The 72,089-nt window shown below is 45.3% G+C and overlaps 2 protein-coding genes across 2 annotated transcripts; both read left to right on the top strand.

Moving 5' to 3' along the window:
- Positions 1-11,772: 11,772 nt before the first annotated feature.
- LOC119386888 (lysophosphatidylserine lipase ABHD12-like) lies at positions 11,773-13,405 on the top strand. The gene is given in 3 exon segments (XM_049413292.1): positions 11,773-12,132; positions 12,187-12,980; positions 12,982-13,405. Coding segments are annotated over 3 exon segments (1,122 nt in total). The 5' UTR covers positions 11,773-12,092; the 3' UTR covers positions 13,270-13,405.
- A 7,387-nt stretch (positions 13,406-20,792) lies between these two features.
- LOC119386886 (uncharacterized) lies at positions 20,793-57,563 on the top strand. Its single transcript, XM_037654161.2, has 4 exons — positions 20,793-22,310; positions 33,716-34,123; positions 54,035-54,223; positions 57,063-57,563. Exons 1-4 carry the CDS (start codon positions 21,121-21,123, stop codon positions 57,484-57,486), a joined length of 2,211 nt encoding a protein of 736 aa, XP_037510089.1. The 5' UTR covers positions 20,793-21,120; the 3' UTR covers positions 57,487-57,563.
- The last annotated feature ends 14,526 nt before the right edge of the window (positions 57,564-72,089 follow it).

The raw sequence follows: 72,089 nt of genomic DNA, 5'->3' as shown, positions 1-72,089 counted from the left end.
TGTAGCGAGCGCGGGCTAAGAGACCACCGCTACCACAGCCAACTTATCGGCCTACCGCTGCGACGGATGCGGCGAGTCGCGGCCGCAGCTGATTTCGTTCGCATCAAACCACGGTTGAGAGCAGCACAATCGCGGCGCGCGAATACGCTAGTCACGTGTTTTTTATTATTATTTTATTTCGCGGGCTTTCTTTGCAGCTTGGAAAAACTGGTACACGTGAGACTTTCTTTATCCCAAATAATGCAATGGGGATTTCTGAAGACGCTCTCGAACTTGGAGATCCTATTTCTTGCCTAAAGTCAATATTTCGCAATTTCGTTAAATAATCCTAATTAACAAATAATTACATGACAAAACGAAAAAATTATCTGTAGTGCGCAAGGTGGCTGTTAGCGATATGCAACTGATTTCACTCGCCTACCCCTCATAGTGCACCTTTTTAACCCTTGGCACAAGTTAGCTGGGACACGCGGTATATATACACACGCACACACATACACGGCCGATGGAGTAGGAAACATTGCCCCCCCCCTTCCCCCCAACTCGCGAAGAAGTTTGTACGCCACTGCATAAGGGGCATATTGGTACTCGACTCACCCCGCTGGCGGCTTGAGGCGCAGAATCGGCTTTTGTCGCTTGCTTGGTTTTCTTGCTTGGCTCTTCGGTGGACTTCCTCGAACCCGTTGAACTCGCCGACGAGCCTTTGGGCGAGCCTCCGTTTTTCACCTCCCGATGAGACATCGCGGTGCAAGGAGTAGGCCTAGCTTGCAGCTGTAGTCGATCGAGGTGAAGGTTACTGGGCTGTACCGGGCTCTGCTCGTGTCCTTTTTGGTCAATGCTTGGCACCTCGTGCTCGATGGTGGAGTTCGTTTCACTGTAAGTCCCGACGAGGTTTCGCTGCGGCGGAAAGCAGGCACTGTACGCAAAGGCTGGCCGGCTCTCTTTCGTGCGCAAGAGCAGAACGAGCGGAGAACGTGCCAATCTCGAGCTGATCTTTTTCTTCTTCTGCAATCAGCGCACGCTCTTGTTGTGTGATGATGGCCATTGTTGCTGCGACTGCTGTTGCCTTGTTCCTGGATCATGTAAACTAATGAGATCGATCACTGACCGAAGAGCAGAGGACAAGCAAGAACCGAGACGAGAAATTCTAATTCCTGTTTTCATAAGTATTCAGAATCAGAATCATTTTATTTGAAGTCAAACAAAGGCATAAATCATAAACAAGGCATAAACAAAGGCTATAGGTGTATACAGAAGGATGCCCTGTGGTTACAAACTGAAATGGGACCTCCTATGCATGACAAGCAAAATGGCAATACGTAGACTTAATAACGAGAAGCCTATTGGATGCAAGCAAGAAACTAACCTACAAACAGCGTTATCAAAAAGCATTGAACAGGTAGAGGAATGTGACCTAGTCCATGAGAGTAAGTTGAGGGGGATTCTTATAGCAGTAATAAATAAATGATTAAAAAGAGGTTGCGTTACACGCTAGCATCTCTCCTTACATTCTTCTGCTCACGTTAACTATTAAGCTGTTTGGTATCCTGTACAACTGCACATTTGTTGTCATTTTTGTCAACTTTTTTATTCATTGAGCTACCGGTTGTGCTACAGCAGATGATGAAGCCACGGACGCACTACAAGCGGCCACGGACACCGTACATTTCGTGCGAGAAAGTGGTCTTGCGTGCTCCCCGACAAAATCCTATATTCTTGCCATTCGACATAAAGCTACCAAACCTGAAACAATGAAGGATGCCTCCTAGCCTATGCGAGTCACTATGGAAGACGGGCCAGTTCTGCCCCTACTGGCAGTACGAGTCCCAGGTGCGCCAATTCAGCAGAACACCCACCATTCCGAGGCTAGTGCCCGGTTGCGAACGACAGCCCGCCAAACCTGTGGACTGCGCCGCCGAGTAGCGACACGACACCGTGGTATGGAAGAGGTCTATCTCGGCCGCCAGACGCAGCCTTTCCTTGTCAGTCGCTTCGTATGCTTCTTTCTGTTCTACCGCAAGGTCTATAAAACAGCCCTTGGTCTCCCTTTGAATGTGAACCAGGGGCGTGGCCCGGGGGGGGGGGTTCAAACGCTAAAACCCCCCACCCCCAAATTTTTCAATTTTGCTTGTGTATATATACACGCACACATACAAATGCACGCACGAACATACATAAAGTATGGTTGAATTCCGCCCTCCGAAAAAAATTTCTGGCTACGTTCTGCACGGAGCAGTCAATCGATGGTTTATATAAAGATGCTCACTGATTCTAGGCGTTTCGAAAGAATAAGGCAGTTGTGCTCTTCCACATTTCATCTTAAATTTCGCCTGCGCAATTGGTCAGGTTTAAACACCCTGCTAAAGTTACTCGAGGCTGCTTTTTAGAAATCTCAAAGTGGCAATGGACTCTTCGCACAAAGGGCTCCCATTCTTCTATTTGACCCGACCGTATGTATCCACTAATTAAAAAGTTAATTAATGCAATTTATTTAATTCCGTAGTTGATGTCTCTAGTCATGTTAAGATGTCTGTCATTAAAACATTTCCTTTATTTTTAATAGCAGAGCTGTTTAAGCTTGAGTTCTGTCCATGCCGGGCGTCGCTCAAAACTCGGCGCAACTGTGCAACGCGAAGTGGAAGCATAGCATAGCGATGTATAGCATAGGCGTGCGCACAGGGGGGGGGGGCGCCCCCCTAATTACCTAAGAGGGGGGGCGCAAAATCTGTCCCGTACATTGACCCTTCTATAGTCACCTAAAAGGGGGGGGGGGCGCAAAATCTGCGCCATACATTGACTTAGTAGGGTGGGGGGGGGCGCTGCGGTGAACCTTCGCCCCTCCCCCCCCCCTGATGGGGAACCCTGCGCACGCCTATGATGTATAGTATACTTTGCCAAAATGGATGCTTGGGCGAGTTGGTCCATACTCAAGAAAGATTAAACAGCGCAAAAAAGACGGAACACACAGACACAGCGCTGAACTAATCTTTCTTGTGTATACTATAGTATAACAAGGGGTGGGCAACGGAAGTGAGGAGGAGTGATGTGAGGGCTACGCATGAAGATAGAAAGGAGAGGAGAGGGTAAACCATAGCATAGCCATGTATATAGTATAGTATAGCAAGGGGGTGGGAAAGTGAAGTGACGGTGAGAAAAAGTGATGTGTGGGTGAGGAGGATATAAAGGAGTGGAGAGTGCAGAACATAACATAGGCATATATAGTAGAGTATAGCAAAGTGAAGTCAAGGGGTGAATGGAAATCCGTCTTGTCGGGATGAAACACGAGGCAATGAAACCGAAGGACACTGACAATTTTTTTTATTTTGGTCGGTGTCTTTTGTTTTATTGCCTCAGTATAGCTAAAAGGTGGGGAGTGGAATTGAGGGTGAGGAGGGTGGGAAGGAGCAGGGGAGAGTGTAAATCACATATAGCCATGTGTAATATAGCAACGGGTGGGAAAGGGAAATGAGGAGGAGGGGAGAGGGTAAGGCATAGCATAACCATGTATGTATAGCAAGGGGCGGAACAGGGAAGTGAGGGTGAGGAGGAGAGAAATGAAGGGAGAGGGTAAATTATAGCATATAAACTATGTATATCATAGCATAGCAAGGGGTAGGAAAGCGAATTGAGGGCGGGAATGAGTGATGTGAGGGAGAAGAAAAGAGAAGAGAGGGAAAGGAGGACGGAGGGTATAGCATACTGTAGTTATCTATAGTACAGCAAGGAGTGGGAAAGGAAAGTGATGCTGAGGAGGAACATTATGTAAGGGTGATGTGGAGGAAAATGGTGATGGAGGGTATAGCATAGTTTAGCGGAGGCGAGTGGGAGGAATGCAGATGGTCAAGCGGAGAGGAAATGGGGGTGAGCGGAGATGAGCATCGGCGCAAATAGGTGTTAGGGCGGAGTCGGGCGTGGGAGAAGGCAATGCGCAGCCGCGCCCAGCGCAGGAGGTGCAACGCTAGCGATGGCGTCCTAGCTTTGCATTACCCCGCACTACATCGCTGCATGAGGCTTCCGCTAGGCTCCGCTGCATGTGCCTTGGTACTTACGACGTTAAGTCAGTTAAGGGCACGCATAACTTTTAAGACTTAGATTTCGGACAGGTTCCTTGAAACACCATCTTTTCCTGTCCCACTCTCTTGCTCTAACCAATACAAGGAGTGATATATGCTTGAATTTGCAAATAAATTTGACTTCTCATTAATATTGTGTCTAACAAAGAAAAACGAGCCCTTAAAAGCCATCTTCTTTCCTACAAATAAAAAGCGTTATTCAAGCTTCCGAATAGAAGCTGTATACAAGTATTGTAGTTTAACTTAACTTAATTGTATTGATCTATTCAAGTAGCTGTGCATTCACACCTGTAAAAGCGCATGAAGATAGCAATTGAGTTCGAACGATGGGGTTTCGAAGCGCAAGTGCTTTTGCATGCACACTTTTTTATCCGCATTTAGTGTGCATGAATTATGCTCTAATTATTCTGCGATAACGTTATCCGCTGCCTGCCTGGTTGACCAACAATTCCTGCACGCTTAGATGCGCATAAAGCAATGAAATGGCAAGATGCACGTTCATACCATAGGATGTCATTTCTGAATTAGCGTTGTGAAGCAAGGGACAAAGATTCAGGCATCACGGCAATTAACCTCTTCAGATTCAAAACAATTTTCCCTTGTCGAGATAGGAAACTGGGCTGGAGCTATATACATATTGTCACAGTCATAGAGGCTCCACTGTGGTCATAATGCATATATATATATATATATATATATATATATATATATATATATATATATATATATATATATATATATATATATATATATATATATATATATATATATATATATATATATATATATATATATATATATATACATATCCACACATGTGACAAGGCCGATCGTACATATACGCGTTCGAAAGCAATTGAAACATTTATTTGGTTTCACTGCAGGGCAAAAATGTCACGCGGTGAACCATACAAAATGCGTTGCAATGAAGGATATTTGCTTTGCGGTAAAGCATGTTTGCTGTGGAATTAACTTGTAAAAGGTCCTTAGGCAAGCTTACGCGTATTCTCTACATTCACATTATGATCACTGGGATGTCTATTAAGTGTACGACATTCGTCAGGCATTGAGAACAGTAGTAGGGTACGCATTTGGGCTGGTTGGTTCATGATTACGAATGAAAAACGGCGCTAAAAAGCAGGGACAAGAAAGGACGCGAAGTACGCACAACACGAAAGTACACAAACACGAAAGTACGCAAGCGATGTGGTCCTGTGGCAGGCCCGAAGCCTTTAATTTTTTTCGAGGGGGGGGGGGGCACTTGCTGAAAACCTGGACTATTTGAGAAAAACGCCTATTTTCATGATTTATTTTCGATAAAACACCATGTGTCATCAGATTTTTTTGCCCCCCCCCCCCCCTTTTACGGGCCTGTCCTGTGGTCTCGTATCCTGTCTTTTTAGCGCGGTTTTTCACTCGTATTCAGAAATGCTTCTCATGTGGCGATCTAAGCCCTCAGGATACAATAGGCAGTTTTCGAATAGCGTACGATAAGTTAGCTAGCGCTTGCGGCCCGCTATTTCCGTCACTTAATCCACAAGCGGTTAGCGTATGACGCATGCGCAGTTGCGCGAAAAGCCAACGCAAAGATTTGCGTACGCTATTCGAAAACTGCCTATTGTCCCGTGGTTATGACCGTATTAAGAAGGTGGCAATCACACTAGCTGTTAAAAAAGAAACTCGAGTACTCTCAATTGGGCGAACTTGTGCCCAGAAAGCCAAGTTCACTCACTGCGCACTCGCAATACAATGATAACGGCCATAACGGCAGCGAATAATCTAATCGCCGGTGGAACGCGTCGTCTTTGTAACACGAATGATAGAAAATTCCAGCGTTATTGCGGGGGCTCGCGTTAGCTCCAGTATGAATTCCACTACTCGTGCCGTACGCCCAAATTTACCGATATAGCCTCAAACAATCGAGAAGTTTGCCTACAACCCGGAATGCTCTGCGCCGATCGGTGGTAACAGCTGTTCGTACATTGGTCTAGTCCGATCACATAAAAATAAAAAAAATAAGCGTGCGTGGAATATTAACGCCCCTGCCTCTTGCAAAATCTCACTCACTCATACCTTCTCTACGCACCCAGGTGAGAACAACAATAAAATCATATAATGAACTAGGCAGTTATAAATTATAATTTGAATTGTCAAGTGGGCTTTACAGCAACATAATAAGTTATTATGCCGCAAAGCATTGCGGGTATGCCTTGTAAACGGAGTTAAATACATTGCACAACTTGTTTCATTAACAGCGCGCGATTTACGTCTTGCATAACATCTGTCTAGATGCAAAGAAAGCAAGGCGCGTCGTGATGCAGTTTCTGTAGCTGCATTTAACATTTACAAAAAATTTTGTCGGCTTCACTGCAGTACTTCTATTGTGCAGTGAAGATGAAATGACTGTACTGCAAACTAAAAATCATCCGCAGTACTAATTAAACCGTACTAACCGTGCAGTTCCCTACAAATCCGTTTCTCTCAGAAAGGTATGCTTGAAGTTTTTCACCAAATATTTAGCATTTTGAAACGCTGTAGATGAAATAGAGAGAAGGCAAAAGGCGCATGTGTTGCGTCCGTCATTTTCTCCCCACCATGCTGTTCAATTTCTTCCTCATAATGAAATGCACGGCTTAATCCAGTCCATGCAAATGCAGCCTACTAATTAAGACACCTGTTAACTGTGACCCAGCAAGCACAGCCCTAATTTGACGCAGGATATTTTGGCACTATTGTGTATCTGAAGATTGCTTAGCATGCACACATGTTAAAAAATGACTGGAGAATTCAGTCATAACAGAAGGAAATAATTATATTCCGGAGGGCTTAGATGCAATATTTCTTCTCACCTTGGTCTCTGGTTTTAGATATCCGTTTCTCTGTCGACCATAGGTCAGCAAAAAATGTGGAGCTCACCCAGACTCACTCATGAAATATATTTTGCCTTTAGGACTCACTCGGACTCAGATTCACTGAAATTGTACTCAACCGGACTCACTCGAACTCAAGCTCACCAAAATATTGCTCCCTCGAACTCTGACTCAGACTCACAGCTCGATCTGAGTCTGAGTGAGTAGACTCATGAGTCCATTAGCACATAACTTTTTCGACAATGGTGTCAATGCTTTTTAACATCAATATTTCATAATAACTGGTGTTCTACTTGGTGCGTTTTGATCTCATACCTTGAAATACGAGTTATCAATGAATACCATAGGCGGAGAGTACGGGGGGGGGGGGGGCTGGGGGGCTTAGGCCACCCCCCCCGGACTGCCTCATGGGGGGGCAGTCCGGGGGGGGGGGGCTTATGTCCCCGGGTCATCCTGTCTGGCAGCTATTTCACAGGAGGCTGTTTATGCCCGCTTCTTTTTCATTTCAGCCATTTAAAGTTCGGCACATGGGCCAGTCACAAGTCAAACATTCAATGGAAAAATGCCCCTCAAACGGATTTTTACGTGCAGAATATGTTGTGCTGATGAACAACTGAAGCGACGGCTTAAGCTATGACAAATTCAAAAATTCACCGGCGATTACGATACTGTCTCATTCGCTGAGCGCAGCCTCGTGTTCGGGCAACGCCAGCTGTGTTTGAAGTTTTGACTATCCGCGGTTGTAGCAATGTAACATTCGTTACATACAGAAACTGCCAGCGCTCGAGTGCTACGCATAGTGCATTGAAGCTGTCGCGAACCAAGTGAAACGCCCACAGCCCCCGTTACGACAAGCGAAGCCAGCCGCAGTGCACGTGCCAGCCCTGCATGCGCACGAGCGACAGAGGAAGAAAGCGAGGTTAGAGGCCAGTATCCCTCGACAGACTCCGCGTTCGCTCTCTTCCGTCCTCGTTCGCGCTATCGGTTACGCCGCCGACGCCAACGGCGATGCTGCTCAACGCAGGAACGGACGCCTAAGAGCTGCGCTCTAATTGTCTTGAACCCTGTAGTGAATGGTTTTGAGAACACAAAAATGATACTGAGAATACAAAGCAATCCCGACACAGTCAGTCAGTGAACGCTTTCGCGCAAACTTACTCGCCAATAAAAAAATCGGGTAATTTCTTGGTTGCCTACATATTAGTACCCTTCGACATGCCCGCTTATAAAAGTGCCGAGAAAAGATTGTAAGTTTTGATTTATCAGTAAAGGGTTTTACTAAAGGTTCGGCCCCAAATGAGCAACTCCATTACTCGTCCAGATTCATAACCGCAGCTTCACACAAGGTGTAGTGGTAGCAAATGGTATTTGCTACCATCTCGGAACTACTTTCGGCCATCTTGAATTGAACTCACTGGCATATAATTAAAGCTTCCCGTGATAGCGTTAGCCTACTCTCTCCTGTGTGGCGCATGTTTTAACAAAGTGAAGCCTAACCCCACGCATATTGCGTGAATCGATTTTACGCGACGCAGTCAACGAGTCAACGAGTCAACGAAAAAGGTCGCCTACGCTACCTTTTCCGCTTCGAGCCAAGAGTTACGAGGTGGATCACTGAAAAATAAATCTAGGGTCTTCCACTTACATATATCTTCATTATGATATCGCGGGCACCTAAGATACTAAAGTTACATTAAATTCTTTAATTTGGAAGTTGGACTCCTCTCTCTCTCTCTCTCTCTCTCTCTCTCTCTCTCTATATATATATATATATATATATATATATATATGCATATATACATATATATAGGGAGAGTGAGAGAGAAATGTGGAAAAGCAAGTCGGGCCCCCGCCCCCTCCGGTAAAATGAAAACTCTCCGCCTATGATGAATACAATGCAGTAAGGACATTTTTATCGAAAGAAATGACTCACACGGGATATTTTATCAGGAACTTCCCATGAGAGATTTTGCCAGAGAGAGGTCCAACCCCTGTCCCCTCAGGGGCGTAGGCAGAAATTTTTTTCGGGGGGGAGGAGGTACCCCCTCGTTCTGAAGTAGGAGCCGGGTAAGCAGACGTGGTCGAGTGTCATTTTGTGCTATGCCATGGCGAAAAAAATTTTCGGGGGGAGGGGGGGGGGGACACGTCCCCGGTGTGCCCCCCACTGGTTATGTCCCCTCGCACCCCCCCCCCCTTAACTCATGCCTCTGATCAATAAATTTGAGATGGCGAATGCACGCTTGTGCTTTGAAGTATGTGTGAGTAAACGCGAGTATAAACGTGAATCATCAAAAGGCTGATAGTAATGCTGAAGTTGAGTAGATAGGACCATAGGTCGGCAAAAGATTTTGGAGCTCACTCACATATGAAATATATTTTGCCCTTAGGGCTCACTCAGACTCAGACTCACTGAAATTTTTCTCAACCGGACTTAGAAAATATTACTCAGCCTGACTCACTCAGACTCAGGCCCACGGCTCGATCTGAGTCTGAGTGAGTCGACTCATGAGTGAGTTTGCCGACCTATGCTGTCGACGCAACCAGTACATAAGTCTGTTCAACATAGAAAAGAACCCTGTGAGCAATTTCTGACCTAATCCCTGCCCCCCCCCCCCCCGCTTGTTTGAATGAACCTTTACCATAGAGAAGTGTTTTTCTTTGCTGTGTTTCACACAACATGGCTAGAGCACTACAAGGACTAAGCATGCGCCCCTGGCATCAGCAAAGCCACAGAGGAAACAATGGTATGAATATCGGTTTATTTTAAGGCACACGAGACTGTCACATCCTATTTTGAAGCTGACAGGTATGAGATGGAGGAAACCAATTTTTTTCATACATGCTGTGAACGAAATACAAAATTTATTGTTTATACAAGCCCGTCCAGCAAGAAGGTAAGAGTGAATGTGCGTCAGTAATTTGGCAGCATGGTAAACAAATAATGGAATAAGACATATTGAAGGTAAGCCTGTTAGAAGCCACTTTGTGGATGGTCTCCAGGCACACATGCTTAATTCCAGACAAGGCACCCAGCGTCTAATGCTTTAAAAAAGTTTCAGTTAACGAAAAGTGTGATGTGGCAATGCAGTGTGGTAATGGGTGGAGCACAAATCGTGGACTTGATCTTGGTTTTTTTTTTAGCTGTAGAGGACGGGCAGGTTAGGAAATGGCTGGACCTGATTGCACAGTTAATAGTAGCTATACTTTGAGAAATATTTTCAAGAGGTGGTTCATTGAGCCCAGTGCATTTAAGGTGCATTGGTGAGAAGGTACAGCATGTGCCACGCATTAAATGACAATGCACTTCTGCTGCTACCTCCAGTGATGTGAAGCACAATAAAATTCAAGCACATCTTTGACTTGCAGGTCAGTGCATGAGGCAATCCAGCTTTTGGAAGCGAATCGTTATTAGACATTCATTTCATACATTACCCACTCGTTACGTAATTCGTATCGGTGTTAGTTACTCTTCTACCACGCTATATTACTTCTGCTAACGTCATTCCTTGCCCGACTTGACGCCTGCATTATGGGGTCTTTTTGCGAAGTAGTTTCAATTGCACCGGCGTGGTTCTGTGGTAGAATACTAGAGCTGCCAGGCAGAGGGCCTTGGTTGTGCTCTCGGTCATCCAGGGCAAATAGTGAGAAGTAGAAATGGACCGAGCATGCAGCACTAAGATTCTCCAGGTACTCATCAGAAGACAGATGTGTGCTGTACAGTTGGTGGGAACTGTTCTCTAGTATGCTAGCAGCAACAGTTAAAGGGGTACTGACACCTTTTTTCGAAGGCGAGTTTACTCTGCCATACAATTCTCCTGTATAATGCAGAGACGGCTCTGAGCAAATGTGAAGCTCAGCAAATGCTGATAAGATATTTTAATTTGATATTAAAGTCAATTTTTCTACGGCGCACCCACTGACATCGACGTCAGGCTACAGTACAAATTCTGGTGACTTCACATAGCAGTCTGCGGCAAGCTGGTGCTGAAAAAACAGTCATCTGCCTGTTGTATGCCTGGTATCTAAAATGTGGAGGGGAGGATGGGATTGTGAGCAACAGTGGATGCGGACAAGTGTAAGATTGCCACTGTTCATGATGCAGAGAAAGTAAAAAAAGCTATCATTACTGTGCATTAAAGAGTAATCTTGAAACCTATTTTGAACTTTTCAGTACATTTGCTCAAGTGAATAGTTTCACTGAAAAGCAAAACAGTGACAAGTTAATCACAGTGCTTGGAATACAGTGCCGCCTGATGCTATGCAATTAGATGTTTTGTTGATACCCCTAAAAAGTAAAAAAATAGACAGAAAAACCGATTCCCACGCCTTGTGGGAATCGGTTTCGCATTTTCTGGCTTTGTGCCAAGCATTACGAGGTGGATCGACGTGTTTTTGTAAATTTATTAGTTGTGTGCACATCGCGGGTTTACCTGGAACATTGACTACAGTGGAGTTTTTTAATGATCTGATGTAACATCAGCACTGGCGTTGGAGCACAGGCGTCAGTATTATCGAAACGAACGAAGTATTATCGAAACGATAAGCATAATCACAGTGTCCCGCGCCCACCACAAGAACACCTTAATCAGCACTCCTTCAGCACAAATTGCTTAAAATATGTGTACAGCTGATCACACGCAAAAAAAAAAAAAAAAAAAACATGCCTTCCTAACAAAAAGAGCGCATCTCTGAGGTTGCCTGACACGCCGTTCTGGAAAAGCCACAGCCTTCTACGGATCCAAGACAAGTTGGGTGAAAATAGCGCCGGTCAAAATGAGCCCGGCTTATTTTCACGTCGGAATAATCGCTGCCATGGAGGGTCACTGCCCTGTGTTAGCTAGCCACCCTACCTGTGTTTCTGTGTCACTGAAATGCTAGACTTCACCACCAACCGACGGTGTGTTCGTTTGTTCCATAGAGTTATATATACTCTCTGGTTATACGGACAGTACGGGTAGCCGTCCATCCACCCATCCATGATCAACAACAGCCTTATCCCAGAGAACATCTATATAACCATCGCTTATCCGTTACCTCCAGAGCTCTTCATGTTTTGAGTTCGTCAACTGCAACATGCTCTTGACGATACAAAGCTATATCAATGCGCACGAGCGGCGATAATAGGCTGCCATGAGCTGCGTGGAGGCCGATGTTACAAACGCTTCAACTGTCTGCTGCCAAAATGAATGGTAGGTGTGACGTTCTTGCCGTCTTAGTAGCTTACTGAAACCACTTTTTTTTAGCAGGTCGTGAAGAAGGCATGTTGAGGCGGCGAATTCTGCAGCCGGCGGTATCTGCTGCGCTGAGGGCCAACGCCCGCAGAAGTCTGCCCAGGCGTCGCAAGACATGGATGCGCGTGCTGAGTTGTATCGTTCTGCTTGTGTACGGCGCCTTTCCCGCTGCCATTTACTTCTCTGGATGGTTCAGAAGGTTCCTTATCTTTGGTCATTACCTAAATTGGCCACCCATGATGAACTTGACGGACACGTGTGCCTATGAGCTCCCTTACTCGAGGTCCTTCTTCCTGGAGTCAGCTAATGGTGTTATGCTTGGGACTTGGCACGTTGTGCCAAAGAGCCAGTGGAAACGCTTTGGTGCTGATGTTAAACAAGAGTCTGAATTTCAAGATGACAGGCCAGTCATCATATACTGTCATGGCCATGCAGAAACTCGTGCTACTGACTACAGAGTTCAGCTTTATAAAAGGCTTTCAGAAAGTGCAATTGATGCCCATGTGGTGACGTTTGATTATCGTGGCTTTGGAGACTCTACAAATATCATGCCTAACCGCAGTGGTGTACTTGAGGATTCGTTAGCTGTCTACAGATGGGTTAAAGAAAGGGTGCCCAAGTCGAGGATTATTGTCTGGGGTCACTCTTTGGGCACAGGTGTTGTCATGCAGCTGGCAGAGATCTTCACTGAAACGAATGACAATCCTGCTGGCATTGTACTAGAAGCACCATTTAACAGTCTCGTGGAAGCTGCCCTGCAATGGCCCCTGGGACTGCCCTTTCGACACTTGCCTCTATTTAATAGGGATTGCACAGTCACTGCTGCATGAAGACACAAACTTTGAGTCAGAGCAAAAGGCTAGCAAGCTGAGTGCCCCTGTTCTGGTCATGCATTCCAAAGATGATCCTCTCGTACCTTATGACCTTGGTCAGAAACTGCTTTCTCGTATTCGAGCTGAAAGGCCAGCCCATCTGACAGCTCCTGTGTTTTATGAGGTTGACAACAGTGTGGGGCCGGGGCATCGACGAATTTACAAGGACCCCAGGTTTCCATTCGTGGTCTCTGCTTTTATCCGAACTGTTATGAACTCATAGTTGAAACCTGTTAGGTTGCCAAGCTTGCATCTGTAAGCCAAAGATTTTGCTTATTTAACATTTATTACCTATAGGATTTGCACACAATGAACTGGAGCAATCTTACTGATCCTTTATAAATGCCAGTTGCCCTTTCTTTGCTTTGGGTATTATTATAATATGGAACTGATGCACTTTGACTGCTAGCCACACAGGCTCATCTGTTATTGTTTTTTAAACACAGCTTATGCCATCCTGACAAGTCTACAGCTAAGCCATTTCACAGCAGTGCGTGACCATAAAGAGCCAGAGCAGCATTGAGTGTTGGACATGAGAAAAACCCTGATGGGGGGTTTAGTTGGGTAAAAGTGCTGGTTTAATCATTATAGGTACAGTGAAACTTTACTCTGGATGTATAAAAAAGGACTAACTACTAGAGTTACTGTATATGCTACCTTTAGGTAGCAGAGTTGCGCATAGGTCCAGCTAGCAACCACAGCTATGCGGTGAAGTTTCACTCCGTTTTTGCAGGCGACATGCCTACCGTGTCACGGATAAGCATGTCTGGCGTGTCGAATGCCTGCAATAAACATTGGCTGTCGATGACTAGTGTTAATTCAGTTCGCTGCAGCGGCAGCGTCGAGAAATACAAAACTTGGCCCGAGCGTCAGCTTCTCCGCAATGCTTGGTTGCTAGCAGCGTTTGGAAGACAGATGCGTAACTCTGCTAACTACAAGTGCTTACTTCAAGTGAAAAGTTTGTGGGATGTATCCAGCAGTCCATCAACATAGCGAAGTTCTTTTTTAGTAAATGAAATAGTCGGCATGTTCACACATTTAATGTCATCACATTTCATTTCAGCTGCCTTGGCAATCTATCGGGTTAACAATTCTCTATTGTGATAAACAATGCTTGTGTTATGAAAATATGGTAGACAACCACAATCACTGCAGTGGACACCCAGATGACCATATGTACGTTATTGCACCTTGTTATCACGTTCTCTAAGCCGCTCATTCATACACGCTTCGGTCTGCCCAACATAGGCACAACCACATGACAGTAGTATTCTATAAATGACAGCCTGTGCACAGGGTGCGTACTTATTTCGATGCCGTATGATACAAGTCCTCTGTTTTAAATGCAAAGCATTTCTTAGCGAACCTTTGGCACTTTGAGCGTTTCTATCTACGTATCTATCTATCTATCTATCTATCTAGCCGCCTACGTCTGGGTCTTCTCATGATCGCCTCCTTAACTTCATGCAGGCCAAAATTAGCATGGGAGGGTAAGGGGATTTGACGAATATGACTGTCGGGTCGTTACATGAATAGCGCAAAAATCCTGACGCGTACGTCGTCAAACGCTTTCCTCCAGACACGTGTGGCACATACCTGTTTACCACAGGCCGCGGTGTACGGGTATGCGCCACAGGTGATTGACAGTTTATATCCACCCAAGAACGGCGAGAACAGACATTAGTAATTTAAATGCGAGAGCGTTAAGGAAAACAGACATCGGCAGCATTGACCCGACGAATGGAAAGAATAGAAATTAGAATCCCAGCAGGAATCGAACCCAAGCATTCTGCGTGGCAATCAGGTGTTCTACCACAGAGCTACGCCAAGTCTATAAACTGGTTTGCAGAAACAGCCTATGCAGGCGTAATGTTGGTGCAATGTCAATTGTGGTTGTGGTGCTGGCTATGTAATTTTACAAAAAAACAAACACTACACATGTAGTTCTACAATACAGGCCTCATGCCAGATTAACGCATGTTGTTCCAGTGTTGGCTCCACTTTTATAGCAGCCTAATAAACATTATATTTGTATTCCTATGATTCAACAAGCTATATTGAAACATTGCTCGACCCCGGAGGAATACATTAACAAAAGTTACGTATGATATTCATATAACTGCACCATAAAGTGCACTTAGTTTCGATGATACTGACGTATGTACTCCAACGTGAGGGCTGGCGTTACGTCGCACCATAAGTTACGCTTTAAATGCCAGTGTTGTTGACGTGCCTGGCAAGCCCACGATGTGTACACAGCTACTACATTTACAAAAACGCATCGATCCACGTCGTAACACTTAGCTCAAAGCCATAAAATACAGCATAGAAGTACTCGCTGACTGCTTTGCATGAAACCGATTCCCACAACGCGTGGGATCTGCCGAATTATTTTAACGGGACATGTTTTCCTACGCAGTTTAGATAGTTTTTCCAGAGCAGACAGGAATACTCTGACGCCACCTTTATTACCTACCTCCTTGAGATTGTGCACTACACCATGGATATGAGGAATAACAGCAGCTTTTTGCTGCTGCTAGGATGACTCCATGCAGTTCCTTCATTTGAAGCTAATGTTCCCACCCAGTCATGTTTGTTGTCAGTACGCAACCAGGTCGGTTAAACTTTTGTTGAACTTTGAAGTTGTTCGACTAACCTTGTGTTCGGGTCACACAAAAATGCTATAGCTCTTTCCTGTTTTCACTCTGTGATGACCAAGTCTTGTCATCATTTGGTGGCATCCAGTTTCACTGGTCAGGTGCAGTAAATTGCGATAAGCTGGGTTTTGGCGAGACATGCTTTCTGCTACATACTTGCGAGAACCTAGTTAGGCGATTTAAAAAAAGCCGCGCCAATATGCATGAGCCAGCTGAAGCAGCGCGCAAAAATTTGCTCTGCTTCCCTACATTCATGGCTTCACTCACTGCCTTATAAAGGTGGCTTCCCACTGTCACGTACATGTTTTAATTTCGGTGCGTAACAAGTTGCACAGATTATGCGCCAAGCTGGACCACCACGTAAAGAATAGGGCGGCTCCTTCAGGGGTGCGTGGGCTGTATAGTCAAGCACGTTCATAGTTATCTATCTTGCAGCCTCAACGTTGTGTACTCGATTCCATTGTCATGTAATCGTGTATATGTGGGCCGGACGGGGCGGTGCTTAAATGTACCACTAAGACAGCACCGTAATTTCTTGAAAGGCCCAGCAAGCTCACATTCGTCATCGCGTTGCCGGCAGCGTGGTTGTACTCCAGCTTTTGGCTCGGCTTCTATTGTGTACAGACACAGGAGCCAAATGGGATGTGAACTTGTGATGCAGAACTATCAGTAAATTACCATCGATAGCATCGATAGTTTCTTTGAAACTATGAATAGTGTAAACAAACTATCGATAGTACTGCTACCAACAAACTATTAATAGTGCAATCGGTAGTACCATCAGTAATATTACTGGCGATATTACTGCCACGCGTGTTTATTGCTATTTGATGTATTCGGGTTTAACCCACAAAGACTGTTAGCAACGTTTGACGCAGACCGCGCTGCACTGCTTTGAGAAGCTTCACGATTGTTTGAGATCATTCCATTAAGATTACGCGCCGGATGTGAATAGTCGAGTTTATTCGACAGCTAATGTGACCACTAGCGATAACGCCGGAATCTTCGATAGCACATGTATAAAAGCTTGGCAGCTTGGCGGCGGCCGATGACTGTTCTCGCTGCTATTAGTGCGCAGCGTGTATCACTTCTATTTTGAGTTTTGATTTTCTGGCCGCAAGTTCGCACAAATAAAGAGCTCCGTATTACCATGGTATTACCCAGTCTTGGTGCAGCATTCTTCACCGTCACAACCACGTAACAATACTATCCATAGTGGTGTGAATAATGGTGCTGTTGCTGCCCGGCCATATTGCCAATATATTTGCGATAGCCTACTATTAGCTTCGCTTAATTTATGAGCAATTTTTGACGAGAGAAATAAATTATTTTGGCAGTGAAAATGATGGAATATCTCCAACAATAAATTCATATTCAAAAGCAACCAGTTACACTTTACAATTAACAAACTTAGTTCTTGACATATTTTTTTTATTTTGAAGTCATAAAATGCAATATAGATTTGAAGCCGCGCAGTTCCACCACATGTAACGGCTTCCTTTGCGCTCAGTTTGACTTTATGATCATGTGTCAGCAAGGCACGCTGGTGAAGAACGCAAGCATGTCAACTTTCTTGCCCTTCAGCCTGCTCCTCCGGCTCCACTATGTACCACGCGGAAACAAGTTTATTCTGCAATGAGTCCACGCTGTTGGTTTTACACTATCGATAGTACCATCGAATTTACTATCGATAGCGCTATCGATAGTATTTTTTACCATCGACAGTTCGATAGTGACTCAGTTACCTATAGTATCGATAGTACCATCGATAGTTCTGCATCACTAGGCGGCACACATCTTCGAACTGCCGCCAGCATGTGCCCTCGAGGCGTCGGTGACATCGCACGATAAAGAAATATTCTTCCTCAGGATGATATGAAGGATGTGCCATGACTGCGTTTTGAAATTCGACATGAGCAAGGGTAGGCAACAAAAAAAAAAAGAAATTCAAGCATGCACTGTATTGCCATGTGCGTGTGTTTTCTGAATAAAAAGCTTACTTGAAAGTCAGCTCTTGTTCCTGTCCCTCCTTTCTGTGTGCCTCGTCTCATTTTTTTTGCGCTGGTATTTGCGGTGGATTCATACCTCCTAGCCCAGTTGACACTTCTGCAATTTATTTGTTGTACATTGGGCTCTCTTCCTTGTTTTAACCTCTTTGTTGCTAACCTGGCTGTTCTGACCACGCCCACCGCCGCATGTGTCGGGAGGGCCCGGATGGCGTCATGGCACATCAGATATGGCACTTGTTCAAGTGACATCCAAGCGCTACGTGGGTGGCTACAACCTTCCCGAGGCTATATCTAGACGTGTCTGCCGCATTCTTTGCTCGGAATGGTGGCGTCAGGTCAGGTTCTCCAAGGACTGCCTCGGTGCGGCCACCGTCAAGGAAAAGTTACCGTGACTGGTGTGCAACTACTGAACACTTCACGGAAGTTTTGACGGAAGTCCGTGTGGTCGGAGGGCATCATGATGAAAAGTAAACAGGACACCGACAACGAAAGAGATGCAGTAGAGAGGCGTTTCAGCTCCCCTGACGGGAGCCCTGCTCACAAGTAAATGGAGGACGTGCGACAGAATGTTTCTAATAAAGGCTCTAAAATAGGACCTAGGCAGCGTGAGTATATAGTTCCACCATTTAACTTGATTGTTGCTATCGGTCGTTTGAATGAGAAGGGGTTCAAATTGTATACGGGTCTTGAGCTCACACAGATTTCTTATCTTGGCATTTTCCCAATCAACCTAGCTGGTGCCCAAGTATTCTGCATGTTCTGTCAAAGCGTTTGATGAGACTTCTTTCTTGTTTGCATAATTGATATGATGCTTCAACCACTGTTTATGATTGCCTGTCTCGCCAATATATACGCCGTCGCAGTCTTCACATGGAATCCGGTGCACGAGGAAACTTTTATTTGGAACTTACTTTTCACTTAGAACAATAGAAAGTTGAGCTAGTTGGTGAGGATTCACTATGAAAGGAAGGATAACGCTACCGATTCTCTATAGAACCTACCGGCGGCAAGTTCTTTTCGTCCACTTTAATTTCTTCACATTTGTATCGTAATCACTATACTGCAGTTACAGACTACAAATAATGTCCCTCATACCTTCCTTGGCTTCATTGCCTGTTGGTTTCATTACGTTCGGTATGGATTGCACAGGCACGAAGCTATATAGGTGAACGGTCAGTAAAGAATAACCCAATGGAATATACGAATCCAATTAGAGCACTGTATCGTTTGTAAACAAGGCAGGGAAAAATTGCCGATCGCACGGTGTACCTGCGTTGACCTAATGAAGTCCTCCCGGCCCCATTGACTTGCGCGATTGCAATATGACATGCAGCCGGAAGGCCGAAGAGAAAACTTCACATGTTCGTAGAGAATATTCTAAATTAAGGAGGCCTACTGGTGGGGTTCACGAGAGCGATGAGTCGGGCTACTTGGTGGCTGTTCACCTTGAAATAAGGACAAACATTGGGGACAGAGGAACAAACGCAAAGGATGGGATCTGCTATTGTCGTCTCTCTCTTGTTCTCTTTAGCATTAGAAGAAACTACGAATGTCGGTGAGCAGTTTACAAGGAAACAACTGTGAACCTGCAATAGACCGAACAATGAAACTGTAATGAGGAATTAAGTAACGTATCGAAGTATCTAAGATAGAAATGGCAAGTATAGTATCGGGTACATTTATTTCTACTTGTACCTGTATCTCAGAGGCTTTTATATCGTCTCGGTATCTTATATCTCGATACAGTTGCAGATTATCTTTTCCCAGCCCTGGCATTGGTATAAGGGCCCCTAACCTTTGCGTTCTTCGGTACCGGATTGGCTTGCATTTTTTTTTTCTGTTCGCCAGGCGGTTTTGTGGTTAGCGAGAACACTTTGGACCAACCTTAGGTCTAGTGTAGTAATGTAACTAGACTAGACTAGTAACCTTTTTTTCTTCGTTCAGCGAACTGGGAGCGCGGAAAAAAACACAAAGGACGAAGCGAGGAACCACATAAGACAAGCGCTCACTAACAACTGATTTATTTTCCACATCGGAAGGACACATTTACACACAAATCGCGCATGTCAAGAAAGATTATGACGACGACATGAACAGCCCAGCTCTGCACTTCCTTCAGGCTTGCCACCACTAGTGCGAAGCTGCTGTACTTTTTTCTTCTTTTTCTCTCAGCAGTATGTTTTTCTATTTGTCTTTATTTCTATTTCTTTCTCTCTTTATGCATTTCTTTCTGTTTGTCGCTCTTTCTATCTTTCTTTCCATTTCCTGCCCTTCTTTCTCTCTCTATTTCTCGCTTCCTCTTTTTATATCTTTCTCTTTTTATTTTTTTCTCTCTCTTTCTTTGATTCTCTCTCTGTCTTTACGCCCTTTCTTTATCTCTGTTTCCCTTTCTTTTTATGTTATGCTTTACCCTCTCACCTCCACCTTTCCCTCTTCGTCTTCGCCACCCTCACTTTCCTTTCTGTCCCCAACATGGCTATGCTTGCTCTCTCTTTTTCTACCTCGTTTCTCTGTTTCTTTGTCTTTCGATCTTTTTCTCTCTATTTCTCTCTCTCCCTGTACTCGTTCTCTCGTCCATCAGAGTTATTGCATCCCAGGCCAGAAAGATCGGCGCAAGTGTTCTGGGGGCGAAGCAGAAAATGTAGAGAACAAAGAGAGCGCGTGCGAGTTCATGATGATGATAGTTTTCTGGCGGCGCCTCACGGCATAACGAAAAGCATACTCCGCTGCAAAACACGCAATATTGATATGAATTTATTAAGGCGAAGTCTTTCTATGGCTCATGAGTCAGAAATCCGGCGTCAGCGGCGTCAACACGAATGCTACCAACAGTCAGTAATTTAAATGTATTGTGAAAGCATAGACTTTCACTTGTGCTCTCTCCTTTTCTAAAGGGACTCAAATTTTATGAAGACAATGCATAACCTTCCTGCCAGCGCCCAATACATGGTCCGAAAGATAAAAGTTATGGCCGTACGAACGTACGAAGACCCAACCATCCAGCCAGACGGCCAAACACAGCCAGACCGCTGGACGAGCCAAGACGAAGCCAACGAAGCACGAACCTGAAATCGCTGGCGGTGGCGAGTCTCATGTTCAAACCCGACGCTGTCCGTCGTTAGTCTTTGTTTGATTGACGACATCACAGTGCGCCGGGCCCTCTAGATACTCCGTCGGTTGATCAGATATCGGGCTATCAGTACACCATGCGCACGCGCAGCTCCAACGGCGAAGGCGCGGGCGCGATATCGGACAATCATGCGATTTGACTGGCTGCTTTTTGCTGGGTGCCTGGCAGCTTCAAGAGCTTTGATCCGGCGATTGAGCGAAGCGTGTCGATTTAATTGCCTCCCTTCGACACTGTGGCACTGAAGAACTTCGACTACGAGCTGAACTTCAGGTACCGGCATGGACGGCGCGCTACGGTCTCTGCAACAAAGAATGGCATCGGGCAACCAGAGCCGTTACCCTTGGCGTTGGACTCTGGAACGCTTGCTGCGTGGCCTCAGCACCGAACGCGCTTGCTCAGCCGATGCGTTCAGAGAATGCTGGCTCATCGGACAGATAGCCCTGTGGAACCAGGCTCTGCGGCCAGCGAGGCTTGTGTTGACCGAGTTCGAGCCTGGGAAGCTATGCCTGCGCTCCTATGACGACCGGGACGGATTCGGCGCCATGTACCGTGGCGGCAGTGGCAACGAAATTGACGGTTCTTTCCTGATGGCCTGGCTTCCCAGGCAGCATTTTTGCATCCACGAAGTCCGGGTGCACGACAGAATGCACGTAGAACGGCTCTCCTTCGTGGCTTCTTTCATCGTTGGGCCAGCCCCCAACCTACACCGTGTGGTGTTGAGACCCCGCTACAGGCTCGAGCCCGAGGGTGGGTTCCTCGAGGCGTTTGGCCCGCCGCAGTGCCTCCGAGACCTCAGCCTCTCGAACGTTCACATCACAGACTCCATCGCGCCTAAGGTGGCCGAAGTTCTGCGCGCAAACGCCTCAACCCTGCATACTGTCGCTCTCGTCGGAAACCAGCTCTCTCCGGAAGCCGCCTGCACCTTGCTTCTCGCACTTGTCGCTTGCGAGCAGCTCAGAGACTTGAGCCTTCAAGATAGCACGGATTCCTCTGCCTGCGACGCCATGGCGGAGTTGTTCCGGAGCAACAGGGCACTTCAGAAACTCACGTTGGTGGGACTCGGCAAGGCCGGCATGACCTGCAAGCACTTCGATAGCTCCGACCGACGCAGAGTTTGCGCGCACTGTCTGAAAGACATGTTTGCTGCGTTGGGGAGCGTTCTGTGCTTTCAGGACCTTACATTGGTATCGACCCCGATCAAAGCCCTGATGGGAGCGACACTGGCGCGCTTCCTCAAAAGGCATCACTCGATCGTCACATTGTCGCTAGAAGGCTGTACAGTTGACTCCGAAGGTGCGGTGCAGATTGCCAAAGCGCTGTCCACCAACTGCACACTGGAGCATCTGCGCTTGCCAGACTGCACTCTTGAAGGCGATGTTGTCACCAAGTTATGTTCGGCCATTGCTGCCAACAAAAACCTAAAGAATCTTGTGCTGCCAGAGTTCTTCACTTCATCACGAACGATAGAGTGAGTATGCACAGTCTCATTTTATTTGATCCGTTGTCTTGATTGCAACAATGCGCTTTGTTTCAAGGACTTCATTGCATTCATTCTTAATGTCCATCATTACAGAAGTTATGCATTGCCCTAATTGATCTGAAGTATTTGCACATAAATTTTTGTTGAGTTCAAATACGGAGTAAGTTGTGTTTCATTCTTTTTCTTCATAGATGTACTTATTTTATTCAAGAACCTTGTCTATTGGTGCAGAAGTATTGATTACCACAGTTGCTTAATACTGTAGTGACATTGTTTAATATGCCAAAGTACTCCATACTTTTATACTTTCGTTATCAGAGACATGCATAGCCTAATGGCACACTGGGATGACATGCATGCGTCTAAGATAAATCCGCATATGTAAATTTGTTAATAGCTTAGTGAATTCTTGCTGCAATGAGCAGCTATTTCTTTTTGTCAACAGGCTTCAATATGTTCACAGCGACAAACTTTTGCAAGAACCAAGATGTGCATATGGGTGGCAAAAGAGGATACTGGGCCTCCATGGATACTTGCACAGAGGTTCTTAGTACATTCGCTTACCTGCGGTGGTAGTTTGGGAAAAAAAGAGGCACTATTTTCTGCAACCCTTGTGGGAGTGCAGCTCAGCACCTAAACTATGAAACCTGTGTCATTGGAGCAGGGTCGTAGATGTGGGTAAGGGCACGTGCTAGTAGGCTTAGTTTTCCTACTCCTTTGTTTGGGGGGAGCTGTTCAATTTCAGTTTGAGTTGAATTGTTGCTAAATATAATAATACCCATTCTGCACGTGGACAAGAAATGTCATTAATGCTTTAAACTACTCAATGACACTTCTTTGTGGCGGAGCTGCTGCATGCCCATACTTAGCTGACACTTGACACAACAATGTTGATGACGGCCTGTTTTGAATGGAGCAATTCTAATAATTTATGGTGTTCTACGTACCGAAATCATGATACGATTGTGAGGCGTGTTGTGGTGGGGTGGTCTGGATTAATTTTAAGCATCCGGAGTTCTCTAACATCCACCTAAATCTAAATACATGGGTGTTGTTCCATCTTGCCTCCATTGAAATGCTGCTACCATGTCTGGAAATCGAACCCCCACCTTCGATCTTAGCTGTACAATATCTTGCTGGCTAAGTTAGTGCAGCAGTGAGAAATGTTAGGATAATGATAAATATGTAAACATGCATTTACGCATTCACTCTGCCTTCAAGGCTGGTGAAAATGGAAATAAGTACACTATGGGCTCGTGAGCTTGCTGCTGTTTTTACACTATTTTTTTTTTAAATTTACTAATACTTTCAATCCCGTCTGGGATTTTTACAGGAGTGGGTTTAAAGAGTCCGCAGAGTATACAATAGTTAGTCTACACAAGAGTACGATAGAGTGCACACAAGTATAGAATTGTTTTAGATAGGGTAAGAAATAATTAAACTATGGTATTATGGTAGTGCAAGAGAGATAACGCAAGATTGCTTTGTCTCTGTTACGTATGAACACTGCGAAAGATAATACCAAAAGAATGGAAAAAGCAAGCACACGAAATATAAAATTGATAACAAACTTCCACCATGTTAATCACAAATTTCATTGAAACCAACCATGACACTTTGGCCATGGCATGTTGAATCTGGAGCCCAGAAGCAACATAGTATTGGAGCCATTGCAACGTCTACATCAAGAAATTTGCCAAGCTACCTCTTAACATGAGTGTTGTTGTTGAAAGTTATCAATATAATATTTATATGGTAGATGCTATTTCAGAGGCTTCAATTATAATGCCCTGCTCAGTATATGGTGTCAAGAGTAAGTATTTTGTAGTCTAACAAGTTGAGGCCAGTGCATTAAGCCGTGAATCACGTTAAGGCAAATGACACTAGGTTTGTCAGAGTGGCAGTCCTAGTTGTCCTCGTCTTTCAAGCGTATCCACTTCATCGATTGTCAGAGTGGCATCAAGTTGCATTCAGACTTAAGGCATTAGAAAGTGAGTGTCTTTTCGTGTGCCTCTGTAAGTAAGATAAATGCATCCACTCCTGCGCCAACTGCACCAAAGTGCGCCAAATTGTATTTACTGCTCCGTCCTGATAATATCGACGAAAACTGCACCAGAGTCTCAGTTTTGGAGGCGTCTATCACTGGCAATCGCACCGCTGGCACGTCAAAACATAGGCAGCTCGGTCCTGCGGCCGTAAAAGTTACAACCGCAGACCAAGAATTATTTTGCTGAATAAACAGCGCTCGCGCTTGGTGCCGAATAAGCCATGACGCCATGCATGGTGCCGATGCAGCTTCTGTTGTGCAAGTCGGCTCGACAGCAAAACACGCTCTCCGCAGAGGCTCGTGACGTCTAGGCCAATCAGCAGCGTGAAAGTATGGCGGCGATTAATCGATGGACGTCGCCTGTTCCAGGAAGCGCTGCTGATATCTCGTTTCAAGCGTACGACGCTTGAAATGGGGGGGGGGGGGGGTGGCAAAGGTTCATCGCAGTGCCCCCCTTATTAACTTAATGCATGGGGCAGACTTTGCGACCCCCCCTTTTCGGTGACTAGGGGGGGCGGCCGCCCCCCTGCACCCCCTGCGCACGCCTATGGTAACAAATACATGCGTGCCGCCAAAATGTCTGTCACTTCTGTTTCTGGACATCGCGGAATGAATTCTTGGATCGCTAGCAATAGATGAATGTAACAATATCGAATTTTCCGTGCTCCGCGTCTATGGAAGAGCACGTGAGCGGTGGGAACTTGTTGACACTTTTCTTCAGATATAGTTTATCCATGTGTCTTCATCCAGAAGAGTTTTATCGTAATTCCTTCCACCAGCACATCCGGGTTTGTAATGACTCTGTGGGAAATACCCTTTAAAAGGCCCTGCCCTTTCAAGCTAGTGAGTGCTAGGGTTCCAATTCGAATATTTTGCTGCTTTTTAAAAAATGTCATCTAATTAATAAAAGCATGCCTCATGGTCGGAGCAGCCGCAATGACGTTTTAATATGCGCAGCTGTCAGTAGCGGGCCCGTCGCTGACAGCCCACTCTGAAGCGGCTACGCCATGTTACACGCTTAAGAGCGAAGCAATGAATGCGATACCAAGAAATTGTATTGTTATACGAAATAAGGCTAGCAGCTAACTATTTTGGATGCGATCTCGCGTAACTCAACAAAACGTTGGTTTAAGGGAATATGGCTGCTCCAGGAATCGAAGCGGTTTTCGTGATGCGAGTTCTCTAAACGCGAAGTAAACGTTGAGAGCACCCCAAGTTTACGAGTCGTCTCTTGACGCCTCGAGATAGCGCGCGCCAGCGACTGCTCCCTTCGAACGATGCAGTTTCCCCTTCCCTGGCGTCCCTTCACGCTCTTTACGAAAGATGGATGGGGCGTTTCTTCTCTGTTTGGTGAGCAATCGACGGCAGGCCCACACGCGGGAAGATGCTATCGCATGCGCTCTCCGTGCGACGGAGATGGCCGGCTCGTTTAATCTCAGCTTCAGCCGTGTTCGTCGCCAGCGCTCGCGAGCTTTTACAGGCGTGTAGAATACACGGGGTGATGTTATCAATTTGGACTTTAGATGGAAAATTACGGCAACCGCGACGGCAAAAACCCATCGAGAGTGTCCATATAATTGCTATGACAATAAAAATAAAAAATTGAGCCATTCCGCTGTGTGAAGTTGATGATAAGCGAAGCTGTTTCATGCACGGCACAGGACAGTTTGGTATGTAAGGCCAGGTTGTTAATGGCCAGGCTGTTAACGTTCAATACACAATATGAATGCTAAAGCCTTAGATGCTTCATCAAACTAAAATTGGCCGTTGACGGCGTCAATCCATTGACACAAAAAATGATCATCACGTGACGGTGTCAACATAACGTCATAGATCGTCAAAACTTGTGATGTCATCATGGCGTCATATCGTGACGTCACGTTATGACGTCATCACACAACATCTTTGCCTTGCACTGCTTCCGTGATCGGGGCGCTGATCATGGAGGTAGTGCAAAACCAGGTGAGGTGCAGGAAGCTTGCAGAGAGGGAGCGGGAGGATCAACACATCGATCGAGAAGAAAAATAACCTGGCTTTCGCCTTGGAGTCGTCTTAGGGGAATGCATTAGGCACAGTGTGACTCTTTAGCATTGAGGTACTGTTGTACATCACAGCATTTGTCTACCACGTCTGCTGATAACCACATAGATGTATTTAGAGTGTTATTTTGTGAAGTACATTTTTATTGATCCGGTATTCTGTTTATTTGCTAGTGTCGAAAATAATCACCGGAAAGGTTAATCCAGAACACTCAACTGCATGAGTCCTTATTTTTGCATTATCAAGTGAGATATGGAGTTCTCCTGAGATGAATTTTTCCATGAGATTTGCAATGAATTGAAATATTTCTAGCTCGGTCATAAGAGCCCCATAATAATTATTCAGATGCTTGAATGTTAATGAAATTTGCTTCTCAAGTGCACTCCAGGATGCAAAATTATCTGCTCCAAAGTGCTCCATCTGCTCCAAGTTCTCATGTATGCGATCGCCTTAACAGGTTGTCACTCTTGCTCAGTTGAGTACCCTCCCATAGTTAAAAAGGGGCGTGGTCAATATATTTTTAGGGCCGAGTTGGTAACAATGAAACGCGCATGATTGAACCCATGTGGAGGTCCGTTTTACCCCAGTAAGAGAAGCGGGGGACACGAAGGAATATCGCCCGGCTAATCAGTCTAGTTGTTTGTCTAACATGGTGTACAAGCAGATCAGCAAATATCCCTTCTGGAAATTTTTAGTGTGGCTCTGTATCGGCTGGTCACCTAAACTTAGCCGTTCGTCTAGTTGTACGCGTAATTAATATCTGCAACGTAGGCATCGGAACTTCAGTCTCAAGTTAGCTCAACTTGCTCAAGATCCCCTTCAAGCACTAGCCCCCGGAAAGATCAATGTTGAAATTCCGCCGACATCGCAGTCGTGCCAGACCTCTCCATGACTTCTTTCATCCAATCGTCGGAGACTCAATGCTTCCGGTCATCACACATATGCCTTCATCTGTTTATACTTTAGAACTTTCACATCTTTAGCTACTGTTAACTCGATTAATGTCCGCTGTTAACCTATATGTACAGCCTGCGGTTTTATCTACTACTGTTTGTTAATTGTGTGATACTTGCCTCTTGTAAGCTGACTGATCAATTTTATACGTATGTTAGTTATGTTGGGTTTTATGGCTCAAAATACGTATGTTAGTTTGCTTTAAGTGTTGTATTGCTGAAATTCTTTTAGCTGCGATACCGCTAGATTAAAGTTGTTGTTTTGTTTTCCAAACACGTCTCTAATCTCTTCGCTGTGTCTGCTTGCGTACGGAATGACCTAATCTACTGTCATTCCCGTCGCCGACTTCGCGCTGGCGACGCTAGAGTGGCAACTTGTAACAGTATCACTGCACATTAACGCCTTTCCGGAAGATGTCCCTTCACAGTAAATGACTTTAGAGTGTCCTTGTGTCAGGGCTATAAAACGATGAAATGACCGTGTGCTGCGTGGGCTGGGAACGAAGAAAGCGCTCCGTTTCTATGAGAAAATCGCAGATGCAGGATGTACACATCTCTTTGGATGCAAAAATGTTCTAAAATACGGGTAAGTTCATGATTGGAGTGGTTTACGCTAATTTAACAAAACAATTAAGAAAATGGCATAGACTTTTCTCCACATATGCACCCATGCACATCCCTGCACTCAAAACGATGCGACGACTTTGGCTTGTGAACGAAAGTGGGGCAAAGGAGAACTACTGGAATCGTGGTTCATTCGTGTTAAACCATCGGCTTGCAACAACAGCGGCGGCCCCGTACTGGACGTTTACAAGGACGTATGCGACACTGGTCAATCTCCACTCATTTGTTGCCAGTGTACATATACTGAGAATGCCACCTGCATAGGTGGCGAAACTAGACTCCCGAGAAAAACTGCTCTGCAATCCCATCCGATGCAAGAAGACTCGCCACGCCAGCCCTCTTGCAGACTGCTAGACTCCTTTGCTCATCGCACGCTAGCTTTTGTTTACTTTTGAACTGTTAGCGAATTGCGACTCGAGCACTTACACACACACACACACACCACATTATATATATATATATATATTGTCGTACGACGATTTATTGTGCGACGGTGACGTCTTAAACAGTCGAGGTATAGCACCGGCAGAACCCGAAGGTAGATCGCGTGCACAGCAACAACAGACGCGGAAGCTCTTCTTCCTCTTCCTCACAACAATGGCCCCGGGACTGAAAAGGAGCCATCCTGGCGACTAGGGCGCAGGTAGGATCAAAGGGTCGTAATATGGCTTGAGTCGGCTGACATGCACCGTGTCCCTACCGCGATGTCTGAGGTCGTGGGATGGCGTCACAGGTTCAACGACGTAGTTGACAGAGGATGTGCGGTCGATTATACGGTAAGGGCCATCATAACGAGGAAGAAACTTCGTTGAAAGTCCAGGGCTGTGAGGTGGGACCGACAACCAAACGAGTGAACCGGTCGCAAAATCTTGTGTAGACAATTCGTTGTCATGCCGCAGCTTTTCGCGACCTTGAGCGGCGGTCGTAAGTGTACGCGCAAGCTGCCTACAGTCCTCTGTGTATTTGGCTGCTTCTGACACCGTTGTGCACTCGGAAGTGTCGGGTCGGTACGGAAGCAATGTGTCCATTGTGCAGGAGGGCTCTCGTCCATATAGTAGAAAGAACGGCGAAAAGCCAATGGTAGCTTGTGTAGCGGTGTTATACGCATATGTGACGAACGGCAAAACAGTGTCCCAGTTGCTATGATCCGAGGCGACGTACATAGTCAACATGTCGCCGAGAGTACGGTTGAACCTCTCTGTCAAGCCGTTCGTTTGCGGATGGTAGGCTGTAGACTTGTGGTGGACGATGTTGCATGCCGCGAGAAGGGCTTGTATTACTTCGTAAAGGAACACGCGCCCTCTGTCACTGAGCAGTTCGCGTGGCGCTCCATGTCGAAGAACGAAGTTCCGCAAAATGAAGAATGCGACTTCGCGCGAAGTAGCGGCTGGAAGTGCTGCGGTCTCAGCGTAGCGCGTGAGGTGATCGACTCCTACAATTATCCATCGGTTACCCGAGGAGCTGCAGGGAAGAGGACCATATAGGTCTATGCCGACGCGATCAAAGGGACGAGCCGGACAGGGCAGCGGTTGTAACTCGCCAGTAGGCCGCTGGTGAGCTTTTCGTCGTTGACATGCTGTACAAGCTCGAACGTACTGGCGGACGAAGCGATACATTCCGGCCCAGTAGAAGCGTTGTCGTAGCCGAGTATACGTCTTCAGCTCACCGGCGTGACCGTTATGAGGGGCAGCATGAAAATATTCGCATATTTCAGAACGCATGTGCCGGGGAATCACGAGTAGCCACTTGCGACTGTCTGGTAAATAGTTGCGCCGGTAAAGGATGCTGTCATGCACAGCAAAGTGAGCGGCTTGGCGACGAAGTGTTCGAGAAGAGGGTGTAGTGTTTGGGTCGTCGAGGAAGTTTATTATAGCTGAAAGGGATGGATCCTTTCGCTGCTCGACGGGCATGTTAGCGACGTTGATGGGGGACACGGATGCAAAGGACATTGATGCGGAGGCCACATCGACAGGTATCGGTGATCGGGAAAGCGCATCGGCGTCAGAGTGCTTCCTGCCCGATCGGTAGACAACGCGGATGTCGTGTTCTTGTAAGCGAAGCGCCCAACGCCCGGGTCGTCCTGACGGAGCTTTTAACGAGGACAGCCAGCAAAGGGCGTGGTGGTCGGTAACAACGTCGAAAAGGCGACCGTAGAGGTATGGACGAAATTTGACGAGAGCCCAAATGATGGCTAAACATTCCTTTTCTGTGACGGAGTAGTTCCTTTCTGCCTTCGTTAAAGTGCGACTGGCATACGCCACAACGTACTCGTCGTAGCTGTCTTTCTGTTGTGCTAGGACTGCACCAAGTCCGATGCCGCTGGCGTCCGTGTGTATTTCTGTAGGGGCTGTGGGATCAGTAATGACGAAGGATCGGTGGCGAAATTAGTAGGCGACGTAGTTGCTCGAAGGCTTCATCACACGAGGTTGACCACGCGGATATGCCGTTGCTTGCGTTAAACAAATTGGTCAGTGGCGCGATGATGCTCGCAAAATTGCGCACAAAACGCCGAAAATAAGAGCAGAGCCCTATGAAGCTGCGGAGTGCCTTAAGAGTAGTGGGCTTGGGGAACTCTGCGACCGCGCGAAGCTTGGCGGGATCAGGAAGAACACCATCCTTTGATACAACGTGCCCTAATATTGTTAACTGACGGGCAGCAAAACGGCACTTTTTGATGTTCAGTTGGAGGCCTGCAGAGGAGAGGCAGGTCAGTATCTCACCCAAGCGAATGAGGTGCGTTGGAAAATCGGCCGAAAACACGATGATGTCATCAAGATAACAGAGGCATGTTTTCCACTTGTAGTTGCGAAGGATTGTATCCATCATACGCTCGAAGGTTGCGGGCGCGTTGCACAGGCCGAAAGGCATGACGGTAAATTCGTACAAACCGTCAGGCGTGACGAAAGCTGTCTTTTCGCAGTCATTTTCAGCCATGGGCACTTGCCAATGACCCGAGCGAAGATCCAGAGACGAGAAGTACTCTGCACCTTGCAAACAGTCGAGGGCATCATCTATCCGAGGCAGCGGATAGACATCTTTGCGAGTGATCTTATTCAGCCGACGATAATCCACACAGAAGCGGATTGACCCGTCCTTCTTGTGTACTAGTACCACAGGAGACGCCCAAGGACTGTGGGAGGGGCGAATGACGCCACGCTGCAGCATATCGTCGACTTGCTCGCTAATTACCCGTCGTTCCGCTGCCGACACGCGGTATGGGTGCTGACGTAATGGAGAGTGGGATCCAGTGTGGATGCTGTGAGTGATGCTCGCCGTACGTCCCAAGGATGGTTGGTCGCAATCAAACGATGAACGAAACTTTTGAAGCAGGGCGAGGACTTCGCGGCGGTATGAATTCGGCAGATCGGCGTCCAAGGCGGCTTCAAGAACGTCTGACGACGGCGAAGACAGTGATGGTGAGGTGCAGTGCTCGGAGGAAGTAAGGGCGTCGAGCTGATAACAGGGCGTGTCGTCAGAAGTCTCAAGAATGTGAATTGGGTCAATGGGCTGAACACGACCTAGTGATTCTCCGCGCAGTAAGGTTACGGGGTGTTTAAACGAATTGCAGACAAGCATAGATGATAATCCGGATTCAGTGGCGAGAACGGCAAACGGGAGAGGTAGAGCCTTCCGACGCAGAAAAATAGGCGACGGCGTAAAGAGTACGGTGGCGTCGGTCGCGGCGGAGCAAGATACGGGCACAAGGACCGACATTTCGGGCGGTACTTCCGTGTTGGATACAACAGTGAGCTTTGCGGCTTTAGTTGCAGAAGGGTGGGGCAGTACGGATCCAGAGAATGGGAAAAGCGCCACTTCGGCTCTGGCACAGTCTATTATGGCCCGATGTTGCGACAAGAAATCCTAACCGAGGATGAGTTCATGGGAGCATGAAGAGAGCACGAAAAGTTCGACAACGTATACAGCGCCGTCAATGACCACTCTCGTGGTGCACGCAGCATGCGGTGCTACATGCTGTGTACTTGCAGTGTGCAGTAGCATGCCAGATAGCGGCGTGGTGACCTTATGCAGTTTTCTACAAAGCTCTCGTCGATGACAGAAACGGCAGCCCCAGTATCAATAAGCGCTATTGCGGCAGTTCCTTCAACTATAACGTCCAATAAATTGCGCGGCGACTGTGCAGGCCTTGTAGAAGTCGCGAAGCTTGCAGTTCGTGCCTGCGGAACTGCAGCAGCTAGTTTCCCTCGCTGGGCGACTGGCGACGACGTAAGGGCGAAGGCGAGCGACGACGTGGGAAGGGTGATCGATGGTTGGCGAAAGGACGTCGAGGTAGCGGCGAAAAGTCTGGGTTGCAACGCATGGCATTACCGGTATCATCATTCGAGTAGCCGTATCCAGGTACTGCAACAGTTGGATGAGCAGAAGGCATGCGACGATTGCAGAAGCGTGCGACGTGGCCGGCGAAACCGCAAGCGAAGCATATGGGTCGGTTGTCACGTGTGCGCCAGGGGTTCTGAAAATGACCTCAATTACTGCTGTTCTCTTCTGCACCATCCTTGTAGCTATGCACGCGAAGTGAGAACACTTCATTGACAGTTCCACGTGACAGGACTTGCATGCTACCTAACAAGTCAAAATAGTCAAAGTTGTACCCTCTTCTCATGCATTTTGACCACATTTTGAATACATTTTGAATTGTAATCTTAGGCTGTGTGAACTCTTACAGCTGTCACTTAATAGCCACGCTGTTTGCTTATAGTTGCTCAATGTGTAAGCTGCCCTAAAGGGCCAGCAGGGTACATTTAACTGAAAGTGAGGCTTCAGTGATGCATTGTGTTCATTTGCACTGACGGTCATCTGCACTTAATGGACACTTTGCCAGCTGTAGACATTGCTAAATCTTGTGCATAAAATACCGAGTAGCTGATGGCAATATTGCAAAGAAAAAAAAAAAAAGCACAAGATTTTCTGGCTGTTCTTGACATGACATTGTAAATTCCCCATAGCATGCAGCGGAATAATGACTTGACAAGAACCATGGCTGGCCTTCCTTTGGCAGCAGTTAATGCAACCACTTGTGATCAAACATGCGAGGCATCTGACCTGTTAAAAACTAGAACTGTCCTTTGAAAAGGACTGCTGAAATTTCCCCAGAAGGGTATTGGTCTGGGAAAGTTGGTAATAATTCATAACAAATCATTGTGCGCGCATGGACCTCTTGTCTCTGTGTCTAGTCCCCGTTTTTAAGTGGTGTGCAAATAACCTTTACTGTTAATTAGTCAGAGAGCAGTTAAAGGCTGGACTTGCAAACTGCAAGGAATTGGAAAAAATGGAGAAAGAGGTGACTTTGAGTGAATCGCAGCAACTTTTTATTTTTCTGCTCCTAAGAGTAGTGCTGTTTCGCATATCTTTTTTTTTCCTTGCTTGAATTGAGAGCTCGTAAAAGTGAATTTCGTTTATGTAAACTTAGTGTGCTGAAATGGGTAAGTACTGCACTTTGTGATCTTTGCTTGAGTGTGCATTTTTTTCATTAATCAGACAGAGCTAAAGCAGATGCATTCATATGCAATTCTTTTTCTTCTAAACCTGCAAAGGAGTGGGGTGTGATTTAAGAAAGGTGCAGCCTGTAGCCCTGTATAACACACGCTGGCTTTTTGAAAATTTTTTTCTTTTTATCTGATAGATGAGTTCAAGCAGCTACAAGTTAACTTGCCATGAAAAGCTTGTGTGTTGTTATAAAGATATGTGTTGGTTTTTCTTTTTGCTTTCAGTGAAGGAGGCCCTACACTCGACCTGCTGAAGCGCGTGTGTGCTGGCCGGGTCTACTTTCCCCTTTCTGTGCCTCTGCCATCATTCGTATCTCCGGCCCTGGCGGAAGGCCTTTCGTGTGCTTCTAAGCTCAAAATATGCCACTGGGGAATTGTGAGCGATGTAGTTTTTGCCATGTACGCCTCTATGTCCCTAAATTCTTCGCTGCAATGCCTCCACGTTGACTACATGGGTGGTGCTGAAACCGGCGCTGAATCGGAATCCCTCCTGAACGCCTTGTGCGTCGCCCTCACGGCCTGCGGACGCTTCCACACCTTCCACCTGGACTTGCACAGGTCCTTCAATGACTTTGAGGAGGCAATCCCACTGGCAGAAATCTTCAATGCCCTGGCAACCAATCCACGCCTAAGGTATGACACACCCAGTCTCTCAAGATGGCACTTTGAGGATGCAGTTTTTGTCTTTGTCTACAAAGTTTGTGACACTGTGGTTAAGCCTTTCCTGCACAATATTTTTTGTTTCCTCATGATATTATTCATGGAGTTGCACAGAAGCATAACAATAGCTGTACTACCACCGAGAATAAATTTTGTGGATTTTTAGTTTGTATAAGCAGAAAAAAAGTACATTGCAAATTTGCTACAATGAGCAAGTAAAGAACAAGTTGAAGGGCCAGGATATTCAGTGCGATTCGAACTCAAATAATTATTTGCACATGACAATAAGTGGGTGCACTGATGTTGTAGTGTGGTACAAATGAAAGCAGTTGCTCTTGCTTTTTCAACAGAGCTCGTTTGCAGACTTCTAGCAGTACGTCATGCAGATTTCTGTGCTGCCAGAAAACTTGCAGCGCCTTTGCACATCATGTCAAACATTTGAAAGACAGAGAGTAAAACATCATTATTAATATTGGGACTTGAGTGAGGAGCATGGGAGGAATCTCTAGTCCGGGGTCCCTAAGATGACTCCGGCGATGTGTTGAGGCCGTTGTATTATGGCTCGGAGGACTTCAGGAGGAAGCAACAGATCGTAACAAAGCGAATAAAATTTGTGACAAAATAGAGCTAAACGCAGCCGTAAGCCTATAGCCTGTGTAGAACTACTTGTATTATGCGTTCTAGGGCTCGGTCAAGGAACAAAGAGCTTGGAGAGGATCATGAGGGCACAAGAGGCGGGCATGGTCAGAACTGAGGGCAGAGTGGAACATGTAATAAAACACCACCATGACGCACAGTGTTTTAGCAGTATGGCCCAAAATTTAGAACGTTGAAGCAAAGACGTGAGGGTACACATGGGACGTAGCGACACCGTAGCACGCAACTACACCGAACTGCTATGAGAAAATTTGGACATACGACCTAAAAACATGCTGCACACATGTTGAATTGAAATGGATTTACACTCGTGGTCGCCGTCAGTCCCGGAAGATCGCGTTCTTCACTATCAGAAGGAATTCCTCTGTCATAGAAGCATTTAGGGCCCATTTCCATGTCTGAAGAGAACAAGCCCCACATACAGTAGAACCCCGCTGATACGTTTTCGAAGGGACCGTAAGAAATAAACGTAAGAGACGGGAAACGTAAGAGCCGAAAAACAGGAAAAACAACAAAATATTTAGTGGTACAGAATTTTATTTCAGTGCTTACGAGCAGCACGAAAATTGGCGCGCTCAGCCGCGATCTAGTCGATGGATAGAAACGCGGAGCTGGGGACGGCCTCATCCACAGAAATGTAATCAACGTATCTGATTTTTTTAACACCAACAGCTCTAGGCATGAAAGAACTAAGCACATGCAATCACGACCAGCGCGGCGAGTCCGACCGCAAACCACGCGCACGACCATGCGAGCTCCAACCAGCTCGAACACCTCTCGTCCTCCGTTAAATAAGGATGATGATGAGTCTACGCCAACGCTATGGCAGAAGTAAATGCCAATCTCGAAGGCCTTGCTTTCGCAAGCAATTACGTCATAGACGCCATGTTTGTGCAATACAAATCTCAAGGGCTATGCTTTTGTCAATAGTAAATGCCAATTTTGAAGGCCTTGCTTTCCCGAGAATTGGCAGGGGCAATACACAAATGTATTTTCACACAACTTGCTGCCTTGAGATAATGCTTATAAGCCTTTGTAACAATCCAGTATGGACACTAAATCATGCTATGTCACATATAATGGGAGTTTGATATTGCAGATTTAATGCTTACAGACGCCATCTTTGCAATACGAATCTCGAAGGCCATGCTTTTGTTTGCATCAATTGAAAGATCCTGTTGCTTGCACCTCTCATGCGGCTAATATTACGGTCAAACCAGGCCAAGCTGCGTGAAAATGCACCATGGCCGCTCTCTTTGGTAGTCACTCGGTTGGCTCCGAGCGCACTTCGCGACGTATCATACGGGAACGGTCCGACAGTTACGATGTAACAGCGGGGTTCCCAATACATTGTATCCTATGGGAGCTATGCCGGGACCGGCGGAAAACAACGTAACAGCTGAGAAAATGCAGCAGTGAGGAACGTAACAGCGGGGTTCTACTGTACACGTTGTTGCGTTTGCGCAACATAGCAACTCTCTGTCGCCAGGAACAAACTATTACGAGATGACAATGTTTTTTGGAGTCTACACAATCAGGAGGATGTGTAGCAGAGCTTAAGAAATTTTCCTGCGATTTATCGCATTGGGTAATGCACTTGTAATTTCCAAAATTTACCTGCATCACTGCACAAGGCATGCACGCTGGTGCATGCAACGTCGGCCATGGATTTTTTCAGAATAGGTGCACGGGATGAGCACTGATGCCAACACAAGACGTTGCCTTTTTCAAAACAGTGTGGTGGAAATTCAACAACATTTACAGGTGGCTTCGAACAGGCTTTTCTTTTGTTTTAATTGCTATTTATTGGAATTATGCATAAATACAACAATGTGCAGTAAAGAGTTAAACCTTGAAACTGAGCAGTCCTTTTAGTAAAGTAACATGGAAAGAATTGTACCTATGAAAGAACACAATGTAGCATGAAAATGTGCCTTCTTTGATGAAAATGCAAAAGAAAGGTTGAGTGAAACAGCAGTTTACCCATGCCTTTGGTCACTGGACGTTGACAAATTGCCACTATTTAAAGCTACTATTTTACTAAGTAGGAATATTGGTGAGTAACTCAGAATGTTCCATCCGTAATGGCCAAGAAAAAAAAATGTGGGCCTGTTCTATAAGTATAGTGAGATACCACATAAACCCATCTTGAATATCCATCTGGGTCATCTGAAAAGGCGTGAGCACCCTTTTTCTTTGCACGCGCTCCTCTGGAAAGACATCATTTGTCAGTGCAGTTGGGGCGACAAGTGTGCGTGGAGACCCGGCACGGTGGTCTAGTGGTTATGGTGCTCGACTGCTCACCCGTAGGTCACAGGATCGAATCACGGCCGCGTTTTCGATGGAGGGGAAAATGCTTGAGGCCCGTTTACTTACATTTAGGTGCACATTAAAGAACACCAGATGGTCAAAATTTCCGGAGCCCTCCACTACGGCGTCTCTCATAATCAAATGGTGGTTTTGTGACGTTAAACCCCAACAATTAAATTAAGAGCGCGTGGAGCAATCGCCACCTTGATGAAGTTTCGTCGAAGTTCATTGGCAGCCGCCGGTTACGAGGCTGCACCAGTGGATCGGACTATAGACGCTGTTGTTTTCGCCATCACGTAGTGCATGTGTGTGTTTATGCTGCATCGGACCATCTGCACACTTTAAGTGTCCTTTAATGCTTCAATTTTATGACGGCTTCGTTCATATATTTGTTCACTTTGGCCGTATTGTCCTGTGGTGCACTTGAGAAATGGCACGTAATCTTACTATGAACAGTGTTTATGAGCTGGCGAATACACTGAACATACGTTCACAAGAATTTTCAGTAATTCCCTTACAGGATCAAAATAATTGTGCTGCGGAGTGATTGCTTGCACGTCTTCGATCTAGTTGCTCGAACCACATCCCTATATTGACGTTCAACTACAGTCAGCTGTTATGAAATGGAAAAGGAGCACTAAATGCAAATAATAATTTAGTCTACACTGCTAGAATAATATTTGAGAACATCTAAACTTCAATATTATTGACAACACTTTATTAATCAAGGTATTAAAGAAAGTAAAACTAGGACATGATTTGAGGCTCCAGCAAGACGTTCTTCTACTGAGCCATTGATGTAGCACCCCAGTGCATTTCTGTCTCTAGTACTTGGACTTATAAGAGAAAAGTTTGTTGCTGTGTATTGTAAGGTGTATACTAGAGGGCTAGCTTTGCATTTTTGTTTGATTCTTGGAGAAAATATAGTTTTACTTTAGTCGAGGTCGTCACAAACTCTCATCACAGCAGCGTTTTTCTGCGAGTAACAACCACCAATCTCCGAAGCTATGCTTTTAGGTACTGTGAGCACAAAATTCAAGACCAGAGGCTGGAAACGCGTTGCTGTCACCGTGTTTAAGACGCCATCTCTTTATGCTGCAAATAACGCAGGTGGTTGAAATGTTTCAGCGTCCACGCACTCGTGTTTTAGGAATTCCTTTAACTCTTTCATGCACAGAACTGCATTTTTGCAGGAAACAGAGTTTCATGCAAAAAACAGTGAATTCTTTTTGAGAAAATGATTTTCTCACAAGCAAAAACAAATTGGCACCGTTAGTTCAAAAGATATGAGGTGACCACCGTGCAGTAAGGGTCTACCAGTTAGTTTCGGTGGAAGGCTGCAAAACAGTGCTTTTTTCCCTGCAGGAGCACCGGGACATTATATATACCACACATCTATCTCAATCTTGAAGGCTCATTGAAGTATTTCACAAAACTTCTCCTCCAAACACCAATAAAAAAATATATTACCAGCCTTCTAAGACCCTTCATGCACGGTGGTCACTCTAGGTGACCACCAACTTCAGCGACACAGTGCTCTGTGCTGACTGAGTAAAGCTCTTAATTTCTGGATTCCTTGGTATTAGCTACTTATACAACGTGTTGTCCTAAGCTATCACCTTAATAAGAACCGGATATACTTTCATTTCTGTAAAAATATCTCGGGTCCATCGTTTAGCGCGCCTTGAAGACAACGGCAGCCGGATGAAAACAGACATAACCCGTACCAATGAAGCCCAAACGAAGTGGCATCATCTCTGTCACTATGTTGAAAGCTTTAGAAACGTGACGTATAAAATCTGAGGCGAGGGGCTCGTGTGCTTCAAGAGAAAAAAAGATGAAGAAAAGGTGGTTACTGTGGGTGACCACCGTGCCGGAAAGAGTTAACACATAGGGCTTAGCGGGCTTTGCTCAGTCGTGGAACTCTCCAACTGCAAGAAAAAAACGCCAGGCCTGCGCTGAAACCGCAGCACAGTCACAGCGAAAGCTGGAAGAGCGGTGTTTCTAGAGCCCGTTAAGCTCTCTTGTGGCTACAATACAAGTACACTAGAAAGGTACCCACTACGCCATAAATCACAATTTTTGTGAAGTTGGGAAGCACCTACTAAGCCATTATTCGTCATTCTGCGGAGAAGCGAGGCACCAGCTACACCTCTGTAAGGCATTATGTGCACTTTGTGGACGCGACGACTGATGACGATGAAGAACTAAGGCTCAGCCCATTGTAATGGGTTGGAATCTTTAAACGGCCCACCAGTTATGTAATTTGCATTGGGGGACGCCCGGTCGTTATTTCCCTCTCCCGTCATGCTGTATAACATAGGTTGACGTGGGAGAGAGACAGGGTGGGGGGGGGGGGAGAACTTTACTGAGACCCCAAGGAAATGGATCGTGCGCTTACGGGCTTCCTTGGCAACCAATACAAGTGCACTTGCGAGGAACCCACTACGCTATAAATCAGTGTACTTTTACTGAGACCCCGAGGAAGTGGATCATGCGCTTATGGGCTTCCTTGGCAACCAATACAAGTGCACTTGCGAGGAACCCACTACGCTATAAATTATTGTAATTTTTGAGAAGTAGGGCAGCAGGCACTGTGCCATTTTTCGTCATTCTACGGAGAGCGTTGGTACCTGCTACACGCATGTTAGGCAATGTGCGCACTTTGTTGATGCTGTGCCTGATGACGATGAATAATTATGGCAGAGTCCTTTGTAATGGGTTGGAAGCATTCAACAACCTACTCGTTGCGCAATTCGCATTGTGTGACGCCTGGTTACAGAATTCGCGTTGTGCGACGCTTGGTGCTTATTTTACTCTTCTACCACGCTATATTGCATATTCTGTGGTTCCTTCCCGACATGAAGCCTGTATAGGACCTTTTTGCAAAGCAGTTTCAAGCACCGGCATGGCTCAGAGGTTGAATACTGGGCCTCCCACGCAGATGGCCCAGGTTCGAACCTCGTTCCATCCTGGAAGTTTTTCTTATTTCGTTTTTTTTTTTTTTTCCTTATTTCGAGCGATACTGGTTACGGACACCGGCGGCGGCGGCAGCGGCGGACAACTACGGCGCCAAAAGCGGCCGGTGAAATGATCTCATAACAGCTTTCGCTGTAAAAAGGTGGCATCGAAGTGACGTGGTTGGCTCACTTTTTGGTAATGCTTCAGTGTGTAAGGCAAGAAACCATCACATCACATGTTGTGAAATAAAGGGCTCTAATGGAGTATGAAACATCACACATCCTTGGATATTGTGCTATGTACGTGGACCCTTGAAACGTTATTTTCTCTTCATGTTCTTGGCGTGAAACAAGCATTGCGAGGTTTCTGGTATGGTAATTTAGCAATGCATGTTGACTTAACATTTGCCTTTTCTGTTCTTTGAAGTCAGAGGGATGGGTCTGTCGATCACTCTGCAGATTCACCTTAGCCTTGCTGAATGATATGCTGAAGAGAGGGCTTCAGCATAGTGGCTAGGAGGTCAGAGGCTAGCATGGATGCCTTCAGCGTTTCCTCAGGCACATAAGTGCTAAAGACATCCAGCTTTGCCTTTTCAAAGCCTTGAAGTTCAGCGGGTAATGAAGCTTTCTTTAACCCTTTGAGGGTCGAATGTTTTCGCGAAATCCAGTCCAAAAATGTGTAATTTTTTTATTGCTGAAATAAATTCTTCAGACGATTCTATTTAAGAAAAAAATTGTCTAAAATTTTTTCGTAACCGTAAAGTGACAAAAAATCATTTTTGTTGTTACATACACATGGTTTATTCGTAGTAAAATCCAGCGAAATCCTAAAAAAAACAACTTTAACAGATTTTGTAAATAAAAATTATGCATTGTATTAAACATAGCTCACAGACATACAAAAATAAGCGCTCAAGAGTACTTTACCAGTTTAAAATGTTCGTGCTCTAACACTAAAAACTTTTCAGCGTGTGATAGTCTTTTAACCCTTTGCGGTCCGTTGTCGGGCAGCGCCCGACAACGCAACACGGCCGTAGCGGTCCGCTGTCGGGCCCCGCCCGACAAGGGTGTTCGTGGTTTAAATTTTGCTGTTTTCTCACCGCGAGTCGCGCGCATTTTTTGTATACATGAAGGGCCATCTCTTGAGGAATAAGTGAGCTTTGTTTGTTGAGGTTTTACTTTTTTGACACTAGGGTGCAGCACTATGATCAGCACGGGGCCTAGAGCGTACCCACTCGCGCGCGCGGTTCGCTGAGAAGCATGGCCACGTTTTCACCGCGTGCGTTTTACGGCGGTGCTTTTAGCGAAAGCGAGGATGACTTTAGTGAGGAAGAGAATTACGTGCCTCCACCAGACAGTGATGACAGTGATTCGACAGAAGTGAGTGACGAAGACGACGACGGCGGCGGTGGAAACCTGCAGTAATAACCCTGGCCTGCACACAGGGGAATGCTTTGAGCGGTATCATACGTTGCCCAAATATCACTAAAAGAGTTGCCTGCAGAATGCAGGAGCAAAAATAAATATCCTGTGCGTTTCTCTTCCACAGCTTGTGTTTTTATTCGCGGCGCCAGAAACTGGCGAAATAGTTTCGGACCGCTAGAGCCGGAAAGTGGGTAAAGGTTTTGGACCGCAAAGGGTTAAGCATGGCTCTCCGCGCGCGCTTTTCATATGTCACTCCTTGATCGTCATCGGAGTCTGAACTCGTCAAAAAATCCTCGCCTGAGAAACTGAAATCCAATGAATCAGATTCTGACTCTGCACTTGGGGAATAGTCTGCATCGGAAGAATCGCTGCTTGATTCACCGGCGGCAGAGCAGCCGGCGGGCGCTTCCATAGCGTAAGCGAACTGCGTCAGTGGTGGTGGTGGTAGTGGTTTGAAGAGGAAAAGGCGCCTAATTTCTGCAGCCCGGTCAGGAGCACGGCGCAGCGCCTGTCAGTGTCCTTCGTCTTATCGCCAACAAGACTTAGTTAGTTTTTCCGAGACCCCAAAACAGGAAACGCAATCACGGCGGCGTCGTTTGTGTGTTTTAGCGCCGCACGGAAACAGATGTAATCGCGAGCAATAAACGAGAGATTAACAAGCGGTCACCCTTTGAGATATTAGAAACCAAACAGCCATCAGCTTTGCGGGGCGAAAGAAGCGAAAACCACCCGAAGGACGAAACCGAAACCTGCCGGACCTCATGCGCGCGTTCTGATGCGCAATTGAAAGCCACCGCGGCGCTTTGGAAAAAAAAAAAAAAAAAGACGGTGAGACATCGGCGCATGAAAAAAATTCCACGTATTCCCGAAGCGTGGCAGCACATGCAAAGCAAGAGAAATGATCGAAAAAGCCCCGCACCGCGAACGCGCTCGGATGGGCAAGCGATAGCCGGCGCGCCGTTTTGGGAAGCAAAACAAAAATACAACGGAGAGACCTCGGCGTATGAAAAAAATTCCACATATTCCCAAAGTGTGGCAGCATAGGCCAAGCAAGAGAAATGACCGAAAAAGGCGCGTGTTTTAAAAATAAACGCTATGCCGTACATGTACGACGAAAACCCCTTTGGTACCAGGAAGCTTCTGCCGTACATGTACGGCGAAAACCCTCAAGGGGTTAATAGCCTGCAAATATATATATTTATATATATATATATATATATGAGAAACCTTTTGGCTAGCATCAATTTTGCTGCAGTGTTTACAGCATTTTCGAAAATTATAGCAAATCCTTGTTTCGCTTCTACGTTTTAATGAGTATGTCTGTCCCTGATAATTATGAAATGAATTGTGAAACCATAAATGCACCAAAGCGGCACTTAATTATGTTGGTTTCATTAACTGTGGCCATATCTGGCACCGCTGAGCATCCAGTAATCATGTCAGTATGTCAATTTATGATATCATGAGGTGCTGCCAACTCAGATGATCACTGTTGCTTGCTTTACTTAAAACATGTAGTGGTGGTCCAACTGCGCCATTTGCGCTACTTTGCTACAATCCAACTTATCCGGACCTTGCTGCGCCAATCTAATATAAGTTGCGCCAACTGCACCTAAGTTCATTGTTCTGGCTTTTCGCACAGCAATAGCGCACCTTCCACCCAAAGTGTTCTTGGTCTGGCCTTAAAACCTTTCGAGATTTTCAAAATCGCAGCAAATCACCTGCCGTCTCCCAACCGAAGTGTATCAGTGCCGCCGTGTCTTCCTATAGCCTCCAGTATTGACGGTTTGACATGCTGTTCTTTTTAGCCTCGAAGGCCATCGCTCTTGATGGGGAACTCGTCGTAATACCTAGACAAATGACCTAAAGTTCTTGGCGCCACTACGCACCGTAATGTAGCGTAGAATGGCCATGTAGCTATCACATTGTACGTAGCACTGTGTATTGGAAATAGTGTCTTCACACAAATAATATAGTGGGTCTGTGGCAGTTTCTCAGAAAAAATATATATAAGGGACCATAAAGGAAATCTGGAAGAGTGCGAGAAAGTTGGAGGATGCGTGAGCTTCGCCCCAAGAGTAGAACGCGATAGCGTAATCTGGCCCCATTCGCATAGCCTTCTTAACCAGTAGCCTTCTTCACTTCTCGGTGGACATCTCAACCATGCTGCAAGGAAAAGAACGTCTGTGCGAGTAACATTGTCCATTTAAAACTATCCTAGAATGCCTACTGTAACTACAGTTATAAAAGTGCCCAGTACACCATAATTCTTCCTTTTTCCAAATCAGCGAAGTACCCACTACATGTCCGTTAAGAAACACGTGAATCTACACAGCTGCTCAGTTTATGCTTTTGCTCATGTTGATAATTAAAGGGGTCATGACACCCAATTTTCGATCATAATATGTGTTATGTGGATTAATCATGGTGTGTTCATAAACAAGCTGGCGAAATTTTAGCATATTTGGTCAGGCACTTAATTTATAAATGAATATGTTTATAAGCACGCAAGCAGCCTGAGAGTTAGGCAACACTGTCGCACTCGCGAGCCATGACGTGAAAAGCTGCTTGCTTTGCGAGCATCTGCATTCCGGCGAACGATTTTATTCCGTGGTCAGCTGGGCATGCAGTCAAGCTGTTTCAGTTTTCTTCAGCTTGCCATTGAAATTGAATGTTTTACAGCGGCTGAAGCTTTGGTAGACGACGATGGCTCCGCTCAATTGCAGCACATGACGTCACACACGCCATGGCAAAATGGGGGTCACCTGCAGTGGGTGGGGTTTATAGCCGGCGACTTCTAGGGCTAATTTTGCACTCAAATGTTCCTTTACAGTACATTTTCCATTTATGTACAGGCACAATAGACCCTCTGCTTTTATGTTTCGCTGAAAAAAGCATATTGTTGGGTGACCATGTCATAGCCCCATTATATATTGTGGGCGTTCATTAGACACATCAGACACATCTACCCTCTTCATACTTGTTCATCATCATGGGTGTTCGTCGTCTTCATCGGTGGTGGGAACGCTGCTTGATTGTGAGATCTGTGCCTCGGGTGTGGTCACACATGCTCCTTTCTTTCTATGTTTTATGTTACCGGCCCATTGCACGTGTAGCTGCTGCCTTGCACAAACCACGCCAGAATGTCTTGGAACATTCTAGATTATTTTAGGATCATTTGTTAGGCTTGAGCACGCAAACGCGAACAGCTGAGTTGATTCTCGAACTAACGTGGCCACCAGCGATAATGCTTGAACGTTCCATGCCGCATGTATAAATGCCTACACGCCTTGCCGTTGTTCAGGTTATCGACGGCTGATGCTCTGTTCGCCGCTATCAGGGTACAGTGTGTATTGTGTGTAGTTTTACTTTCCATTTCCTGGCCACAAGTTTGGTTTTCATCTTCAACAAGCCGACTGCTTCTTTCGTCAACGTCACAACCCCGTGACAATATGTCTGAGTGCTTTGTAATGGGTGAGCCTTTAAACCCCTCTCTTATTTTGCAATTCACATGTCTTGATGCCTGGCGCAATGCCACACAACATTACATGCGTTAAGGAGACTCCTTGCATTATGACATTTGTATAGGGTATTTTTCGGAAGCAGTTCCAAGTGATGGCGTGGCTCTGTTGTAGAACACCTGCTTGTCAAGCAGAAGGCCTGGATTCGATTCCCACTCGATCTGAAGTTTTTTATTATTTAGTTATTTGCATCTACCTCGACTTTTGGCTCACGGAAAACACTGATTTTTCGCTCACAACCAACGACGCCGACACCGAAATTTTTGTGAAACAAGCTCTTTATTGCTATCGCGTTAAAATGGTGTGTCAGTCCTGCCGCGGAATGTTCTTCGATATGCCGACCGTACTGCTATTTCTTACTGCCAGTGTTGCCTGCAGCTGGAACGACGCAGGTACCACTCGCGCATATCGATGCGCTCGTCATGTCTTTTGGTTACGATACTGATGTGGTGCGGTTGTAAACCAGCATGCATAGAGAATGAGCCATGCGGTTACCAACGCACCTCGGGCTACACAAATTCTTCTACCACACTTACATGCTGTTTTAAAACTGTTTAAACAGCCAGTATCATCATCAGTCGGCAGCATGTGGCACATGACTGGCTCTCAGCTTGCAAAACTTTCCAATTTGTTCCCACTCATGCGTGACAAGCTTTAATAGTGCTCAGTGCAGCAACAATGTCTCCACATACAGCACAAAATTGTGACTATGAGTCTTGAGCACCGATGATACATGACTCTCGCTACTCCCCATCTACTGAAACACAGATGCAGCACGCGATGGAATTCATTCAATCAAAACGCAATACAAGATGTCAGTGCAATAAGTTGTGTAATTTAATAGCACGTAAAGTGTTTAGGTTGGCATTAGTTCTGGGCGCATGCGGGTGGTTAAAGGGACCGGCAACTGGCCAGGACGTGTGATTAGATCCTGTTAGAAATGAAAATACTGTGAAATATAGTGACAGATTCCAGCATCCTTTTGCATTGTGAGTAGAATTTATATTTTTAAAGCGTGTTTAAAACTAACAAAAAAACCGGTATGTCGCGTAGCCTAGCAGAAGAGCCTTTCATCTGGATTGTGGATTCAATCACTTTGCTGTACGTAGTCACATACTTTTATGCTGTCATGCGTGTCATAATTAGTCCTCAAAATTAGAGTATCTATATTATTATCTATCCCTGCTTTATTTTGTGCTGCTTACAAGGTAAAAGGAGTTGCACGGTGAGAAGTGGCGCTGCCTTCGTGGTAGCCAGTGGAACAGGTCAAGCCGCAGCGCATGCGTGCTGAGTTTACGCGTTTGGAGTGCACGCATGTGGGTTGCACGCATGTGCAGTGATGGAAGTGCTGCTCCAATTGCTCCAAACTGCTCCAAAAGAGAAATGCTGCTCCATGCTGCTCCAAACTGTAATTTTTGTTAGGAACTGCTCTGGACCTGCTCCGAAATGGCGCTGGTAAACTGAAAACAATTAACTTTAAGCACATGATCATCCAGCGAGCCTAAACGAAACAAAAAACAAGTTGTCTACTATCATTCTATACTCGCAGACAGCTTTTCTTGGCAATGAAGAGAAGGCTGCAGAGCCAAACTACGCGTGTGCTACCACTGAAGAATATACTCCCACAATTGCGTCAGTGTTTTCTGCGTGAGAATTAAAACCAACAACATTACTCTGTTTTCTACGGGACACTGCTTGAAAAGAGGTGCAGCACGCACCAAGGAGATATAAAATTTATATTTGTTTTACTTAACGCAGTGTGATTTCACGTTTTTGCACATGTGAAAATGTTGCACCTTTTACTTGCACCTCACAGAGAAAATAGCGTCTTCGTCTTCAGGTGAGCGCTTGTCACCCTCTAGCTTTTCCAATGACTCGCCAAAGGAGCTTGTGATGAATTTCACTAACAAATGGCTGCCTAAGCAGACGAAGCAAATACTAGTATGCAGTGTTATTATTCGACCATGGCCGCTCGAATAATCGAACAGCCGTCACAGGAGATACGGATGGTTCACAATTCTAAACGTATGCCAAACTGGACTACTTCGCGGAGCAGTACGTGTGCAGTAGCTCCACCCCCGTAGCCTTTCCTTCATTGCCAAGAAAAGTCCGCAAGTATAGTATGTATACTAGTATGCTACTATGGAGTTTCTGTACTAGCTCGATACTAGCATATTGACAATGCTGCAAGTAGTGGCATTGTCACATTTATCACTTTGTCAGCTCTGGCCTCATTTTTGCCACAAGAAATGGCAAGGCTGTTTTTTTCAACTATTTGCACTTATTTCTTGTTCTTTTTTTTAGCTTAAATGCTGATTATATTGGTCAAATATGAAAATAACAGATTGCTTTCCTCTGTTACCAATTATATAAACTGCTGTACGTGATTGTGGTTTCTTATATGATTTGGGGCTTAGCTTTATCGGTTTTATATCATTTCTGCCACAAGTACCCAAAAATTTAAGCATATAAGTCGAGTCCACTTATAACAATACCGGTTTTAACAATACTATATCGGATATAACAATGGACAGCCGCGGCACCGTCGGCTTTTCATTGTATTCTATGGCAAAATAAACCACTTATAACAATGCTGTCATGATGCAATATCGGTTATAACAATTAAATGTGGGCACTGGGGGAACCAACCCTGAACGAAAGAAAAATGCAAAAGCTCTGCGACAATGCTACCCCAACCCCGCCTATTACGCAAAAGGGCATGAGAGCATACGCGCGGCGGCCAGGCGATAGCGCACTTGGTCTCGCACGCGGCGAGTGCGCGCCGAAGAGGCTCGCTTGCCACCGCTGCTTTCGCCTGCCGCGGCGAAGCGGAGGAGTGGGAGGAGGACCGGATGGGCGCCTCTACGTGCAGTGGGGCAGTCCATTCTGAGGGTGCGCCGCCTGTAGAAAAAGCACCGTGGCGCCCTAAGCCGCCGCCGCAGCAGCACTCTGTGCACTGTGCCGACCTCCCCTATTCTTCGCTAATTTGGCCACGTCTCCAGCTCCCGCCGTTCGCACGTGTTCCGAGTCTGGTGCTTACCAGCATCGTTTTCCTTGCCTGTTGTCACTGTTCCTGTTCTGTGGTCACTGTCGCCTCGATCCTCCTGTCCCCGCATGCGCGGACATCGTTGCGCGTATAACGATGGCAGACCGTCCTTCAGAAAGTGACACCCCAGTGAAGAGGAAGCGAACGGCAATACCGTTGGAAGTTAAGCGTAGCATTGTGAGAGAGCACAACGCCGGCGAGAAAGTGAGCAGCTTGGTGCGCAAGTACAGCCTGCCGCAGCCGACAGTATCCTGCATCATTCGCAATGCACTCAAGCAAGCCGAAAGTGACAGCCATGCCAGTGCTAGCGGTGCTAGCCATGCAATGGATGACAGCCGGAAAAGGGTTAGGCACGGGGCCTACAAAGACGTGGAAGATGCACTGTACCAGTGGTTCCTTAGCGCTCGCGCTATCAAGGCATAACCCGCTTATAACAATAATCGGTTATAACAATGATATTTTCATGGCACCCCCCCCCCTCAATATTATTATAAGTGGACTGTACTGTAGCTCATCTTACTTAGTGTTCAGTGGCCACCCATCTGCTTAATTATTTGTTTGTTGCAATTTGCAGTTAATAATAAGTATTAATACTTATGAGATGCTTAAGTAATGCTTTAAACTCCAGGAGTCGTTTGGAATATTTTGCCATCTGCTCCAAAAATGCCAATAGCAGCTCCAAACTAGCATTTTTTCTGCTCCAGAATGTGCTCCAAAAAGCAAAATGTCGCTTCCATCACTGCATGTGCAGCAAACTGCCGCTCTCACTGTTTGCAGCATGTGTTGTCACTTGTGTATACGACTTAATATTCGCCACAGTTTGAAAAATTCTTATTACAAATATTTCACGCTGTTTTACAGGTTACCATTCCATGATTAGACACTCTCGCTGGTAAGCTTTCTGTTGCACTAAACAAAACAGGGACTATAAAAATTTATTGTTGGTCCCTTTAAAACACCCTTCTTCAAACCCATACTATCTCATGTATGCTTTCCAGGAATAAAAAAACGCCAGGCCTGCGCTAAAACCGCAGCACAGTCACAGCGAAAGCTGGAAGAGCGGCGTTTCTAGAGCCCGTTAAGCTCTCTTGGGGCTACAATACAAGTACACTAGAAAGGTACCCACTACGCCATAAATCACAATTTTTGTGAAGTTTGAAAGCACCTACTAAGCCATTATTCTTCATTCTGCGGAGAAGCGAGGCACCAGCTACACGTCTGTAAGGCATTATGTGCACTTTGTACACGCGACGACTGATGACGATGAAGAATTATGGCTCAGCCCTTTGTAATGGGTTGGAATCTTTAAACGGCCCACCAGGTATGTTTTTGCATTGGGTGACGCCCGGTCGCTATTTCCCTCTCCCGTCATGCTGTATAACATACGTTGACGTGGGAAAGAGATGGGGGGGGGGGGGGGAGCGAAGAACTTTACTGAGACCCCGAGGAAATGGATCATACGCTTATGGGCTTCCTTGGCAACCAATACAAGTGCCCTTGCGAGGAACCCACTACTCTATAAATCATTGTAATTTTACTGAGACCCAGAGCAAGTGTATCATGCGCTTATGGGCTTCCTTGGCAACCAATCCAAGTGCACTTGCGAGGAACCCACTACGCTATAAATAATTGTAATTTTTGAGAAGTAGGCCAGCAGGCACTCTGCCATTTTTTTCATTCTACGGAGAGCGTTGGTACCTGCTAAACCCATGTAAGGCATTATGCGCACTTTGTTGATGCTGTGCTTGATGATGAAGAATTATGGCAGGGTCCTTTGTAATGGGTTGGAAGCATTCAACAACCTGCTCGTTGCGCAATTCGCATTGTGTGACGCCTGGTTACAGAATTCGCGTTGTGCTACGCTTGGTGCTTATTTTACTCTTCTACCACGCTATATTGCATATGCTAATGTGGTTCCTTCCCGACATGAAGCCTGTATAGGACCTTTAGCAAAGCAGTTTCAAGCACCGGCATGGCTCAGAGGTTGAATACTGGGCTCCCATGCAGAGGACCCAGGTTCGAACCTCGTTCCATCCTGGAATTTTTTTCTTATTTAGTTTTTTTCTTATTTCGAGCGGTACTGGTTACGGACACCGGCGGCGGCGGCGGCGGACAACTACGGCGCCAAAAACGGCCGGTGAAATGATCTCATAACAGCTTTCGCTGTAAAAAAATATGTATTGTGTTGAAGCCTCCCATTAGGATCTGCAGGGTTGCGATACATGGTCTGGTTGGCTTTCATCATTCAATTGAACGCGCTTGCTCCTGCGCATATTGTACCCGTTGTACGAATATTTGCCCACCTAATAGTTCATAATTGTGAAATACGATGAAGCACTAGGTTTACAAAGTTGCGTCAGCAACAGGATAGTGGGCACATAAGTTCTACTTAGCAACAATTTTTAAATGTTTTGGGGCTTTTGGCGGGAAAGCTTTTTTAGGTTTTCATCGGAATGACGTTAAGACACCTGTCACATGCAGAAACCATAGATGCCATGTTCGCCTTTGCCTTCAATGCCTCACAAAAATGCACTTTTGTACATAGCAGTGAACTCAACACATGGCATTACTCCATGTCAAAAAATGCTGTTCTCCGACGGCTGCCCTTCTCACTTTGTCTACCTTAGTGCAACTTTCCTGTTTACACAGTGATGATAATCTGCACAAAATAATGATCTCAAGCACCAATATTTCTGCTCCAGACTACTACAAAATATCATTATTCTTGCTCCAAAACTGCTCCAAAGCACAATTATTTGTGTTCCAAATCTGCTCCTAAACAGTGTTTTTCCTGCTCCAAAAATTCCTCAATTTTATATTGGCTGGACCACCACTGAACATGTTCAAGGCAACGTTAGCTGCTAATACTTGATTGCGTACCCACGTATGCTAGAAAATAAACAACACAGACATCTTGCGTTTGAAATGTTTTGCGCCTTTGGTTTTGTAAGAAACCTGCCTACACGAGCTCTAGGAACAATGAGAGGTGTAGCTTGTATTTGAAGACGTCAAGAATATGGGCCGACAAGACAAAATACCCGTGCATTAAGGATGCAACACTCGAGCCAGTGTGGAGAAGGCCACGCCAAATGCCTTTTTATCATCAACAGAATGAAGCCTCAAGGCAGAACCACAAAATGAGGCAAAGCAGTATTTTTTTAAAACGTCGGGCCAACGATGGTGCTGCAGCCTTTAACATTCCGCCTTTGCATGCTCGATCAACTTTCCTTGTGCAAACTACAAAAAGAACTGTGCACAGCTTGAAGAAAGACGCATACAAAACACATTGTTCTTTTTGTAGTTTGCAGAAGGAAAGTTGATTATGTTCTTAACCGTTCTGGACGAGCACAGTTCGTCCTTTCCAAACTGTGCCCAAACCGCTTTAGGCAAGTGTGGCTTGTCCGCTTGAGATAGTACGGGATCTAACTCGTACTTATACTTTTTTACGTTACCGGAATACTGGATTGCGTTTACCGTGTTACCGGAACGCATGTTTTAGAAAAATTTTAGCTTGCCATACGTAAACATTTACGAACTTACTTAAACGTATACCTCTATGTTTGCACAAACCACTAAAGGGTGATAGTAACTGCATTCAAACTATATTTAATTTAGATAAGATTCAATCCCCGCTGCGGCAAAGTGCAATAGAGGCTTTTAGCATGTAAATGGGTGTAGGAATGCCGGGTTACCGAACAATGGTGCCAACATCTTGTGACGCTTCATGCCACCACAATGGTGGATACGTTTGTTTTCGCCTAGTGTTTTTTAGGGAAAGACGGATTAAAAAGGTAACTGATTCGTAATTGCACCGCTGCAAGGCATTCACACCAGGAGTAGGATGCACCACGTTTCTACAAGAACAATTTTGTACTTGCCTGGTACCTCTCGGCCCCGCTAGATGGCACCACCTATCTGCCCTCTCAGGGGCTTTAGGCCTCTCACATTTACGGCTTCGGTATTCTAAGTCACTCTAGCTTCGGTAATCGGAATTAAACAACACGGTCATAATTGTCGCTTGCATGTCTGCTTATTTTGACTCGGCGGCTGGAGTCTCCGAAAAGGGGGTGTCGCAAGTAGCCACGACCGAATGTGAATTCGCAAGCTATGGCCGCAAACGTAAAACGTATCCGCCGAATAGTTCACGTGCCAGAAAGCAAGTCTACGTTCCGTAAAGGCCCGCACATTCGCAGATTTCATCTGGTATCCGGTAACACGGTAACGTAAAAAAAGTATATGTACAAGCTAAAAGCCCCTTAAATCTCCCCATGAGCGTTTTGAATGAGAGTCGCTCATTTCCAAGCTAGTTTGTGTGTCGCTTCACAGATGACAGCACTTGCTTGGCAGTTTTTTATTTTAACTGCTATTTCACATTTTTTCGTGACTTGTGTTTAAAAAATGTCCAGTGAAGACTACGTGTGCGTTGCTCGTGCATCGTCGCGGGAAAGACGCCTTTAGTCATTCTACAGTTCTTCAGGTGCTAATTATTCAGATACCGAAGTTTACTTCGATGACTTGACGTGTTGTATTTGCCAGTTTCTCGACAATGACATTATTTCGCGAATCATGAAAGACACTAATAGGCCATGGGACAATTTACTTCATTATGCTAATTTTACTTATATACGCTCGATTTTTTTTCATTAATCAAAACATGGTTTTCAGAAACAAAATATTCAACATCAAGTTGAAAAAAAAAAGCTTTCTAGACAGAAAAGCGCTCGAAAAATAAAACAGGTAAGGTGTCAACCAAGTAGCCAATTGTGAGGTTCTTCTTTGCATGCCCGTTCTATGGAAATAATGTCGACACCAATCATAACTAACATTTGGGGCATCGGTCACTGAAGGCCCCTGTCCATGAGCAGAAACAAATGTTCCAGGGTGCACGAGCCTTTGTCTGTGTGTTCTGTTTGTGAATGCCTGCTCCTCCCTCGGATGCTCGCCCCATGCACATCTGTGAGCAAAGATCAGTGCCAGGCAGGCACTGCGTTTCTGTGCAAGTGCAGCCGAGAAGGTGGTATGTGACCCAGCTGATGAACCTCCTTGCCATTAAGATGGCTGCCTTTCTCCGAGGCTGTCTATTGTGCTAGTGTTTCGCTACCAAGCACAAGCCATTTCTCTCTTGCATTGGTTGTTCGGTGTCGCAACATCACATAGCAAGACAAAAAAGCGACCAGCACAGGAAAAAATTTGTGAGGAGACATCTCGCAGGTGCCATTCGCAGTAATTAAGTTAAGAAACATCACTACAGCCTGCCAGTTGTCTCAGCTACTCCACACAGAACTTGTTTCCATCCTAGCTGTCATTACTGACCATATCCTGGATTTGGGAGACTGTAAAAGGTGTATGTTCTTACAGTAGTTGCTGATTTGTCCCTGAGCCTCAATCTGGGATGGATCGGCTTGGCTTTACTGCCCGGTTAAACGTTGACGCGTCACACCAAAGCGGCTATTCACCGCACATGCACCAAATTCAAAACCCAACTTCTCTTCAATGCCGGATATACAAGTTGTATAACGACAGGCTCAGAACCTTCAAATCACTTCTTTGTGAAGCTTGCATATCGTGATGCTTGCAGTATAGCCAGAACTTGAGACATTGTGTTATGAGGGGTTTTGCTTTGGAGGCATTTTTTAGAGGCTGTATTTTTGCGAGACTATATTTATCTCTAGTACTACTACAACACTTTAACCACATTACAATAAAGTCTTAGCTGACATGAAAATCCCTTTGTTTTTAGGAGCTTATGTAGATTATAAGCAAATACTCATAAAAAGTTATCCAATATTATACCGTTTAGTATATCAACATTGCACTCTACTGAAGCTGTTAAAGCAGACAAGCTTTAGGCATTGAAAACTGGCAGTAAGGTTGAGCCCGCCTATTCCCAGCTAAGTGGAAGATGCGCGTGTGCAAAGTTAATTTGGCTCATTATGACAATGATGGACTTTCTCTGCACTTCCAGGAAGCTTTCGCTGACCGTTCCACGCTTGGACCAAAAGGCTGCGCAGTTGCTGTCCTTATTTGTGCCACAGTGCAAGAGGAGTTTGGTCGAGCTTCGTATCAAGAGCTGTGATGCCATTCCAGAAGCTGCCTTTTCTGTGGTTTTTGCCATGGTGACGAAGAACATGTTCCTGTCAAAGCTGACACTCAGGTGAGCCACCGTAACTCTTTGCGACTCACATTATGATAGACTGTCTGTAAGCGCGTAACGTAATTTGATGCCAGTGCTCTGGAGACCAAATTTACTGCAAGTGGAAGTATTAGAATAAATTGTAGTGTATTTTACAGCAATTAATTCTAATTACAATGTAAATAACATCTTATTATTGTTCAGTCAGTCGTGCTATATTTATTCATAAACTGAATTCAACAACCCACTCAAATTTCATGAGATAGTCGACTGCTGGCAGTGAACGCTCCTAAAAAAGGTAAAACAAAATAATTTGAAATTCCTGCTGAAATGCCTCACGTGCACCGCTCGTTAAACACTGTACTGCTGTCATCAAAGCGATCGTGTGTAGCAGAATAAGTCAAGGAAGTCTCGTCTCCAAATGAAGATGCCGTGTTGCAAAAGGATAAACTACTAAATGTTTAGAAACTGGTCATTGAAGCTCTTTTTGAGCAAATTGTAGCAAATCGTAGTGTAGGCACTCCTTCTGCGCCCACTTGGGCAGTCGATTGACTCCTACTAGACAGTTTGAGCTATTAATATCCCGGCGTAAAAAAAGATGGTGTGAGTTTGGACGACAGAGTGTTGGAACTGATGGTTAGGTCAGTAAGGGAAAAAGCAGTCATGCTGCACAGTCTTGCCTTTTTCAGAGTTGCTGCATAACATCTTGCATTCCGAAAGATTGTAAGTGGGTGTCCAATCCAAGACAAATAAAATCCATATAACAAAGTGCTTCTTGGGAGTACTTATGTCAAGAGTGTGATATGACATTCCTGCATGCTGTGAGATTGTCAAAGATGTTTTAGTTTGTGTCATAATTATTCATTCAAGGGGGCAGTGCTGCCTGTAAGAGTTCGGTATGTCGCACGTATTTTATATTTTTTGAGCTGCTGTCTGCAGTAGTTTGCGCTTGGCAGATACTCAAGCCTTTATTGGTATAATTTGTAATGTATACTATAGTTGCGACATCATAGCAAGACTGAACTGGTGCAGTTGCTTAATGCTATGTATGGCATCGTTTTGCTGATCCTGGGATTGTGGGTTCAGCCTTGGCTGCAGCGGCCACATTTAAAAAGAAAGCGGTAGAGATTGCGTGATAGCTTACGCCAGCTGCCTGCTCTCGCCTTCCGGGAGAAATTACGTGCTTCATCACTGAGAGCGAGCACCTGGCTTTACTTTAGGCTGTCTCACGTTCAAGCCACATTTATTCGGCTCCACATTTTCGGTCGTTGGTGACCAGCCCTCTGCTGGCTTTCTTCTCTCGAGGACCCTGCATGATTTCTTGGTCACTGGGCGTTGCAGCTTCAGGAATTTTAGTTTGTGTCCTTCTACAAGTCTGGACGTTTGCACTAGGGTGCAGACTGGTTTTCTCATCTGGTTGACCCTCTTGACCCTGTTGTGCGTGATTTGGTCACCTGCGTGTTGGCTGTTCCTGACAGGAGCAACGTGCACACCGAATGATGTGACGAATCCTTGTGTTCTAATGCCAGCAGTGTGAAATCTGAAAGCACCACCACTGCCTTTTGTTGTGTTTGTGCTCCATGACAGCCTTGCCTACCGCTGCAGTTTCAGCACTGAAAGCCTTCAGCTCCTGCTTGCCCTTCCTTGTCATCTACGGCCTGTTGTTTTGGAGCAACTAAAGAAGTAAACAGAATATGGTGTCACTGGCACTAGGCGGGGTTTATAGCCAGCTACTTTTAGGGCTTATTTTGGACTGAAGTATTCTTTTTCAGTCCATTTTTGACATATGTATAGGCATAAGAGACCCTCAACTTCTATTTTTCAGTAAAAAATTGCAAATTGTTGGATGACCGTGTCATGACCCTGGCCCTTGGGTGCTCCATTCATCACCATGTAACCATGTCAACCTCTCCCAGAAACTACTTTCCATCTTCGCAAGACCCTACAAAGTCTTACGTTAAGATAATGACGTGACTTACGAGATTGCATCATTGCAGTTTGATTTGTCTTTGTTTGACATCTGCTGACGTGCGTGTTTCACGGCTGAAGCCATCGTTCCCTCACCGGCACCCTGAGGACTTACTCCAAAAAGGCACTTTAACATATGGGAGTCTTGTTACAGAGGGATGAAGGTAGAGGACGTTGAAATGGAGATCTATAGGAGCGAACTGGTGTGCAATTGTGTTGGTCAGCCATCTTGACCTCAGCTGTACATAGTGTGTAAATACACCGTGTATATGCTTCCAGATTTCCCATAATGTCTGGTCACTACAGCCAGCGTGCTTCATTAGCAGACACTCGGGTTGCACTGTTCAGAGCAAGTGCTACTGTGTATACATTTCAGTGCATATTACCAACGGCCTATATACACTCCAATGTAGCGATGGTACTGCCACCTATAGCCTGATCTTGTGGCCAATATTTCTGTCTTAGACATCAGTTTCTGAGCACATATTCCGTATAGATACAGGCCTCTAGGATCCTGTAAGGTATCCTCAAGTCATTAAATATGCAGTTAAAAATACAACCTTTTTGAACCTCATACGAATGGCTGCGGTACCAATATTTGTCTTAACAAGTGCTTTCTGTTCCTTGTACAGGTTTTTTTAGTAGAATCATGAGGCATACAGCAATTACAATTTTTCTAACATGTACCCAGAGCTTGCAGTGGTAAGCCAAATTAAAAACTTTGTTATAGTTGATGAAACAAAATACAAAGGTTTTTCTATCTTTTTTTATGGCTCGCTCTATATTCAAAGAGTCGCTGTAGCCCTTGCGCTTGGTTGGTCCAGCAGTTTTAATGACACCAATATTCTTGCGAAGCTGCACTTTGGTAATTGCTCTTACGCATGCCGTACAGGTGCACTGCGTGGGACGATGTGGTGCGGGCCAATGCAGTCCTGGACGACGCCTTGGAGCGCAACTTGGGACTGCTCAACAAGGCGGCACGGTTTGTAATGAGCATGGACAGCGTAGGAGGGCCGGGGTCACTGGCCAACGAACGCAGTTGTGCCACTGCTTTTGACGAGCTGTGGAACACGGCAGCACTCTCGGAACATCTGGTGACCCTGTCTGGAAAGCGCGAACACGAAGTGTTGCAGGACGTCACAAAGGCCAGGTGCTACCTGCAAGAGAATTACATGGTCTATGCAGGCGTAGTGCAGGCATCAGTTGTTTGTGAAGCCATTGACGGGAGCACGCAGCTAGACGTACTCAACGCTGATTGCTGGCGTGCCATAGTGCAATACCTTAAGCTCAGCGACGTCAAAGCATCTGTTCTCTGAGCGAGGGGACCAGCTTTGTTTGTAGCAGTGGGGCAAGCATTACGTTCCCAGGTTCCTGCTGCTAGAAAAAAAAACACTAAAGTAAAGATATGTTTTCTCTCATTTGTACATATCAGTGTGACAGTGAGGGGGTGGTTAAAATGAATTATTATTACAAATCCTGTTCGGAAAGCAAGCACATATCATGTGTTGAGAATGTATTAGGACATGGATCAGTTTTTTGGCCAGTGTATATCAAATGTCTTTGGAAAGCCGCAGCACTTCTTGGTGTTCATGGTCTGTCAGTGAATGCTTGCTGTACTGTGTTGTTGTTCATTTAATCATATTCAATTTGTGTGTTTGATCTGATAGTTCGTATACTTGTGAGTGTTAATATGCTAAAACTTGCAGCAGAATGGCGTGTGAAAGTAGCATTGTAAACAGAGCTGGCATAGTTGTAGTGTAGCTCTGTAGACTGCTCTCGGAAGACAGGTAACATGCAGGAAGCCTCGCATGCTTGGAGAATATTCTAAGATATGGCTATTTCGCTTTGCATGTAGCAGCAATCTGAATTGTGCAGCAGTGCGTATGGCGACGTTCTGCAAGTCTGTGTCGGGTTTTGCGGCTTCCTATTGCAGCAAGAAGCCAGTTGCAGAGATTTATGGGTAGTTGGAAAGGTTTTGTTTAGTAATGAAAGGAAACTTTGACTTAGCAAGGCATCTTATTTTGTCTAGCAGTGCCGATTGTTTCGGTGCATTTTGCATAATGGTGTATCGAAAAAAAAATATTTTGACAAGGTCTTTAGCTTGTGATCTCATCAGCGTCTGGTGCACCTGCAAGATTTTTTCATGTGTACTTTACACATGAATGCTGTATTCGTACCCTGCAATGGCATATATTATAGATAAATAAAACCTCGCAAATTTTCTTGGTTTACCAAGAAAATGGTTTGTCTTCCACGCAAGACATTTTCTATTTCGAAAGTCCCCATACTTGTGACTACACACATCTTTTATGTTACTGCAGGCACATGACAATACAAATTCCGACTTGCATGCAACCCTTCGAACTCACAAAAAGCCTCAACACTCAAATGCCACCATGAAGAACTTCGGGAAATTCTTGGAAAATTCTGAAAGGCTCGAGCCACAATATGTAGGAGGTGTTACCAATGCATCAAACTTGTAGTGGTATTGAACCATACCTCAGGTTGACTGAACACTGGCAGAACATTACCGCAGTTAATTGAAGTAAGCACAACTAAACCTTGTCATATCCTGTCCAGTAGTGGAACAGCAATTTGACATTTCGGCAAAGATCTTGGTGAAGGCAAAAAAACAATTTGGCACAATGATAAGCACTTTTAAAGCAGCGTTGAGCATTCCACTTTCAGTTAATCTTTAGCAGGGCTGGCTTTATGTTGATCAATGCAGCATTTCGAATGAAGCTCGCCAGGCTATTTTTCATTAATTGCTTTTTCGGTAGAATGTCTTTCCCTCTTTTACAATTTCCAGTTGCTCACAACGGACTTTACAGTAAAAGCTCATTAATTCGACCCTCGTTAATTTGGACGTGTTTCCTGGTCCCGGCCGGCATATCCATTGTTTAATGGCATCAAACTCTCGTTAATTCGGTCACATTTGGCCGCAGCCCGGTGAATTCGGACGATCCTCGGATCGTGCTGAGCGCCAGAAATGTGTGACGCAGAAGAGCGAGAACAGTGCGGAAGCTGTTAGGGATAAAGAGCTTTCAACCGTGGTTGATTCACTAGCATAAAACTCCTTTGCCACATCGTGACGAATGAGCTATCATTTTCTGGCCGCTTTATCTGCAAAATAACTATCGTCACGTGTGCGTGGTGATGGTGACGGTTCGTAATGAGGGAGGGGTGCAGAGTGTGTCAGGCTAATTAAACACGGGAATCCGGCACTGTGGTTGCATGGAGAACAAAGTCGCAGGATGACGAAAAGTGTGGCTTTTACACTGCTCTTATGCAAAATAAGCACAAAATTTACGTGTTCATTAAGAAAATGAAAGCTTGTCGATGTAACAGACATTTGTTTATTGTTTTCTTGATACTTTCGATAATTTGGCATTTGGTTAATTTGGATATTTTTTCCGGTCCTGTGAAATCCGAATTGGCGAGCTTTTACTGTAGTACAGTGCTGTCCATTTCTGCGTGCAGCATAGAGATGCTCCTGATCATGAAGGGCTGCAGAGAAGGTCGCCATGGATAGCTAATTGGCTAATGGTTGCTAAATTTCCTGTCCATCAGCCCCTTCCTCCCTGCCCAATTTTCCACAGTTTAATTCTTTAAAGGGACTAACAAACGATTTTTCTCGACCCTGTTTTGTATGGTGCAGTGACAAGCTCCCCCTCAGTGGTGGTTTAATCTACCGAGGGGGATAACAACCTCTCCATTAAACACAATAAAGAATCTCTCCATTAGTACGGTCATTTTAATTCGTGTTCTCAGTAGCTATCTGTCCCCATACCAACGCGAGTCTCAGTGCATGCCATATGCAGGGCTATTACGTGCAAGGATTGTATGCTACCAGTGGCATCTTTATCTACACTTTGCATTACAGATGCCAAGTGTTGGAAAACTGTCCCACAGCCAACTACTTAACGCATTCGAGCTTGCTTTGTACGATATTTATAACATGTGCCATTACAGGGTATGAATACAGCATTCATTTTGCGAAAAACATTTTACACCTCGCAGAAAATTTGCGAGGTGTAAATCATGCCGAACAGTAATTGCCAGATGCTATGAATCATCCAGACTTATGAAGAGCATTGCTTGGAAATTTGTTTTCGGGTTCGAGATGAGCAAAATTCTGCTGAGAGCATATTTTGCGTGTAGAAACACATACACATTGTGTAATTGTGTGGGTACTCATTGCAAAAGCCAGAGTCTTCAAAGAAGTGTTGTAGGTGCTCGTTAAAACATTGGCTGCACGTACATATTCCCGGTTATGTTACCCGTGATGTCTAACGTGTCTGTAAGAAGGTCCATGAAAGGAACAAGCTGTTGAGGAAGCATGAGGTCCAAAGAAATTGCAGATTTATTACCCTGGTGATTATCAGTAGGTGTCGCAGCTGCGGTACTCAAGCTTGTCCACGTGTTGGTGACCATTGAAGTCACTTCTTCGACGGCGCACTCTAAGCACACTACCCGTTAGTATTGCCACCCACATATTGTAGCATGAGGCCACAAAAAAAAAGCTGTTGCGGCTTTCTCGGAAAGGAAACTTTTCAGTCAAAGACTTGTCCCAGTCGAGGATCAGTTTCATCTCGCGCAAGGAAGCTCAATTCAATTGATTCCCCAGATTGGAAAAAAAGGGGTTAATGGTTCATAATTTTGTTTGCCCACAAGGAAATTTCGTAAAGGGAAGATAAAAAATGTACTGGCTATTTCCCTCAAATATTAGATGGATGAAATTGAAGTGCCGCAAGTTTGTGTTTGTATTGCAACATCCGAAACTATCTAGGAGAATACGGTAAAGGCACCTAAAGGAAAGATGCCTCTAGACTTAGGTGTGAGTAGCAACCTTAATTATGCTTAGATCTTCCACAACAGGTACGTTAGAACGCTGAAAGAATGAACCAGTCAAAAGGGCAAAGGGCGAAGAGAAGTAGAACACATCATTAAAGGGGTCATGAAGCACCCCTTGGGCTTGTTGAAAAAACACATCCTGTGGAAAGCTGACACGGCTATGAACTGCTCTGCCAAATACTACAGTCGTGCGCGCCGCGTAAAGGCCACAAGCGGAGCGCGAAGTTGCCGTTTCCCCAGGCGCCCTCTTTTCAAACAGAGGCCGGTTCTCACTCTCGTCGGTGGGCGGGGCGTCTGGCAGTTTACGTCGCAAGAGACATAGCATGCTTATTGGCCGATAGCCGACGTAAATCGAGAGCGTCGTTCGGATCAGATGCGCTTCTTGCCGCGGGGTGCCGCCACTTGCTGGCGTCGCACTCCTCAATACACGGTAGCCGCACTCGCGCAAGCGAATCACAGCGGGAGAGCGATCGCGTTTCATGACGCGCACTGACGTAACTTCCTTCCCCCGTGTCATCCCTCCCTGTCTAGCTTCGAGGGCGCTCGTCGGCACGAGAAAAGAGAGAAAGCGCTGGGAGCATGCGCCAAACCCCCGTAACTCCGCTGATTCTTGACGGATTCGAGAAATTTTTGCGGCAATCGATTCGGGAGGCAGTAAACTATGATACTAAGGTCATTAGATCATTACTTGGAAAAGTGGTTCATGACCCCTTTAAAACACTCTAGCTATTTTTTCCGGTTTTAACAATTTCTTAGCTGACTATATTTCATAGTGCATGGTCCCCGGTAAAGCGACTTTCTGTGTTCTTTCTTACTCTCCCGGCTTTTCCAGCATCACGAGATCACATGTTTATGCATGTTATTTTCACTCAAGAATTGCATGTATTAATACTAACTGTTATATTGGCAAGTGTTGAAATATTTGTAGCAGCAGGAATGTTTACTAGGTTTATATATGTATTGGCAACTTCACAGAGTAATTTCAAAGTGTTCAAATCTGCCTGAAAACTGCATTTTTAATTTATTTGTTGAGTTGAGAGTTCTTCACTTATGTCTTACCGTTCTTTTTTCAAACAGCTACGGGAAACATAGAGTGCTGTCATGTTTTATATCAGAGTGGTTGAGAGCAAGTAGTCACTGCTTGCCATTAGGCTGTGTATGTCATTACCAATGTCTACGTTCACAGACGCAAGCAGCTGGTCAAATCTGAGCTGAAGTTGACCTTGGTCATTGGGGAAGCCGTGATTGTGTCGTGTTGCACCTGGCGAATAAATTGGAACTGGTAATGATGGTTATGTGCCGAAACAGCCCAATCTCTGCTGTTCTGCTGCTAAACTAGAGGTTTGCAGATCCAGTTATGGCTGCAGTGGCAGCATTTTGACGGATTTCACATGAAACACAATTGTGCTTGTGTAGTTGCATATAGTCGGATACAGCTTCACCACGCCTTTGGAGAACATTGCCGAGTGCATGATCGAGACTATTTCTTTAGTCGCGGAGGCAATCAGCTGTCGCGCTTCGGTCGTCTGGGCGAGTCCTCTCCGGCGGTCTTCGTAAGTTTCATCCGGCTATAGTTACTGCACATTTAGGATCAGAGTGTAAAAAGTGAAAACCCCTTTATTTTCTTTTGATGTCTGTGGCTACAGCTTCAGCTTTCCCAAATACAGAGAGGCGTAGACATAATGCCATGACTGCATAGTGACTCCCGATTATGAATGCTGTGGTTTAAAGCTTTGTTCTGGTAGCTTCATAGGCCACATTGTGCAACATGAATGGTATCTGCAAACTCGGTGAAGGCTTCTAGCGTTTTTGTGAGGGGCTGCAATTAGAGAAGGTGTATTGTGGAAGCTGAGCACAGAACAAGGCTGGCAGAAATATTCAGTGCAAGGATGCTTAGTTGTACTGTCAGTTGAACACCCATATAACAAAGTGCTTTGGCCGTTCAACATACGAAACTTCGTTATAGAGATAACTTCGTTGTAAAGGTGATGCATAGTACTGCTCGTGATATAGTCAGGACATCAGGAGTCCTTCATTCTAAAGGTGACTCCATAGTAAAGGTGCTCGACTGTATATTAGTGCCCAGATTGCCAAAGGTATGGCAAACTGTAGCAAGGATTAGCGTCTTCAGGTGGCTGTATTATCTCTACGAACTGGATGGAAATGTTTCGTGAGTGGCTCCTTCAGCTCAGATTTGGGATTGAGAGACTATGCACTGGCTTGAAGCTGGGGGCAGGGATCAGAGCAACCACCCGGAGATGACACTGCTTTCTTCTCATACGTAGCACAGGTGGACTGTGCAAATATCTTTACTTCGCTGAGCTTCAAAGCAACTTTGATTCATTTGCTAGACCACAGTTCCTATCCCCACCTCGTCCTTGTGAACTGTTTCATGCCGTGCTTCTTGCACCAAAACCCAAGCTTGGTTTTTCATGCTTCAGTGTTCTTGTATGTGTTACCTCACATGTCACCATTGTCTTTTCTTTCCTTGCGTGTACCTGCATGCCTATTGCAGGTATTGATATCTGCGATAGGTATGCAGGAGAGTTTGCAGGTCTTGCTTGCCTGCATACCTGACCTCCCAAATTTGTAGCAATCCTCCCAATAACACGCGTGGTCATAGATCCCTCAAAAAGCATCCCTAACCCCACCATGAAAATGAAATGTTAACAAAGGACAGTAGTTCTAAAATTTTCTGGCCTTGGTGTGTAGCGTGCGGAATGCTTGTTAGGTGACTTAACGAATGCGGAAAAGCTTACTAAAATTGAGAAGGGATGCTGTTAAAGGGCCTCTAAACCACTTCCGATATTTTTTAACATTTCGAGTGAACACGTGCATGGAGTTCAGAATGCCTTCATGATCAACAATGCCAAACGCGGCTGCGCTATGTGCTGCGGGCATGCCACGATATGAAATCTTGTGCTTCTCATTTGGCCTTTCCGGTATCACCAGCGCTGTTCGTGATGTAACCAGTAAAAGACGCTGATGGTTACACTATGAGAAGGTGTTCATATGCTAGCAAATACACGTGCTCCCTGCTGTTCTTCCTGGCACGGCAAGATGCACTCAAAAGGGAGGATAGAAGAGCTGATGAACTGAGCATATTGAAGGAAAGAGCAAAACGAATGAAGGTCACGTTTTCAAGCGCGTGTAACTTTGCTGTTACGGTACCATTCCGCAAAATCCTCGAGGCTGTGTGTTCGTTGTGGTGTTGCAGTTGTGCATGAGTCTACAACTAAACTTCGACCTCTGGTTGGTTTAGGGGCCCTACAACATAGCATTGTGAGGTAAATATTATATTAAGGTGACTTTAGACATAAACACTTCCCTTCACATCTCAAATATCAGTGAGTGGGGAGCTGCATGGAGACCAGGCTAGAGATTGAATGCAGGGGTAACTAGTAGATAGCGTAATATTTTATTTCCCAGTTTCTTCCTGTGTGACTTGTTGGAACTGCAGCTGGAAATGGGCTGTACAGATTTTAAGGGTACTGACAAGTGATGCTTACGGTACTTATTTATATATTTTTCACTGCTATGCAAGGCACATTGTACAGGATGCCAGATCCTGCAGCAATTATGCACAAAATGCAGAAATTTTCATAAACAATTTTTAATCTGCAGTTGCATCTGTTGGTGTGCCCCGTGCTGAGAATGGTGATAGATAAGCGTGGTGATGAATTTATACCAGCATGAGAGAGAAGCTGTCAGCAAGTGTGAAACCAGCTGTAGCGAGTTCATCTTGTATTTACCAAGGCCATCATCTTTGGCCTATGCTTTCATAAATATCAGATCACCTCTGCTGTAAGAGGTTGTATGCATTTGTTACTATTTGCTGTTTGTCTTTTATGCTTTAGTCCTGTCCGAGCCAAGCTTGCCACTAAGGCTCGTTTATCAGTGTTTGCACAGATTTGTGCAGGGTGTCTTTGTGGTAGAGTGTCAGACGTTTTATATCTTGCAGAGAGGCGGCAGAACATCTCGTAGAACAATGACAGACTCTTAGACTCGTACGCATGCAAGAGCACTGAGAGGTATAGCTGTTCCACTTGTCATGTCAGCCGCACTTTTGTGAACATTAACTTTCTTTACTTCGTAAAGGGCCCTGCAAAGTGCATAAACACGTGACATGTGTATAACTGAACATTTTTTTTTCGACGAGAGGCGCTATGACTACTACGACAGCTAATTTGCTGCAAAAATATGTGATCATGCGCGAGGTCTCCATCATTGGTATCACACTTTCACAGTGGAGTGACTTCACATTCACTTGAATGAACATTACTTTTTGGGCCCACTATGGATTGAAACATAGCCTCTATTCAAACATGTATGTCCTGTCAGATTCTGTGGACATGAAGCACCCTTCCTTTTTTTTTTTTCATTTTCACTGTGATCTCGAGGCACATTTTGGTCAGTTGTCAAGTCTCTTTGACACTGCAGAGCCCATATGAATACCAAAGCATCTCTTAGTGCTGAGGCGTGCTAAACCTTTGTCACATTCTATTTGAATCTCGTCAAAGCATTTAGTTCATTGCATGATGTTTCACTTTGTGTTTGGCCACATGTGCCTGGGGGAAGAAAGCTTGAGTGCATGTTCTGGTTCGCAGGAACTGTTGAATCTTGCGAGTCGCACCTTATGGTGTACATTTTGGTGCAACGACTGAGAGAAGTGGCCTACTTGTCCAGAATTCTGGTTATTAGCCATAAAAATGTTATAGGTGTTGGTTTCTGCATTTAGTTTGTACCCATTTTTTCAAGAATAAACTGCAATAAATAATGTTTCAGTGCATTCTTGCTCCTATGCTTTTTTCTGTGGATGAAGGGCCAGTTTATCATGGTAGGCGGAAACTGCATTGTGCTTTACAACCTCTGAGAGAGGTTGCAAGGGGCACTTTTAAGTGCAGTGATGACTCTGGCAGTTAACTGCGCCCATATCTGGTGTCTTGCATGACTTGTGCGTACAGCTTGCTGTTCTCCATCTGTAGCATGGAGCAGGACAGTTTAAACGTACACTGTCGTCGTTTATGAAAGGGAACGCGCGAGTTCGTGGCCTGTACTCTGCGGCGGCTGCCGACAGCGCCATCAACCGACAACTGAAGAAAACATGTCCGCTTTTGGCGTCACCTGTCAACAACCAAAATAATAGTAGTCATGGTCGTTGGACAAGCACTGCTAGATTACGCTCCAGCTCTGGTCTTGCAACGGGCGATGCCTCCAAAAGCGAGCGTGCTTTCTTTTGTTGTCGAATTGATGGCGCTGTAGGCAGCTGCCACAGAGCGCAGGCCACACGCTCGCATGTTCGCTTTCATAAAGGACAACATTGTACATTGCAACATGTTTTTTCTTGCATACGATATGTTGCACGGAGGGGCACACAACACCAATCACCCTGGAGATGCACAGGCCTTCCAGCTTAGAAGAGTAGCTTGAACTTGTTGGTACATAAAGTGAGTGGAATAGAGCACACTTAGGCAGGGATGGAGTAAGACACAAGCGCTTGTGTCGTGTTGCATACTCCACCCCTGTCTAAGTTTACGCTATTTCACTTGCCTTGTAACTTATATGCACATACAGCAATACAGTACTACAGCAATACACGTGTGCCAACATATATAACAGTGACAGACAGCCAAATGCATGCGCAAGGCCTCCACTTTACAGACTTTTGGGGACACATTCTCTGTTCATCGCAGGGGCAGGCAAATGACTGCTGTGCCACCATTCCCCGTGCCCAACCAACAAGCAATTTTTCCTACAAGGATGGTACTCCATGTAATGGTGACATTGCATTTTTGTAAGGTTGTATCGCTAGCTTTAGCACTCTGTGCATAAAAAACGATTTCTGGAGATCCTTAATGTCGAACGTCTTCTTTTCCCCACGACTGGGTAGTGCTTACGAAACTGTGCCACCTTGCGCGGATATCAGTTGGTTCACTGAACAGTCGTGCAACCCTTCCCCCTGATCCCTAGGATACTTGCCCATTACAAGGTTACCCGTCACATGGGCAGCAAAAGAGTAGCGAGGATCGGTGAATTTGTCTGTATGTGAGATCAATCACACAGACTAACTTGACACCCAATCTTGCTACATGACTAAACAGCACAGAGGAGCAGATTGGCAAAGCAGAGCTAAAGAAAAAAAGTAACCCATTGCAATTAGTACCTACTTCAGTAATGTGATGGGTCACAGTTATCAGTTACTGGCCTTGGAAAAATAATTGAGGAGATACAGAAATGTAGTTAAGGCTCACGTCTGTGTCCTCTCTGAAGGGCAGTGCTTCACTGTTGCTGGTGCTTGAAAAAGGTGCTTGTGTTAGGCCCAGTGAAAGTGAAGAGAAAAAAAAAAGCATCATGTTAGCAGCCTTGGTACAAACTGTCGGGCAACATCTGGTGGAACTTTAATGAGAGGAAAAATCTGGGACAATGGATTTGTTCATGTGAACGAATTGTATCAAGTGGGCCACTTCATGGCGCTACAACTTTTTCTGCTTCATAGTCCCCACGAAATTCATGTGCTCAAAATGTCTTCTATTCCTAGCTTGCTTTGTTTATGAAGCAATGGAGTTGGTTGCTGGAGAAATAATTGAATTATGCAACGAGAGTTACAGCAGTGTAAGCAGTATCCAGTCACTTTCAGAAACACAAAATATTGTATTTATTTGGTAAAAGGTAATGTTGCATACAAGCCTGCAAAGGAGCACTCTCTCGCATTGATAACAAAAATGCAAGAATTAAGTCGTTCTCGTGAGCAAGCTAAAAAATACAATGAGGCATAGGTCTATAAAGGACCTGGGAATGGAACGTAACACTTGCAAAATATGCTTTAAAGGGTCAATTGCTAAGACAACTACAAGCAGAGCATGGCCATTTGTAATGTTGCTTTTTATCATGGTAGTCATGCCACAAAGCTACCTCTGCTATCAATGAAGCGATGCCGGCACTTGAGTGGCCGTAGTTCCGCAGCCGGAAAACGTGGTTATATTTTGTTTCCCTTTGAATAAAACAAGGAAAAAGTTTCCTTCACGCAATAAGTGATGGTGTTAATAGAGGTGGAAGGACAACTTGTCATTTTACACAATGAACCTATTGAGACACTCCTGTCAGCAATATTCATGTATAGTGCTCGGCAGTGGCGTAGCCAGGGGGTGTCACACCGGGCCCGTGCCCCCCCTCCACCGAAATTTTTTCGCCCATGGGATACAGAACACAAAATAACACCTCAACCACACTTACCTGCCTGGACCCGATGTCGGATCAAGTAGGTACCCCCTCCCCCCCGAAACAAATTTCTGCCTACGCCACTGGTGCTCGAACATTTGCACAATAAGCTTGATGTCTAGTTCCCTTTGTGTTTTGTCAGAGACAGCGTGTTCACTTCTAAGACAAACACCAGCCCTTCCTCTTCACGCAGCCATACAGTTTAGAATCGCAAGTGACAATCAAAACTGTTTACACTTTATCTAGGCCAAGTATGTTATAACCTCCTCGATCTAGCCTCCATTGGAGGATGGTCGTGTTTGCAAGGGCACGTGCTTTTAGAAGACAAGGAAGCCTTCTAAAGGTGTTCGATGTGGTAGCCTGTTTGGAAACATTAAATAACCCCAGCCACCATAATTAGAACCTCAAGATGTTTGTGTTGTTTGATTTTCCTGTGTACGGGGGCACCTCTTACGGATTATTAGGGCCGGACGTTAGCTTTAGCATATTTTAATTTGGTTTTAAAGTAAGCATGAGTGCTCATCTGAGTTGGCAGCACCTCGCGACATCGCCACGGGTATGACGTAGACCGAGGCCCCGTGTGACGTTCCACGAGTAAGGCGACTACTGCCGACGTCAGAGAAGATTTGCGGGGCGCGCACAATATCCCGACTGGCACCCGGCGAAGACTATTGTTCGTCACCGCTCTCGCTCTGCTGTCGGGCTGCTTGCTCATAAGGTGATTTTGGCTGCTTACGCCAGGAATGCATTTCTTTTTCCTGAGGGGAACACGTTCAAAGCACCCATATCGTTTCATTCTTCACCGCGCGCGGGTCCCCTGATTTGAAAATGGCGCATTCAGCGTCACCGAAGAGAGAGAGAGTGGTTCGTGAAAGAAATGGAAAGGGCCGCTCTTTTCTGCCTCCCGTCGTGGGTGCACGGCTCAGCGCCTCACTATGGATGTTCTCTGGCCTCCAGGCCCCGGAAAGTCTCAAGTTCTCGCGATCGCCGCAGAGGGCGAAAAAATCGACCGCGGCGAGTTCCATCGATATGCGCGCAGAGTGGAGCTACTGACTCCTCTTTTAGCGGTCGGGCCGTCGGCTATCTTAGTTTGCATTTTCCCTGCTAGGGGCGCTAAACCACCCAAATTTTACACTTTAAGAAATTGTTTTGCGCAAGCCAATGAATCATTCAAACATGTTATTTTGCTTTGGATAGCGAGAGTTACTTATGTTTAGACTTAATATGTATAGATGCTTTTTAATTGAAGTGTCAACGTTTTAGGACTTCAGTGATGACTAACTGGACCAAAATCCAATTTGTATCCATCTTTTCCGTGGCCGTTGGCGTTCAAATTGTTCGGCGGCAACGTAAATGCGGAAGCACCTTTCGCTTCAGTTCGCAGACGCCCTTTTATCTTTACAACAATAGTAGCTGACTCAGTCATACTCAGTTTACCGACGAATTTAGGAATGCCACAGCGATCGAGATCGAGGGGTACGTTTCACGCTTTCATGGAGTCGATCTGTTGATTCCGCACCGTAAACAGGTAAGTCGGAGCGTCAGTTATGCTCTTGTTCAATGGTCCGTCGTCGTTTCTTTGACATTTGTTACATCAACTAATATATTGCTATAATGACGAATACATAAACCACATATTGTTCAGTGTGAGCTTTGCATTGCCGTGTAACCTGCACACGCGACACGTCTGGTTTGTGATTTCGGTGTACGGATTGCGCGTGATTTTTCAATAGGACGCCTAGGCAATTTGAAGTGGCTATGCGTGCAGCGTTTCTAATAATCGAGCACAAGTTTTTTTAAAAGAGATTTTATATCCGCGAGGGGCGCGAACAGCGGTGATTATTGAACGTAATGGTAATCGCATTAGGTGAAAGAGAACGTTCTTTGGGGTTCTTCATGAATGATTAGATTGTGTTAAACATTTAGATTATTATCAGCAGTCCTTAAAGTCAAGGGGGCTTAAAGTTAATGCGGTCTCTGGGGGTCTCATACCCCTCCACCGATACTGAGATCTGAGACTTATCTCGCCAGAATGTAGGGTAGGGGTGTGTGTGGTGTTGGGACCGTCGAGATTGTTCAGAAACTCTTATCATTTTCCTTTGTTTCACGATTACTATAAAATCTAAATTTTGTAATGAATTTTGCCTGATGAGTATTTTGTACCTTCCACCCTGTAACGGCAGTGGTTTCGCGAATAATATTTCTTATGTCACAAGTGTCGAAGCTTCGTTTCGCTGCTTCCATAGATGGTAATTTTCATTGTTTACTTGATTTAAAGTGTGTATTTCATCTGATGTGTTGTTTTCTAAAGCGGATATAGAATTAATGTAATGATGTGTACTTTCAGAATGCCAGTATTTCCCCGACTTCTCTCCAGAGCTCTCAGCATCAAGGCGTGAGACCAGTAAGTGGGAGCGTTCCAAAAATAAAGCACAATGCCATTGCTGGTGCTTAAATTTATATAGTGATATACAGCATTCTTTTCAAGTGCCCCTCAATATCTCTCCACCAATACAACAGCCAGCATCCCAGGGGGCACAGGAGCCATTGCCAACAGCACCAACTACACAGAGTAGGTATTCTTCCTCTTATTAAAGCAAGATTAATGCAAGATTACATAGTAATTCCAGTAAGTGTGTCTTCATTCTACAAAACAAAAAGGAATTATTCCCACATGCGTCCCCAATATATAAATATTGGCACTACAACTGGTTAATGATACAGCTCATTACATTAAATAGTTGCTTTCATTAAATAAACGCCCTTTTGTTTTAACGTTTTACTATCTGCCACTGGGTGTGTGCCTACTTTTGGCCAGTCATATACGTGGCTGTGTGACAAAAAATACATTTTGCCTGTGTTTATTTTGTTCTCATAACATGCAAAAATACCAAATTAGCCTTTTACACTAGCCTGACCTGGTATTTCAATTTGGGCACAGCTTGCAAATTTTGTAAGGGATGCACACAAAATTCCAGGTAATAATACGTGCATTAAAATACAAATGTACATGTTTCTAGTGTACCAAACTTAGCAAACCATTTAACCAAAGTGTTTAAGTTTTAAAGCCTCTTGCTTAGACTTAACATTAGTGATGTGGCTTTTGATTTTCCAGGAACCCCAAGAGCCAGGACCAGGACCCGGAAGGTGCTCACTCCACGTTCTATGAAGAGGCTTCAGCGCTACTGTGACGAGAACTCCCACCTCCATCAAATTGTTGCAAGACTTAAAAAGTCCAAGAAACCAATTGCATCTCATGTGCAGCTTCTTCTTGAAGCAGGCAGGTACCTAAAGAAGGACTTTTGGAAATTCTAAGAGTGCAAATGCATCTGCAACCACTTAAAAAACATGGGAGACGATGGCCGATGCAACTTCGACAGTTTGCCCTCAGTCTTTACTTTACAAGCCCTGAGGCATATAAATATCTATCAAAGGTACTAAGTAGGGGTGTACGAATAGTGAAATTTCATCTCGAATCGAACAGTGCCGCATAGTGGCCGAAAGTATCGAATAGTATCGAAGCGTGCACTGTCAGTAACGGCAAGAGAAAGGAAAAATCAAGAAAGCTACGGCGTGGTGACAGGCTTGTTACGTGCTTGTTCGGGAGTTTTTTTTTTCAGGTTTTATGGGCGCGCAACCATGTTGATAGAAGAGCTGCCATTCCAGTTAGCCGTGCCACTCTTAACCTCTTGGGCAACAGAGGGTGGTGGTACGGTAGCTAGTTTTTTTTTTTATAATTGTACAATATGGCTCATCTGACAACGGTCACGTTATTGTGCTCCATGGCCATGCTCTGGGCCCAAAAATCTTCAGGCGCCCGTTCACAGCAGCGTTTTGTTTGAGCACC

The sequence above is a fragment of the Rhipicephalus sanguineus genome, chromosome 3 (genome assembly GCF_013339695.2).
Source record: "Rhipicephalus sanguineus isolate Rsan-2018 chromosome 3, BIME_Rsan_1.4, whole genome shotgun sequence".
In the NCBI taxonomy this organism is placed as follows: Eukaryota; Metazoa; Arthropoda; class Arachnida; order Ixodida; family Ixodidae; genus Rhipicephalus; species Rhipicephalus sanguineus.
Note: the sequence above shows the minus strand (reverse complement) of the source record. Positions and strands in the feature narration are given on the sequence as shown.

Excerpts from the sequence above, each read along its gene's own strand:
- LOC119386886 (XM_037654161.2), top strand. The coding sequence starts at position 21,121 with ATGGACGGCGCGCTACGGTCTCTGCAACAAAGAATGGCATCGGGCAAC. Across the intron at positions 22,311-33,715 it reads ACTTCATCACGAACGATAGA|TGAAGGAGGCCCTACACTCG; the intron begins GTGAGTATGCAC and ends TTTTGCTTTCAG. Across the intron at positions 54,224-57,062 it reads CTGTCAAAGCTGACACTCAG|GTGCACTGCGTGGGACGATG; the intron begins GTGAGCCACCGT and ends CATGCCGTACAG.